Raw genomic sequence first — 68,087 nt, 5'->3', positions numbered from 1 at the left:
GCAGGACAGCGGCCGGTCCCGGGCTCCAGGAGCCTCCTGCAGGCCGAAGGCGTGATGAGGGCCGAGCCCGGCGACCGCCAGGGAGCGGGGACCCAGCAGCCCTGCCAGCCACATCAGCTGCCCGCCTCCGCGAGGGTCCCTCGACCTGGGTCCACAACCGCTGCGGGCTGAGGCCAGCGTAATCCCACACGAAGTGGACTTTCCCAGGCGGTGGGGACAGGCCTCGCTTGCTGGCTGGGCCGGCACAAGATTTGCATTGTGTGCAGAGCAATCCTGGCATGGACAGGCGGCCGCAGGGGGCGTCCTGCTGGTGTGGGGAGGCCATCCCTGGACGTGACATGACCCCGGGACTGGACATGACCACCGGGAAGTGCCCAGGGCCCGGCTGGGCTGCCCAGCCATGGGGAGTCCTCAGTCTGCTCTTGGCCCAGCCTCTGTCCATCTAAGACAACCTCTGTGAGAGCCGTCACCTGCCGCTGGCCAGCCTGGGTCCCCCACTCGGTGCCTTGGGCTGGGGCTGGGATCGGAACAGAGCTTCAGGGCAGGCAGGGGGAGGGGTAGACCTTGCCACCTGGCATCAAGACGGACCAGCCTCCTCCACCAGGAAGTCCTCCTTGGCTGCCTTGACCTCTGAGTCCCAGCACCCGCCGTCTCTGCTCGGTGCTGGGCGAGCCCGCCATGCACCGGCGTGTCCCACGTGCCGACATCACCACGCACGTCCTCACCCACTCGGCTGCTCAGCACAGGCAGGTAAAAGTGAGCAGGCTCCAGAAGCTTGGGAGCTGTTCCGGTTGGAAACCTTGGGCGCCGGCAAGAAAAGGCCCAGCTCGCTCACGTGGCAGGCACGTGGCAGGCACGTGGCACCGCCACACACAGAGCCTCTGCGCCTCAACAATGAAGGAAAGCACCTAGTGAAAACCAGCTGAGGGGCGGCGCTGTGGCGCGGCAGGTAAAGCCCTGGCCTGAGGCGCCAGCGTCCCACATGGGCGCTGGCTGGACACCCGGCTGCCCCTCTTCCGATCCAGCTCTCGCTGTGGCCTGGGAAAGCAGCGGAGGACGGCCCGGGGGCTTGGGCCCTGCACCCATGCGGAAGACCTGGAAGAAACTCCTGGCTCCTGGCTTCAGATCGGCACAGCTCCGGCCATTGCAGCCACCTGGGGAGTGAACCAGCGGATGGAAGACCCCTCTCTCTCTGTCTCTACCTCTCTCTGTAACTCTTTCAAATAAATAAAATAAATCTTAAAAAAAAAAAAAACAACAGCTGAGATCTCAGGCATGGGAGGACCAGAGCTCATGCCCACCCACCACCCGGGAGATGCAAACCAGAGCCACGGCTCCCCACGGCTCCCCACGGCTCCCCCACGGCTCCCCACGGCTCCCCATCGGGATGGCAGCATCCACGGCTCCCCACGGCTCCCCACGGCTCCCCACGGCTCCCCCCACGGCTCCCCACGGCTCCCCACGGCTCCCCACGGCTCCCCATCGGGATGGCAGCATCCACGGCTCCTCCACGGCTCCCACGGCTCCCCACGGCTCCCCATCGGGATGGCAGCGTCCACGGCTCCCCACGGCTCCTCCACGGCTCCCCACGGCTCCCCCCACGGCTCCCCACGGCTCCCCACGGCTCCCCACGGCTCCCCATCGGGATGCAGCATCCACGGCTCCTCCACGGCTCCCACGGCTCCCCACGGCTCCCCATCGGGATGGCAGCGTCCACGGCTCCCCACGGCTCCTCCACGGCTCCCCACGGCTCCCCCCACGGCTCCCCACGGCTCCTCCACGGCTCCCCACGGCTCCCCATCGGGATGGCAGCATCCACGGCTCCTCCACGGCTCCCCACGGCTCCCCACGGCTCCCCATCGGGATGGCAGCGTCCACGGCCCCCCACGGCTCCCCCACGGCTCCCCCACGGCTCCCACGGCTCCCCACGGCTCCCCATCGGGATGGCAGCATCCACGGCTCCCCATGGCTCCCCACGGCTCCCCACGGCTCCCCCCACGGCTCCCCACGGCTCCCCATCGAGATGGTAGTGTCCACGGCTCCCCACGGCTCCCCCACGGCTCCCCCTCGGCTCCCCATCAAGATGGTAGCGTCACGGCTCCCCCACGGCTCTCCATGGCTCTCCCCATGGCTCCCCATGGCTCCCCCTCGGCTCCCCCACGGCTCCCCACGGCTCCCCCCCACAGCTCCCCCCACCGGCTCCCCACGGCTCCCCCTCGTCTCCCCCATCAAGATGGTAGCGTCCACGGCTCCCCCACGGCTCTCCATGGCTCCCCCACGGCTCCCCATGGCTCCCCCCTCGGCTCCCCCACGGCTCCCCACAGCTCCCCCATCGAGATGGCAGTGTCCACGGCTCCCCCACGGCTCCCCCACGGCTCCCCACGGCTCCCCCCATGGCTCCCCACGGCTCCCCACGGCTCCCCATCAAGATGGTAGCATCCACGGCTCCCCCACGGCTCCCCCCCACGGCTCCCCACGGCTCCCCACGGCTCCCCCACGGCTCCCCCATGGCCCCCCACGGCTCCCCACGGCTCCCCATCGAGATGGCAGTGTCCACGGCTCCCCCACGGCTCCCCACGGCTCCCCACGGCTCCCCCCCACGGCTCCCCATGGCTCCCCCCACGGCTCCCCCACGGCTCCCCCACAGCTCCCACGGCTCCTCCACGGCTCCCCCTTGGCTCCCCATGGCTCCCCACGGCTCCCCCTCGGCTCCCCATCGAGATGGTAGCGTCCACGGCTCCCCACGGCTCCCCATCGAGATGGCAGTGTCCACGGCTCCCCCACGGCTCCCCCACGGCTCCCCACGGCTCCCCACGGCTCCCCCCACGGCTCCCCACGGCTCCCCACGGCTCCCCCTTGGCTCCCCATGGCTCCCCACGGCTCCCCCTCGGCTCCCCATCGAGATGGTAGCGTCCACGGCTCCCCACGGCTCCCCATCAAGATGGCAGTGTCCACGGCTCCCCCATGGCTCCCCACAGCTCCCACGGCTCCCCACGGCTCCCCACGGCTCCCCCATGGCTCCCCCACAGCTCCCCGTCAGGATGGTAGTACCCACGGCTCCCCACGGCTCCCCACGGCTCCCCCACAGCTCCCCGTCAGGATGGTAGCGCCCACGGCTCCCCATGGCTCCCCACGGCTCCCCCACAGCTCCCCGTCAGGATGGTAGCGTCCACGGCTCCCCATGGCTCCCCCTCGGCTCCCCATCGGGATGGCAGCATCCACGGCTCCCCCACAGCTCCCCATTGGGATGGTAGCGTCTACGGCTCCCCACGGCTCCCCGTCAGGATGCCCAGCGTCCATGTTGTCTCACGCAATGAAAAAGTCCATCGTAAGATGAGACACTGAAGGTGGCGCCCGAGGGACGTCCCTGGGCTTCCATGTCCCCAGCAGGGCAGCTGCCTTGACCCGGCCAGGCCCTGGGTGCACCCAACAGGGCCCAGGGCAACGTGAGGGCACTGAGTGTGCCCTGCTGTCCTGTCCCCAAAGGCCGCCTGCCCAGCTGCTCCCAGCAGACCCAAGGGATTAGGCTCCTCTGACCACAGGAAGTGGGCTTAGCCCCAACACACACAACCTGGACCTTGGTCCCCACCGCCAGGATGGGGGTGGGACGGTGCTTTTGGTCATGGCAGAGTCGCGCTGGGACCAGCCTGACCCTCACACGGGGTACGCCCCGGGCCTGCTCTGCCCACGAGGCGAGATGCGGCACCAGCAAGACCGGCCCTGCGGCCACAGCCCACCCACCCGGCAGGGTTTCCCACGGGCACCTTGCTCACCAAGCCACGGCCTCGGGTGGTCACAAGGAGTCCCAGGGCCACCTGTTCTTGTACGTGGACACAGCTGCCTGAGCGTTCCCCTCACCCAGGCCTCCTGGGGTCCCTGCACGGGGGAGGGGTGGAGCCCCCCCCCCTTCCTTCAGGCGCCTCCCTGGCTGCTCTGCTCTTTGAGGTCCCCAGCGCAGCCAGCCGGGGCAGAGCCTGAGGCTGCGGGTCCAGGGCTCCCTGGCACCTGCCGCACCTCCCCCGATCGCCTGCACGTCACGCATGTCACTCACGGTGCCGACACTGCGCAGGTGCGCGCAGGCAGCTGTCACGCTGATCCCTGCTGGGGCTCCAGCTCCAGGCTCCCTTGGAGGGGAACTCGCCCAGCTGCTGGGGGCGCCTGCCTGCCCTCACGTGTTCACCTGTGCTGCTGGGGGCGCCTGCCCCTCCCACCTGCTCACCTGTGCTGCTGGGGGCGCCTGCCCCTCCCACCTGCTCACCTGTGCTGCTGGGGGCGCCTGCCCTTCCCAGGGGCATGGCAGTCCCTGGGGAGGCAGGAGGAGGACCTGGGGCCCAGGCTGGGCTCAGCTCCAGCTACCTGGCAGGGCTGCCCGCAGCCCCGGGTGGCCTCCAGCCAGCGCCGGACGCCTGGCAGAGCTGTTTCAGGTGCCTGCTTGCACTGGATCGGGCCCACAGGGACCCTGTGCCAGGGTGACTCATGCCCACCGGGAGGACCTGGTGCTGAGGGCCCCACTGCCTGGCGCTTGGCTGGGAGCAGCCGAGAACCCCTCCTTCACAGCTCTCCAGGTCCCGGGATGCCTCCTGGATGCTGGACGGTTGACCTGCCTGGCCGGCTGTGGGGTTGCAGACCTGGCCTTCCGCCCGAGCACCGGGGGGAAGCAGGACGGAGCTTCGTGTGTCCTGGGCCCCCGCCCACCCCTCCCCTCCTCGCCCTGCCCCATCCTGCTCTAGACCGAGCCTCAGCCGCTCCACCGGACACTGAACAGGGGAGCCCCGTGCCTGGCCTGGAACGTGGGCCTTGGGTCGCGGTGTCTGTGGGGGCGGGCACAGGGGGCTGACCGCCCACCTTGGTCCAAGTTGTGGCTGCAAGGCAGCAGTGGCCGCTGAGACTGGCCCAGGCCGGCCAGGTGCCCCAGGGACAAAGCCAAGCCCGCCCAGGGCTCCACAGAATTCACACCAGGCTCACAGAAACCAAACCAGCCCCTCCCTGTGACGCACAACCCCCCTCCCTTCCGACTCAGTAGGGACCCCCACCCTCTGGCCACCCCCAAGCGGGAGCGCCAGCAGCTCTCCCTGGAGAGGACGTGCCCTGGGGGCTCACCCAGCCGCCGGAGTTCCCAGGGGATCCTGTGGCCACCGCCGAGGGCCCTGCCTCCTCCCTCCATGCCCAGGTCCCAGCGCCGGGGGAGCCAGTGGACCCCGACCCTCCAGACTCCTCCTGGTGCGTGCTCGCTCTCAGGACCCCATGAGCCCTCACAGGATCACAGCTAGTCCACTACTCCCCTCACTCAGCCCTGCCTCCTGGAGCCAGCTGGGCACCGCTGCATGGACCAGAAGACGCCGCCCCAGCCCCACACGCAGCCCCTGCCCAGCCCACGGAGGCCACGCCCCCTCCTGTCGCCCCCAGGCATCAAGGGGGCAGCAGAAAAAGAAAGGAAAATGGGAGAACCTCAGCCGCCTGCCCAGCTCCCTTGCAGGGGTGGGCGCTGTCTGGAAGGTGAGCCCACGCCTCTCCTCCAGACATTGTGTGCTAAGGGCCAGGAGGGTGTGCGGCCAAGGACAGGGTGCAGGTGTGGGTGGTGTACAGGTGTGGGCGGTGTGGGTGGTGTGCAGGTGTGGGCGGTGTACAGGTGTGGGCGGTGTGGGTGGTGTGCAGGTGTGGGTGGTGTGTGTGGTGTGCAGGTGTGGGCGGTGTGCAGGTGTACAGGTGTGGGTGGTGTGCAGGTGTACAGGTGTGGGTGGTGTGCAGGTGTGGGTGGTGTGCAGGTATACAGGTGTGGGTGGTGTGCAGGTGTGGGTGGTGTGCAGGTATACAGGTGTGGGCGGTGTGCAGGTGTGGGCGGTGTACAGGTGTGGGCGGTGTGGGTGGTGTGCAGGTGTGGGTGGTGTGTGTGGTGTGCAGGTGTGGGCGGTGTGCAGGTGTACAGGTGTGGGTGGTGTGCAGGTGTGGGTGGTGTGTAGGTGTGTAGGTGTGCAGGTGTGGGTGGTGTGCAGGTATACAGGTGTGGGCGGTGTGCAGGTGTGGGCGGTGTGCAGGTGTACAGGTGTGTGTGGTGTACAGGTGTGGGTGGTGTGTAGGTGTGTAGGTGTGCAGGTGTGGGTGGTGTGCAGGTGTGGGTGGTGTGTAGGTGTACAGGTGTGGGTGGTGTACAGGTGTGGGTGGTGTGTAGGTGTGCAGGTGTGGGCGGTGTGCAGGTGTACAGGTGTGGGTGGTGTGGGTGGTGTGTAGGTGTGTAGGTGTGCAGGTGTGGGCGGTGTGCAGGTGTACAGGTGTGGGTGGTGTGGGTGGTGTGGGTGGTGTGTAGGTGTGTAGGTGTGCAGGTGTGGGTGGTGTGCAGGTGTACAGGTGTGGGTGGTGTGCAGGTGTGGGCGGTGTGCAGGTGTACAGGTGTGTGTGGTGTACAGGTGTGGGTGGTGTGTAGGTGTGTAGGTGTGCAGGTGTGGGTGGTGTGCAGGTGTGGGTGGTGTGTAGGTGTGTAGGTGTGCAGGTGTGGGTGGTGTGCAGGTGTGGGTGGTGTGTAGGTGTACAGGTGTGTGTGGTGTACAGGTGTGGGTGGTGTGTAGGTGTGTAGGTGTGCAGGTGTGGGTGGTGTGCAGGTGTGGGTGGTGTGTAGGTGTACAGGTGTGGGTGGTGTACAGGTGTGGGTGGTGTGTAGGTGTGCAGGTGTGGGCGGTGTGCAGGTGTACAGGTGTGGGTGGTGTGGGTGGTGTGTAGGTGTGTAGGTGTGCAGGTGTGGGCGGTGTGCAGGTGTACAGGTGTGGGTGGTGTGGGTGGTGTGGGTGGTGTGTAGGTGTGTGTAGGTGTGCAGGTGTGGGTGGTGTGCAGGTGTACAGGTGTGGGTGGTGTGCAGGTGTGGGTGTGTGTGCAGGTGTACAGGTGTGGGTGGTGTACAGGTGTGGGTGGTGTGCAGGTGTGGGTCATGTACAGGTGTGCAGGTGTGTGGGTCGTGTACAGGTGTGTGTGGTGTACAGGTGTGGGTGGTGTGCAGGTGTGGGGTCATGTACAGGTGTGCAGGTGTGTGGGTCGTGTACAGGTGTGGGTGGTGTGGGTGGTGTGTAGGTGTGGGTGGTGTGGGTGGTGTGTAGGTGTGGGTGGTGTGCAGGTGTACAGGTGTGGGTGGTGTGCAGGTGTACAGGTGTGGGTGGTGTGCAGGTGTGAGTGGTGTGCAGGTGTGGGTCGTGTACAGGTGTGGGTGGTGTACAGGTGTGGGTGGTGTGCAGGTGTGGGTCGTGTACAGGTGTGGGTGGTGTACAGGTGTGGGTGGTGTGCAGGTGTGGGCAGAGTACGTGGATATGAGGGTTGTGCATCTGTGGCCACAGCTGCTGTTCTTGGGAGGGGCCAGGCTGGGTGGCAGGGGTGGGCAGAGGCCAGGGAGGTGGGCACTGAAGGAGACGCCAAACCGCCCGGAGGCCCAGCCCCTCTCCCCCAGTGGGGTTTGTGAGGGGCCTGGGTGGGGGGCGTCCTCACCGGCTGGGCTTCAGGGGCTTGCTGTGCAGGCAGACTTGGTTGCCCCCACCCCGGCCCCCGGCACTGGCCGTGGTCCTGTCACTGGTGCTGTGGAAGCTGAGGGGCCGTGCAGCCTGGGACCCCTGTGAGTCCTGTGCCCGGGCCCCTGGGCCCCTGGAGGGTCAGCTCCCATGGAGCTCAGCTCAGCAGGCAAGGGTGTGTGGGTTCCCAGCCACCTCTGCCCACCCCTGCCTCTGTTGAGCCCCAACTTCTGCCCCACCCTTGCCCACGCCCCACCCCTGCCTCTGCCCCGCCCCTGCCCGCGCCCCACCCCTGCTTCTGCTGCCTCCATCTCTGCCCCATCCCTACCTCTGCCCCACCCCTGCCTCTGCTGAGCCCCCATCTCTGCCCCCCTCCCGGCCTCTGCCCCGCCCCTGCCCTGCCCTTGCCTGTGCCCCACCCCCACCCCTGCCCCCCTCCCCACCTCGGCCCCGCCCCTGCCCGTGCCCTCCCCCAGTGTCCTCGAGGCGCCCAGGCTGGGGACTTTTCTGGGCAGCCCCTGAGGGTGCCCTGGCCGCTCCCTCCCCGCAGAGCAGAGCCGGGTGGCGCCGCCTTCCCTGAGTCAATATTGACCCAGCCCGACCCAGGCTTAGGCAGGGGTGGCCGCTGGGCCGCCTGCTGTTTGCAGAGCTGGGAAGCCCCCCCCCCCCCCCACTCACAGCCACGGTGGGAAAAGTCACAGTGGTTTCTCTTGAATGTGGACGTTCACGAATGGTCCTGGACGGGAAGCCTGGGTGGACAGCGGCGAGGGGAGCGCGGCCTGCCTGGCAACGCAGCCGGGATCTCAGGCCTCTGGCCACAGGGCCTGGAGGGCTGGGCTGGGCTTCTTGCAGAGCTGGGGTCTGCACAGGCTTTGGCCGCGGCCCCACAGAGACCCCAAGGGGAGGAGAAGCCCTGGAGCGGGCAGTGGCCCAGGTGCGCCCCACCCACCCTGGAGCCCAGCCGCTGCATGGGCCCACCCCCATGCTCCCGAGCCTGGCGCTGGGGTCCCAGCCGGACGCAGCAGGGGCGTCCTGGTGGCCAGGCTCTGCCTTCCCAGGCGCTGACCGGAGGGCAGAGCAGCACTTTCCAGCCGCCAGCCCAGAGGCCTCCTCCGCGGCGCCCTCGGGGAGTGGCTCAGCCCGAAGCCGGCCCTGGTGGTGGTGCCAGAGGCTCTCAGGGCCATGAGTTTTGCCAGTACCTCACAGGCAGGGGCCACTCAACGGTCCCTCGCGTCCGGCCCGCAGAGGGACTGCAGACTGAGGGGACGCTGGAAACCAGAGGCTAACCCACGCCGACCCCCAGAGCCTCCAGTGCAATGCCCGGGCTGGTGTGCGGCCTCTGGAGACTCAGTCTTCCCACCTGCAAAATTGGTGTCCACGACCCCCCCCCCCCCCCCATCACAGCGCTGGGCCGCGATGCCTCAGCAGGTGCTGCCTCTACACACAAGTGGTCACTTAGACCGCGGTGCCACAGGCAAGGAACGCCCTGGTGTGAAGCCGTCCCCGGCTGCCCCTGGGGCACATGGGCCTGGCCACACAGCTCAGCAGGCCAGGCGGGACTGGCCAGGAAGAGCCATGCTCCGCAGGCCGCTGTCCGCGGGGCCCTGCCCGGCCGGCCCCTTGCAGAGCCGTTAGTGATGGGGTGACGGCACGGTGGGTTCTCAGGTGCAGTGCCCGGGGCTGCTTCTGGCGGGTGCAGGGTGCAGGGCGCCTGGACTTTTCCCAGGAAGGCAACCAGCGGCCCCCTGGGCCCCCTGGACCGAGCCTTGCTCGGTAGGAGCGGCCACTTCCGGACTCTGCCTGGTGTTGGCGGTGAGGCCCCCGGCAGGCGGTGCGTGCAGGACAGGGTCATCCCACCGGGGTCCCTTGGTGCTGGCCAGGCCTCGGTCCACCCCCGGGAGGTCTGCACAGTGCCCAGTTCCTCCCTGACTGCCCGTCTGCTAGATGGAGGGGCGGAGCTCACCGCTGCTCCACCCCTCACTCCACCTTGAGCCTGGCCCTGGCTCCAGGGACCACGCCTGGCCGGGACTTTCCTTTGTCCACACTGGAAGCTGCCTAGGCCTGGCGGCGTCCAGCACCCAGCGGAGGGCGTGTCTGTGCCCCAGGCCCACCTCCCACCTGGACGAAGCCAGCCGCCGGACATTGCCCGTGCAGTCCAGCTCCTGCCCCTGCCCCGGCCATCACTCAGTCCTTCAGCTTCCTGGGGGAAAGGTCAGCCCTCTCTGGACATGGCCACGGGGCAGCAGGTCTGCGGGAGTCACCGCAGACATGTGTCATCCTGGCCACGGGAGTCCTGCCATGTTTTATAGAGCTGGGGTGCAGAGGGCTGGGTCCCGCCTGCTCCCTTCTCCCCAGCTCTCCTCCTCTGGGTGCGCCTCCTGGGCCCTCCCACCTCGTGCTAAGGCGCCCTGGGCACCCCTTGGCTGGGTGTAGAACCCACCTCTGCCCACCCAACTCACCCCTGGCCACCGCCTGCCTGGGAAGCCTCTCCCAGGCTGGCTCACCACCGAGCTGGGGCTCAGGCATCCAGCAAGAGGGGCCCCCGGCCTCCTGTACTCTGCGCCCTGCCCAGGAGCTCACCGGGGCAGTGTTGTCCTCCACACCTCCCGAAGGCTCATCCGGCCAGCACTGGGTGCTGGGCACCGGGCAGCTGCCTCCCAGGCTGGCTACAACCAGTGTGCCCTGCTCCCCTGGGGGACCAGATGCGGTGGGGTGGGGAGGGGGAGCAGGAGGGCTCGGGCTTGGGGGCTGCAGACATGAGCTTCAGCTGGGGCTCTTGGGGGCCACATGCAAACCAGCCCCCCACCCTCCAGAGCCAGCAGGCACAACGGGAGAGGCAGGGGAGTGCCGCGCCCACACTCGGATCCGCTGCGCCTGCCGCCTCCCACGGCCCTGCGGATTTAGCTCCCGAATGGGAGGAACAGGTGACAGGGCGCCCTCCCGGAGGGGAGTCGGCCCCCCCCGAAATCTCACACCCAGCGGTGCGGAGCAGGAGGCGGGGGCGGGGGCTCGAGACCTCATTGGAAATTGAAATGTGATTTGTCTCTCTCAAAGGAAGCGGAGCTGGCTCTGTCCCTGCCTCCCGAGTCGCTGCTGCCAGATGGGAGCCGCCCACCTCCACCGCTCCCTTCTGCCGGCTCCTGCGACACCACGTGCGTTCCTGGAGCCAGCAAGACGCCCCCTCGGCCCGGCCTGCGACATCCATTCGCCTGGGGCTCCCAGCCAGGGCTGGTGTTTAATCCAAGGAAGTGCTCCCGCCGGCAGCTTCCTGCTCAGGTTGCCCCGGGCTCCGGGGGGCTCCCGCCAGGCCCGGCAGCCTCCCAGACACCGGCAGAGGAGGCCGGCCAGGCACGGGGCCCAGGGCGCCCCGCAGCTCCCATGAGCGCCTCTGCCCGGCCGATCTGAGCACCGGAAGTGCCCATCTGGCCTCCCGCACGGCCCAGAGCCCGCACAGATGCTGCCCTGGTCCTCGCCTGGGTCCCTGCTGTCAGGGCACCCGGTCGCCCCAGGGCACAAGTGGCTGCGGGGAGGGCCGGGAGCGCGTGCAGGCCTGGGTGCAGCGGCAGACCCCTTCACGTCTCTGCCCAGGGCTGAGGCTGGCCAGCCAGCAGGGGCACTGAGGCCGCTGTCCTGCCCTGGTAGAGGGGCGGGAGCCAGGCAGCCCCGCAACCTGAGATGAGACTGGTGGGGGCGGGGCCTCTTTCTCACCACACCCTCACCGTCCTGGCCACGCTGCCTGCTCCCTACTCTCTCTCTCTCTCTCTCTCTCTCTCTCTCCCTCGATTTAGCTATTTTATTTGAAAGGCAGAGTTAGAGTGAGAAAGAGAGGCAGAGAGAGAGAGGTCTTCCATCTGCTGGTTCACTCCCCAGTTGGCCCCAACAGCTGGAGCTGCGCTGATCTAAAGCCGGGAGCCAGGAGCTTCTTCCAGGTCTCCCACGCAGGTGCAGGGGCCCAAGCACTTGGGCCATCTTCTACTGCTTTCCCAGGCCATCAGCAGAGAGCCAGACTGAAGTGGAGCAGCCGGGACTCGAAGTGGTGCCCATATGGGATGCTGGCACCCCAGACGACAGCCTTACCCGCTGCACCACAGCGCCACCCCCCCCCACCTCTTACCATCGCCCTCAACCCAGACACTTGGGTGCTCAGGGCAGGCTGCTGAGTGGTGACAGGAAGTGCTCCTGGGCAGGGGTGGGAGGGGGGGCTCCTGGGTGGAGCTGCCTTCCTTCTGCACACCCCCATCACGGAGGTTCTCAGTGGCTCTGGTCCCCAGGGTGGGTGGCCTGGCCCCTCCCTGCCCCTCCCAGCCCTCAGAGCTGAGCACCACTCGTCGCTGTGAGTAGACAGGAAGGTTCTGGAATGGGGAGACTGCAGGACGAGGGCCCCTGGTCCCTGCTGAGCTCGTAAGGCCACCCGGAGCCACACTGCTGTCACCCTCACACCCACCTTCACACCAGTGTGTCGCTCCAGATACAGGTGGAACAGAACCTTCTACTCCTGGTCACTAGACTGACCGCTGGGGACTCGAGGGTTCCCAGGACACAGGACTCTTGGCACGCAAACTGGAAACATCCAGGGACGTCCAGACACGTCGGGTGCAGCTCTCCAAGCTCTGGGACACAGAGACGGCATGTGGGTACAGGACCAGGGACTGACCTGTGCCATTTGTCTCCTAAGCGTAACTCAGGTCCAGCAAGGCACAAGGGGGCTGGAGCCATCCAGGTGAGCTCCTGGCCGGGGAAGGACGGTGCTGCTGCCTCGGCTCAGCACTGCACAAGAGCCCTGCTCAGAGACTCGGCCGAAACTCTCGGGGCCACAGCTTCCTCGGGGGCCTCCACGGAGCAGCCTGGCCCTGCGCTGTCCCTGCACCTGTCCTGTGGGACCTTTTCCTGTTGGATGGAGGGAGGACAGGGCTGGTTCTTCTGCCCCTTCAAAGTCCAGCGGCTGGTGCACTCAGGGGGTGGGTGGATGATGGGCGGATGGGTGGGTGGATGGAAGGTGGGTGGGTGATGGATGGATGATGGGGGGGTGGTGGGTGGATGGTGGGTGATGGGTGGATGGTGGGGGGGTGGTGGGTGATGGATGGATGGTGGGGGGGTGGTGGGTGGATGGTGGGTGATGGGTGGATGGTGGGGGGGTGGTGGGTGATGGATGGATGGTGGGGGGGTGGTGGGTGGATGGTGGGTGATGGGTGGATGGTGGAAGGTGGGTGGGTGATGGATGGATGGTGGGGGGGTGGTGGGTGGATGGTGGGTGATGGGTGGATGGTGGAAGGTGGGGGGGTGATGGATGGATGGTGGGGGGTTGGTGGGTGGATGGTGGGTGATGGGTGGATGGTGGAAGGTGGGTGGGTGATGGATGGATGATGGGGGGGTGGTGGGTGGATGGTGGGTGATGGGTGGGTGGATGGAAGGTGGGTGGGTGATGGATGATGGGGGGGTGGTGGGTGGATGGTGGGTGATGGGTGGATGGTGGATGGATGGTAGATGGTGGATGGGTGGGTGGCCGGGTGGGTTCTGGGTGAGTGGGTTGTGGGCTCTGCATGGACGGGTGGACGAGCAGAGTGCCCGCCACTCTGCCCCACAGGCCACCCCCTTGCAGGTGTGAGTCCCATCTCAGAGCCCAGTAGCAGCTGTCAGTGCTGTGTGCTGAGTTGCTATTTGCAGCCAGTGTTTGTGCTAAGCTCGCAAGGAAGCCTTGGTCCTGACCCTTCTCAGGGAGGGAGGCACAGTTCCGTGCACTCTCAGATGGGTCACTGAGGCCAGGGAGCCCAGGAATTTGCCCAAAGTGCACACGGGGTGGCCACGGGGACCCAGGCAGTTTGCTCTTCTCTCCGTGCGCGGCCCTGGACACCATGCCACAGCGTGAACTTTGACCCTGCCTTGCACCTCTCTTTCTATCGGGGAACAGGTTTCCAGGGGCAGGGTCCCTTAGTGGACAAGCTGCTGAGGTGACCTCAGGAGGCGGGGGCCGGGGAGAGGGGCTGGAGTCCCCTGCACGTGAGAGCGCGCGTGCGCAGATGGCCAGGGCAAACGCGTGGACGGCGGCTCTGAACAGCACAGCACTCAGCTCATCAAGAAGACACTTCCGACCTGGAAACTGCCCGGCCTCCGCTGTGTGGCGCCAGCCGGGTCTGTCCCTCCCAGTGCCACCGGAACCTGCACAAGCCTGCCCGCAGGAGCTGCCCCTGGGCAGGGCGGCCCCTCCCTGGGCCTCGCTGGCAAAGTCCGGCGTCCAGCCTCTCCCAGACACGCCCTTGCCACGTGGCTGGGCTCGAGGCCCCAGCGGGGGACACAGCCCTGCGCCCCTGCAGCTCCTCCTGACGGTGGTGCAGCCCCTCGCGGGAGCCACGCGGGAAACAGGGGCACTGGCAACCCGCTCGGTGGGGTCACATGACGGCCACCTGCCCCTCGACACGCAGCCCAGCAAGCGTCGTCCCCAGCTGGTGGCAAACCCCTGGCGGGCGTGCCCTCCTCCAGCCTGTCCGGGCTGCGTCCCCTCCCTGCCTTCCAGCAGCAGGAACTGGGGCCAGGAGCCCCCCGCGCCGGTCCTGTGCCAGCTCTGGGGCTGGGCGGGGGAGGGCACTGCGGCAGAGGCGGGGCGGCCGCAGCCCCCGGCATCAGGACCCACAGCCTCCCTGCTCCTCTTCCCTGGTGCTCGTGGCCCCCGCGCAGCCACAGCCGCTGCAGGGGGAGCTCCGCTTTTCCGAGCAGGGGAGCGGGTGTGGGTGGCACTGGTTTCCTGCTGACGTTTAAGCGCCATGGCGGCAGCAGTGGGGCTGGGCACAGCCCGGCTCCAGGGCAGGGTTTCTCCCAGCCCCTGCCGACTGCAGTGGGGAGCGGCGCCCCCCACGCCCCACCATGAGGTCCGGGGGCAGGAGAAACACCCCACAGAGCCCTCGACGCCTGGCTCTCGGAACCAGCAGCGGACACAGAAGTCGGCGCACGGATCTGGTCTGGCCGGGCCTGGGCCGCGCAGGACCGGACCGGGGCCGTTATCATTCCGGAGCTGCCACACTCCGCCTCGGTCATGCAGCGCCCTTAATGTCTTGTCAGTTCCTTGCCCTGCCACTTTCTGTCTAATTAATTCTTTTATTGTGCACCGGATAAAGACAGACAAAGGCCCCGGCCCTAATGGCTCATTAACATGCGAGGCCTTCTAGGGCTCTTGGCCGGGCTGGGCACAGCCACCAGCGCCCCTTAACCCTTTGTGGGGACCTGCTGGGGTGCGGTCTCCGGGCGCCGTAGCAGGCCTGGGTTTGGGTTCTGGGTTCACGTCCAACCGCTCCCCTCTCCCCACCCCTTCGGGCCGGGGGGGCCTGGGCCCCCAGCTGAGGAGGGGCCCAGAGCTCCCCGAGGAAGCCAGGGAGCAGCAGGCACGGCCCTCAGAGGCCAGGGCGCTGGGTGGGCGCAGCGCCAGGCACTGGGCCCCACGGACCCCACACACACACCTCACACACACCTCACACACATCTCACACACACCTCACACACATCTCACACACACCTCACACACCTCACACACCTCACACACACCCCTCACACACCTCACACACACTGCTCACACACACCTCACACACCTCACACACCACTCACACACACCCCTCACACACCTCACACACACCTCACACACCTCACACACACCCCTCACACACCCCTCACACACCTCACACACACCTCACACACACTGCTCACACACACCCCTCACACACACCTCACACACACCCCTCACACACACCTCACACACACTGCTCACACACACCTCACACACACCTCATACACACCTCATACACACCTCACACACACTGCTCACACACACCCCTCACACACACCTCACACACACCTCATACACATCTCACACACACCCCTCACACACCTCACACACACCTCACACACACCCCTCACACACCTCACACACACCCCTCACACACCTCACACACACCTCATACACACCTCACACACACCCCTCACACACCTCACACACACCCCTCACACACCTCACACACACCTCATACACACACCCCTCACACCCCTCACACACCTCACACACACTGCTCACACACACCTCACACACACCTCACACAGCTCACACACCTCACACACACCCCTCACACACCCCACACACCTCACACACACCTCACACACCCCTCACACACACCTCACACACACTGCTCACACACCTCACACACACCTCACACACACACCTCACACACCTCACACACACCTCACACACACTGCTCACACACACCCCTCACACATCTCACACACACCTCATACACACTGCTCACACACACCCCTCACACATCTCACACACCTCATACACACTGCTCACACACACCCCTCACACACACACACACACCTCATACACACTTTCCTCATACACCCACCACACACACACTACACATACACCCTTCACACACCCACTACACACATGCACCCTTCACACACCCACTACACACACACCCCTCACACACACCCCTCACACACCTCACACACACCCCTCACACACACACTACACATACACCCCTCACATACCCACTACACACATACACCCCCTCACACACACACACCCACTATACACACACCTCACACACCTCACACACACTCCTCTTCCAGTTGGTTGGAAGTCAGGTGAGTCATCAATGTCTTTTATTTATCATTTCTTTGTTTTAAAAAGCTAAAAGCAATTTTTTTAAATTTGAGGGACAGAGAAAGTGAGAGTGCCCAGCCATTGGCTGGTTCTCCCAGTGCCTGCACCGGCCAGGGCTGGGCCAGGCTGCAGCTGGGAGATGGGCTCCCCACAAGAGGCCGGCACTCAATGGCTGGAGTCAGCCCGGCTGCTCCCGGGGGGAAAATGGGGGAATTGGAGTGGGTCTCCGGCTGTGTCCAGCGCCCCTCCTCCCGGGGCCTGACCCCTGGCTTGGGTTCAGCGTGGAGGCCACCAGGTTGTCTGACCAGGACCACGGAGGGGAGGGACAGAGGTCCCCACGGCTCCTGTTTGTCCAACTCAGATGCTGGAAGATCACAGGCGACTCAGCCCAACCAGGCCCCAGGGGTTAACACCAGGGAGCCCCGGCCAAGTCCAGGCCTGACCAGCAGAGCCCCCCAGGCCTTGAGGACCTGCGGATGCCGTGGCTGGGGCCACGCCTGAGCCCTGAGGGACCCAGCCAGCGCTGGTCTGGACGCTGGCAGCAGGGGCCCATGAACCTGGCTGTCAGAAGCCCCGCCCCCACCCAGGCAGCTCTTGGCAGGCACGGACACACGGCTGCCCCCTCCCAACCTCCCTCCCCACCAACCTCCCTCCGACTGGGCGATTCTGCCAGGACCGGCGGGGTGGCCTTCATCCGTCCCAGGCCGGCCCAGCACACGGCCCAGCCGCCCAGTCGGCCCTGGGACCCTGTCGGGGGAAGCACCAAATCTGGCCTGCGCTGCCCGTGGAGAGCCCCCGTGCGCCCCAGAGGCTGCTGTTCGGCTGGCTGAGGGCTATGGGGGGCCGTGCCCATCCCCCACGAGGCACAGCCCGGGGGTGATCCTCACTTCCCTGGAGAGGGGCAGGGCTGGACCCCGGGGCGGAGCCTGACCCTCCTGCAGCCTGGCCTCCTGGGGTTTGGGGAAGCAACACAGGAGATGAGGCCAGCGTAGATAAAAAGCCGTTTTTAATTTTATCAAATCAGTCTGTACAAAAGTTAGCGGGGCGCGGTCAGAACGTCGCGGGACGCAGCAGGCGAGGGCAGCCGGAGTCTGCAGGCTGCCGCGGCGGCCGGTGCGGGCACAGGGGCTCTGCTCCCTGCCCGCCCAGGGCACGGGGCAAAATCGTGTTTTCCTCTAGAAAACGGTAGGAAGTAGAAAAAGTAAAAGCAGCGACCCCTCAGGCGCACGGAGACGGACAAAGTTCCAAAGGCACAGGTTGCTGTGAGGGAAGGGGCGTGGCTGGCTCCGGGGTGGGGAGGTGGGGCAGCCGCCCCTCCCCGGGGAATCCCGGCTTCCACCACTTGGCACGGGCCGGGGCCTCCCTGCCGCCCCCGGCCGCCTGCCTCTGCCTCTCCAGGGGAGCCGCCCCCTCCCCCCGCCCCGTTTCACTCTGCCCCAGTGCTACTCCACAGTTTACTCCACTGGTTAGGGATAAAACGATGCAGGACACAACGCATCTTCAACAGCTGGCCAAACAGACACGGCTGAGCTTTAAGAGACGACCCGAGGACAGAAGCAACAGAGAAGCGCCGATCGCGGCCACACCTTGCTTGGAGGAGCTCTGACTGGCGTGTGGGCCGCCGGCTGCCCCGGCCGGAGACCTCGGGCCGCCTGTCCCTGGTACTGTGGTGGAGGCAAACCCAGGCGCTGGGGTCCCGCAGGCAGGGCCCGAGCGGCCCTCCTTTGTTCGGGAACCGCCCCCCGGGGCGCTCTGTCCCCTGGCAGGAGTCTGGCCGCGGGGCCTCCGGCGGCAGGGCCCCGCTTCCGGCACACCCTGGCAGGCACTTGCTGGGCTCAGGGCCTGGTCAGGGTGGTGTACACGGGCTGGTCCCAGTTACTGGCGGGGCTGTGTGCCGGTGGCACGGACAGCGCGTTGAGCAGCGGGGAGGCATAGGACCGCCGGGACGAGTGGAAGTAGGGGTACTGGTAGAGGCTGGACGGGTAGCCGGGGTACGGGCTGTAGTAGCCGGAGGCCTGCAGGTCGGTGTAGTCACACTGCGCGCTGGCAAAGGAGCCAGCGGCGGCCACGGGCGAAGCCGCGGGGCCGCTGGCCTGCGTGCCGTAGGAGCCGTAGTCGGCGCGGCTGGGCGAGCCGTGCGGCTGGTCGCTGTAGTGGCTGGGGCTCAGCTGCTCCGTCTTGATGTGCGGCCGAGGCGGGCCGGCCTCGGGGGGCGAGGCGGAGACGGACGGGGCTCCCTTGGGGGCCCACACAGGGGACGCGCCCACGCTGGCCGCCCCCGAGTGCGAGTAGGAGGCGCCCCCGTAGGCGCTGGCGCTGGCCTGGCCAGGCTCCGCGGGCACAGCCGAGTGGCCGTTGAGGGGCAGGTACTGGTCAAACTCGTGGACGTCGAAAGTGTCCATGTTGCCCATGACCTCGCTGCTCAGCTCCGAGATGTCCACGTTGCTGAAGTCGATGTTCTGCCGCCCACTGTCCACCAGGCGGCGCCCTTCCAGCTTCAGCTCCTGCCGGCCCCTCCGCCGGCCAGCGGCAGGTCGGCCTTGGGGGTGGTGGGCGGGTGGGTGGCCCGTGGGTCTGCCCTGAGGAGCGAGCACATGGAGGCATGAATGCCCTTCTGTGGGGGGCGGGGCGGGGCTGGCGCCGCAGGTAGGAATCAACGGCTTTTTGTGTCCCAGAAATTCCAGCAAAGCCAGGCCCAGACCTCACCGAGAATTCCGCTAGGCGCCGTGCAGCGGGAAGACCTGGGCCCCTCCCTGCAGACACGGCTGGGGGGAGGCTGGCGGGCCAGGCCCGGCACAGCCAGCACTCCCGTAATGTGGTGCCTGCAGGCCCCCTGGGCTCCGGCCCGCGGCCACAGGGAGAGCCCAGCAGGCGCTGCTCAGCCGGCCGGGACCCCGGGACCCCAGCCCCGCGGCCTGACTGAGGCTCTGACGGGCGCCAGGCCAAGCAGGCCGCCCCCACCCCTGCGCATGGGCCCGGGGTCCTCCTGGGTCCACGGGGCCAAGCCGCTGGGCTGAGCTGGCCCGTCCACAGGGCCCTCCCACGCTGGGGGTCCCGAGCCCACCTGTGTGGTCGGCCTTGTACACGGCGCTGGCGTCGGCGTCGCCCTGGCCGGGCTTCTGGCTCTTCCTGCGCCGGGGCTGGTACTTGTAGTCGGGGTGGTCCTTCTTGTGCTGCAGGCGCAGCCGCTCGGCCTCCTCCACGAACGGGCGCTTCTCGCTCTCGCTCAGCAAGCTGCGGAGACGCGGCTGGGTGGGGGCGGCCACCATCCCGACAGGGCCCCGGCCCCCTCCCGGAGCACAGCCGGCTCTGCCGCCGGTCCTGGTCACCGGGAACCTGACCCCAGCCTCTCCATCTTCCCGCTTCTACTTCCCCCCTCTCCAGGCTGGAGTTCGCTCCCTCCCTGCGGGGCTTTCTAAGGCGGGCGGGGGAGGGGCAGGACAGACCGAGCCGTGCACTGTGGACAAAGCGGGGCTTCCTGGGAACGGCGCCGGACCGGGCAGGCAGCTGCTGCTCGCCGCCCCCCGGCCCCAGGCCGCCAGACTCCCTGGCAGACACCCCGACGGCTTGTGGCGCCCGGCGAGAACCAGAGCTCCGAGCCCACGGCGGGCGCTCCGGGCCGAGTGCGGGCCTGTGCGGTGCGCCCTTCTGCGCGAGGAGCCGCCGGACCCGCGCGCCAGGGCGTGCACCCCGCACTCTGCCGCCACCCGCCTCCTCCCCTTCCTCCCGCTGGGCAGAGGGAGTCGCGGCGGGGCGCAGCTGCGGGAAGCACCCCGCACGCCTTCCACTCGCCTTGCCAGCTCCCTCCCCGGAGGGACCTCCTCCCCTGCCTGCCCCGCAGGACCGCCAAGGGGTCGGGGTCCTGGACGCGCAGGGCCTCGCGGGAGGGGACAACACGCGCCGCCCGCCGCCCTGACCTCTCTCCCAGGCCGCCCGCGGGCCCACCCGGGGGAGCAGAGGGGCCCGCGCTCACCGCCACAGCTTGCCCAGCGTCTTGCTGAGCTCCGCGTTGTGCAGGTGCGGGTACTGGTCCGCCAGCTTGCGGCGCGCCGCCTGCGCCCACACCATGAAGGCGTTCATCGGCCGCTTCACGTGCGGCTTGGCCTTGAGCGCGCCGCCCCCGCCGCGCACCGGCAGCGGCACCAGGCTCCAGTCGTAGCCGCGCAGCACCTGGGACACCGCGTCGCGGATGCAGGCCGGGAAGCGCTCGTCCGCCGCGTCGCCGCCCGCGCCCGCGCCCGCCGCCCGGCCCGGCCCCTCGGAGCCGGCGGGCGACGGCGGCGCGTCCGAGTCCGAGTCCTCCACGTGCGCCATGGGGCTGCGGGGCGGCTGCGCGCGGGCCTCGCTCATGTCCAGCATGGGGCGCGCCGCAGAGTCCCGCGCCTCCTGGCCCTCGCCCCGCCGCCGCTGCCACCGGCCGGGACCCGCAACAAGTTTCTTTAAGCGGCGGCTGGAAGCCCCGCCCCGGCAGCGCCCATTGGCCGGCGCGCGCCCCCTCCCCGGGGGCGGGGCCTGGTCGCCCCCCTCCCCTCCGCCCTTCGGGAACGCGGTGCGGCTCCCGCAGCGCCCCCGCGCGCCCCTCCCGGCGCCGCACCACGCGGGCCCGGCGCGCCCCCATCCCCGGCCCGCGCGCCCCGACGTGCCTCTGGCGGCGGGCTCCCCTGGGGGGGATGGAGGGGCCAGACCCAGGCCCCTCCGCGGTGCCTTCGCGGGAAGTGTGCCCTGGGTCTGAGCCGCGACACCCAGCCCGGGACCCGGAGTCTCCACTCCGCCCCCGGCCAGGGGACGGTCTCAAGGCCGCGCACGTCCAGGTAAAGTGCGCCCAGCACCCAGCTGGCTGCCCCAAGCCGCCCACCCGGGCGGGGCGCGACACCGGGCTGGCGGGAGCGGAGGCGCTGGGCGGGGCTGCCAGATCCCTGGGGCCGCCGAGCGGATGGCGTGGCCGGACGCGTGGGCCCGGGGCCTTCCAGGCGTGACCCAGGGGTGGGGGCGCGGCCTCCCCCCGGCCCCGGAGCAGGGCGTCCCTGGGTGGTCCGGCGGAGGCGGAGGCGGAGGCTTCTGCGCCCTGGCTCTCGAAGAGAAGGGGAGGGGGCGGGATGGGCAGCCGGGGTCGTGGAGGGGACATTTCCCCGGAGGCGAGCGCCGAGCCGCGGCTCCGAGTCCCCGCCCGAGGCCGCCCCCCTCTAGTTGGCCCCCGGCCCGGCATCCCCAAGGGCAGAGCCGATCATTTCGCCGATCGCGTTGGTAGGCGACAGACGCGCCAACCCGGAGCTGCGCCATCCCCGCCTCGGCGGCCGTGACCCACTGGACCCTAGGCCAGGGCGCCCGCCCCCCCCCCCCCGCCGCGCAGTCCCCACAAATCAGGTGCGGCCCCCGCCGCCCCAGCAGACCCTCTTTCCAGCTTGGAGCTGGCGCCGGCCTCAGGTTTCCAGCCCGCTGCCCCTGCACGCCTGCGGCCCGCGCAGGGACAGGTGGGCAGACAGCGTCCCTAGCGCCGAGGCCCTGGTGCGGCCGTTCGGGTTGTCCACTCTGGAAGCCGACATCACCCTGCAGGCTCCCGGGACGACGCGGTGAGCCCCTAGCCTTGCATGGGAGCAGGGTCTGCGCCAGGTCGAGGGGCTCCTCCAGCCTTCTTGGGGATGCTCCGAGCCCGGGCCTGAAGGCGGAGGGCCCTGGCCCCGGGGCTGCCGGGAAGGGGAGGCCCTGTTCCCTGCCCACCAGGCTGATCCCCTGGCGCCCTCTCAGATGAACTGGGGGTGGGGGGAGAGGCTGCTGAAGACCAAGCCTTGGCGGCCCCTCGGAGGCTTGGGGGAGTCCATGGGCTCCTTGGGTTCTCGGTCAGAGCTGCAGGGCCCGACAATGGTGGAGGGGTTGGGAGGAGTGGGGGGGGGGGGAGAGCGATCCTTCCTCTGGGCTTCACTCCCAGGTGACTGCAGCAGCCAGGGCTGGGCCATGCTGAAGCTGGAAGCCAGAAACTCCATCGGGGTCTCCCAAGTGGATGGCAGGGGCCCAAGCACTGGGCCGTCACCCCCTGCCTTCCCGGGCGCGTGAGCGGGAGAGCTGGACTGGAAGCCGAGCAGCCAGGACTCGAACCTGCGCTCCAGTGTGGGGTACTGGCCTCACACGGCGTCTTACCTGGTGCCACCAAGATCCCGGCCACGGCCACGGCCTTTGCTGAGGGCGTGCGGGTGCACGGGGCGGGCAGGGCGCCTCTCCTCCTGCCCCTACCCACTGCAGGGGCACGTGTCCACTCTGAGACCCTTAACACAGGAAGTGACCGCTGGGACCCTTGAGGGAAGGAGACTGAGTATGAGAGGTCAGTCCCAGACTGGGACTGTCAGGGTGGGTGGGAGGTCCTCCCCGGGCTGCACGGCCACCCCGTGCAGGCCACTCAGGGCGGGCGGGGAGGGGCTCCTGCGTGTGGGTGGTGCCCCTCCCTGCCCCGTCCAGAGGGCCCAGGGACACGCCTGTGCACGGTCTCCCTGGGTGGACACCAGGAGTGGCTTTCGAGAGGCAGGTTCCGGGATGGGTTTGGCATCGCGAGCCCTGATGAACCACCTGCCCCGAGGGAAGGGTCTTAGGGACGGGTGGTCCAGGGGCTCCTGTGAAGCCGAGACCGGAAGCGTCCAGCCTTGTGCACAGAGAGCGGGGCAGGAGCACTCCTCTGGGGACGTGTCCTGTGTACAGGCCCTGGGGACACGAGGACGGAGGGCCCCTGGGGCCTGCAGCTCGGGCAGCCTCGTCCCGTGGGAGCTGCTCTAACGGGGTTTGCCACGTGGGGAGACGTCCGACTGGCCGACCTTGGGCCAGGGGCACAGAGGTGACACCCGCAGCTTCCGGCCCGGCCCTTGTGAGGCTCCATGTGCACCTGCAGAGGGTGTGGGCTGCAGGCTCCCCTGTGCCTCAGGTGCAGCCAGTCCAGGTCCGGGCAGGACTGAGGAAGCCCGTGTGTGCGTGTGTGTGGGAGGGGCTGCCACGTGCCGCCGAGGACGCGGGCGCCATGTCCTGCCCTTCTCCCTGGCGGACAGTCGGCCTGGGCCCGTGGACCCAGGGCTGGTGTGTGCTGGGTGTCCACAGCCCTGGCCTGGGCCTCGCTCAGCCCCCGTGTTCAGGGCAGTCCGGCGAGGCAGTTGGCATCCTGTCCGGCACGGCCTCGGAGATTAATTGGCGCTTTTAATTACCAGCTGCTCTGGCGGAGAGCAGGCTGGGGGCAGAGAGGGGTGGGCTGCTCCGTAAAGACAGACGGGGGCTCTCGGTGCCCCTCAGAGGTCCAGCCTCCTGGCGGCAGACCCTCAGGGCTCTGGGCTGAGCGTCCCCTGACCCTAATGCAGCAGTCTGGGGAACACTGACCGGGCCGTCTGGGTCCGAGCCGGTTCCTTGCTCGGGCTCAGACCCGCTGAGGAGCTGGCCGGGTTGCGCTTGGCTCTCTCGCACACAGTGGTGTGGGCAGCCAGCCCGGCGGGAGCCAAGTCCCCCGCGGCAGGAGCCAGGCTGCCTTCACCCGTCCCATGCTGCCGCTGTGCTGCGGGCCCTGTGTGCTCAGGGGACCGCGGGCTCCGGCCCGCCCCTCCGTGTCTGCAGCTCTGGCTCTCCCTGGAGCCCCGCACGGCCTGGGAGTGACCACTGACACTGGGGGGCCCTGCGTGGCCGGTCTCGGGGGTGGGGGCAGTGCGTCTCCCAGGGACTGGAGACCCCGAACTCATTTCTGCCGCATGACAGGCGGGTGGTCACCGAGGGGCAGGGCCCCAAGCCTCCGGCTGGACACCCGTATCGTCTGTTCTCCCTCAGGGCTGGAGTGGTGCTGACGTGAGCAGGGCCCCGGGGTCCCACAGGCGGCCTCCCCTGGCGGGGGTGAGGACCGCGGCCGGCCCCGCCCGGCCCAGCGCCGACTTCCCAGGGGGAAGCCGCACCTGGCCGCAGTGGTTGGGACTCAGGGTCAAGCGGTGCTTCCTCTGGACTTCCCCGCCCCGTGAAGCGGTCAGCCCCACCCCTGCTCACAGGACGCGGTGCGATCCCTTTGCCTTGCTCCGCAAGCTTCCACGTCACGCCACAGACCCGAACGCCAGCCCCAGCCCCAGCCCCAGCCCTCGGCCCCCGGGTGCAAGGACTCCAGCCCAGTTTCAGGCCCTCATGGCCACAGACCTGTCAGTCCACACCTGTGCTGTCCACCCTCCCGAGTGCTCGCGGCACCCCTAGAAGTGGTGTGGAGCCCGACGGGGAGCCGGCCACCGCCGAGGCCGCTCACTCTGAGCCCAGCTGAGCCCCCGTGGACCGCCCAGGCCTGTGTGCCACCTTCTAAGCTTTACCCTCAGGTTCCAGAGGCCTGTTGCCCCAGACGCCCAAGCGTAAAACCCAAAGTGGAGGGGCTGGTGCTGTTAACCTGGGGTAGAGCCGCCGCCTGCAGTGCTGGCATCTCATGTGGGCGCTGGTTCGAGTCCCGGCTGCTCCACTTCCCATCCAGCTCTCTGCTGTGGCCTGGGAAAGCAGTGGAGAATGGCCCAGTCCTTGGGCCCCTGTACCCACGTGGGAGACCCGGAGGAAGCTCCTGGCTCCTGGCTTCGGACAAGCTCAGCTCTGACTGCTGTGGAAGGGAGACCTCTCTCTCTCTCTCTCTCTCTCTCTCTCTTTCTGTCTCTCCCTCTCTCTGTCTGTAACTCTGCCTTTTAAATAAATAAATAAATCTTCAAAAAAAAAACCAAACAAACAAACCCAAAGTGGCGCCCCCAGCTGACTCCTGCTGCAGGTCCCCCTGGGGAGGGTGAATGGCAGGGAGGGGGCTGGCTCGGCCCAGCTGTCTGGGTCCCCATGGAAGGTCCCAGAGACCCGGTAGTGCCAAAGGCCAGGGAGAACATGGCCTGTAGGAGGGGCCTGCCGTGTCGTGGATCCGCTCTCTAAGCGTGGTGGTGTGGACGTGGGCCAAGCAGAGGGGAGCAGGGTTCATCCGTGGTGTAGGGCAAGGCCCAGGCGCGTCTCCACCGAGCTTGCTCCCGAAGACGGGCGGCCCAGGCGCCTCGCCTGGCTGGCACCACGGTTGCGTTTCTCAGGCCGGGGAGTTGCTCCCCAGCGTTCGTTCCTTGGCCATGGCTGAGCCTGGGTCTCCTCACTTCTGAGGCTCCATCTGGGTTTGTAGAGGTTTTTCCTTTTAATATTTATTTATTTGAAAGCGTTACAGAGACAGAGGTACTCCATCCGCTGGTTCACCGCCCCAAATGGCCATTACAGCCAGGGCTGGTTCAGGCCAAAGCCAGGGGCCAGGAGCTCCATGTGGGTCTCCACGTGGTGCAGGGGCCTAAGCACTTGGCCATCTGCTGCTGCCTTCCCGGGCCATCAGGGGGCCGGACTGGCACTCTGATCCGGCGAGTCGGCCTGTGGGCTGGGCCTGACCGTGTCTGCCGCGCTCCTGCCTGTGTGGCGGCCTCCGGCCCATGCGGTCCTGGGGCTGCTGGTCAGAGTGTGGTTCCCGGGGAAGGGACAGTCACAGCCCTGCCGTCTCCTCCCTCGGGCTCCTCGGCGGGGAAGGTACCTGCTGGGGCGGGAGGGCTGTGCCTTCCACCCCGCCCAGGGTTTGCAGGGCCGCCCAGGCCACGTCTCCCTCTGGGGTGCTGGGGGCAGCGCTGGTGCCTGAGACCCAGGGGGCAGCAGAGGGGTGGTGGAAGCCAAGCGGAACAGCTGGTCCCAGGACACCCAGCAAATGGCACGGCACCTGCTTGCTCCCCCCGCCGCCCGCCCGCACCTGCCAGCCTCACTCTGGGGGTTTTGGCCGCTGGACAGTCAGGGCAGAATCAGCCCAAACTGGGCACCCCTCTAGAGAGATGAATGACGATGGCGCCGATGGGGCCCGCCCCCCCAACAGATGTCAGGACGTGAAAAATTGGGGTAAATGAAGGGTACACGATTAGCTTTGGGCCCCAGCTGGGTTCCTGTGGGTGCCAGAGCCGGCTGCAGCTGCAGGACAGGGACACGGCGGGGCTGCCCAGCCGGGGTGCCCGGGGGACAGCTGGGCGAGGCGCTGACAGGGGCTCAGCCCCCGCCACAGCCTTCGGCAGCTGCTGGGAGTACAGCCAGCCCGCGGCCGTGGGCTCTGCTCCCGGGGGCCGCGCCGGGGGCGCCGCCTGCTCTCTCCACTGCCCTCCATTTCTCGCTTGTTTGCCAGCGCCAGGCAGCCTGGGGAAGTCGAGCCGCGCCGCGGCCGCCTCTCTCTCCTGTGTCCCGCGCACTTTTCTCCCACTGTTTGGCTCGAGAGCATTGAGTCTGTGTCCCCGTGTTGGCGGAAGGCAGCTCAGGGCAGCTCAGGGCGGCGCCCAGCATGCCTGTGACCTGCAGGGCCTGAGCTCAGAGACCCCGGCCGGCCGGCAGCCCCCGACTCCAGCCTGAGCGCCTTGGCCTCCACCCGCCCAGATCAAGGACGACTTCCCTCCACGGAGGGAGACCGGTGCCCCTCGCCGTCCCTCCCCGTCCCGGTCCACGGATGCCCGGCTCTGCACAAGCAGCAGCCGCCTCTGGCGTGCACCCCTGGGGCTCGCCCACGCCGCGGCACGCGCCGAGGTCCCGTTCCTCCCGGGCACGTCTGACTACATCCAGGTTGAGACGGGCAGGGGCTGAGCCACGCGAGACGGAGGGACCTCTGCCGTGGGCACCCGCGCCTCCTGCAGGGAGAACACGAGCTTGGCGGACCCCTCTGCCCGTCTCGCCCACCCTGGGCAAGCCCGGAGAGGGAGCCGCAGCCGGAGCCCGGAGCGCCGGCAGCGCTGGAACAAGGGGCCCTCTCTGCCCCACACAATGCCCCATTGTGCCCTGCTCTGGGGAGGACAAGGCAGGCCCAGCGGGGAACGCGGGGACAAAGGGGCCCTTTGTGAGGGCTGTGCCCACCTGAGGAGCAGCACCCGGGTCGCACCTGACGGCAGCACTGTCCTTCCTCACTGCGCGGCCCCAGCGCGGCCCTGGCACCCAGACAGGGCCCGGGCACAGCGGCCGGGCTCCCCCGCCCTCAGCGCCCAGCACCTGCACGGTGGGGGCCCTCAGAGGCACCACGCTCAGGGCGCTGGCCTGGGCGCAGGCGGCCTTGCTGGACAGTGAACGGCACGCAGACACCCGGGCCGTCCCCAGTGCAGCCCCTCTTCACCCCGAGACGCCCACCTATGCTGGGGCCCCCAGCAATGGGAGAGAGGCTGGGGGCTGGGGAGGGCCCAGCAGCCGCCAGTCCTGCGTGGACACGGGGAGCCAGGCTTCTCAAGGCCCGCAGGGCAGGGTGGAGGTCTGATGGCGGCGCAGGGGTGAGGGTCTGGTGACGGTGCAGGGGTGGAGGTCTGATGATGGCGCGGGGAGGATGGCAGCCACACAGGCAGTAAGGACGCGCACTGGGTTTTGGCCGGCGTGGGCATCGTCCACCCAACACTGGGGACCTCGCAGGAGCATGCGCAGACAGCGTCTTTATTATTTTATGTTTTAAAAGATTTATTTATTTATTTAAAAGGCAGAGTTACAGACAGAGAGGGAGAGACAGAAGGAGAGACAGAGAGAGAGGTCTTCCATCCCTGGTTCACTCCCCAGATGGCCGCAGCAGTCAGAGCTGAGCTCGTCCGAAGCCAGGAGCTTCTTCCAGGTCTCCCACGCGGGTGCAGGGGCCCAGGACCTGGGCCATCTTCTACTCCCAGGCCACAGCAGAGAGCTGGATGGGAAGTGGAGCAGCCGGGACTCGAACCGGCGCCCATATGGGATGCTGGCACCGCAGGCGGCCTTACCCGCTAGGCCACAGCGCGGGCCCCAGGCGGAGTCTAATGCGCAGCCCCGACACTCGCGTGGACTCCCAGGTCCGGCGTCCTGCGGCAGCCCGAGCCCACCCCCGCACTGACCAGCGTGCGCACCGCCTGGGCGGCCCCGCTCCCCGGGGCTGGGTCCAGCCCTGACCGCCGCTGGGCACTCCGCGGGGCGGGGCGGGGGCGAATCCCAGGCCGCGCCCCCTCGGTCCCTGTCCAGCCGAGGCGAGGGCAGCGCGCGGCAGCTGGTAGGCCCCCGGGCGCGCTTTCCCGGCCTCGCTCCCCGCGCCCGCAGAGCACAGCGCGGGACAGCGCCTCCCCGCGACGCGGGCTCCGCGCAGCGCCCGGCCGGCCGAGGGGCGTGGCGTCGGGCGGGGCGGGGCGGAGCGCGCAGGGCCGGCCGAGGGGCGTGGCGTCCGGGCGGAGGCGGAGCATGCGCGCACCACCCTCGCCACGCATGCGTCTTGGAGGCCCAGCAATGGCGGCGCCCGAGGAGTCTCTGAGGAGGCGGAAGGCTGGGGACGCGGACCCGCAGCCAAGGTCGCCACCCGCGCAGGGGCCCGACCCCGCGGGCTGCCCGGACCGTCTCCGTGAGGGCACCTTCTGGTTGACCAGGATTGTGCTCCTGCGGGCTCTCGCTTTCGTTTACTGTGAGTGACGGGAGCCTGGGCCGCCCCCTGCCCCTCCCCCTAGGACCCCCACAGCTGCGCCCCGGCCCCCAGGACCCCCTCACCTGCGCCCCGGCCCCCAGGACCCCCACAGCTGCGGCCCGGCCCCCAGGACCCCCTCACCTGCGCCCCGCCCCCTAGGACCCCCACAGCTGCGCCCCGGCCCCCAGGACCCCCACAGCTGCGCCCCGGACCCCCACACCTGCGCCCCGGCCCCTGCCCGGCCTCCAGGACCCCCACAACTGCGCCCCGGCCCCCAAGACCCCCTCACCTGAGCCCCGCCCCCTAGGACCCCCACACCTGTGCTCTGCCCCCAGGACCCCCACACCTGCGCCCCGGCCCCCAGGACCCCCACACCTGCGCCCTGGCCTCTGCCCGGCCCCCAGGACCTCCACAGCTGCGCCTCGCCCCCTTCACCGCCCCCCAGGACCCCTACAGCTGCGCCCCGGCCCCCAGGACCCCCACACCTGCGCTCCGGCCCCCAGGACCCCCACACCTGCGCCCCGGCCTCTGCCCGGCCCCCAGGACCCCCACAGCTGCGCCCCACCCCCTAGGACCCCCACACCTGCGCCCCACCCCCAGGACCCCCACAGCTGCGCCTCGCCCCCTTCCCCACCCCCCCAGGACCCCCACAGCTGCGCCTCGCCCCCTTCCCCGCCCCCCAGGACCCCCACAGCTGCGCCTTGCCCCCTTCCCTGCCCCCCAGGACCCCCACACCTGCGCCCTGGCCCCTGCCCGGCCTCCAGGACCCCCACAGCTGCGCCCCGGCCCCCAGGACCCCCACACCTGCGCCCTGGCCTCTGCCCGGCCCCCAGGACCCCCACAGCTGCGCCTCGCCCCCTTCCCAGCCCCCCAAGACCCCCACACCTGCGCCCTGGCCCCCAGGACCCGCACACCTGCACTCCGCCCCCTGTCCGGAGCCCCCCTTCCTGCGCGGGCCCTCCCCGGAGGCCTCGGGCTTTCGGGTGACCCCAGCCCCTGCAGCCGCATTTCCGCGCTCCGGGTCGGGGCCGGCCTCGGAGGGGCGACCGTGGCCTCGCGGCTGGAGGGCTGGAGCGTTTGCCGCGTGGACGAGTCTGGTGCGCGGCCCCGCCCCGGAGGCCGAGCTGGGGACGGGGCAGGGCAGGCGCGGCTGTGCGGTCGCGCAGGGGCTGGTCAGTTGCGGACCTGACCCCCTGGCCGAGAGCCAGCCCCAAGTCCATCCCGTCGCCGCCCCGGTGGCCCCTGCTGCCATCTCGCTGACCTGGCCGGCGCCCGCCCCCAGCCCTAGTGGGTGCCCGGCGTCTGACTCCCAGCGTTTTGCTGTGGGCGTGGGGACCCACAAGGAGCATTCCCGAGCGGATGGGCGGCCCCTGGGGGCGGGCGGAGCTGCAGCCGGGAGCCAGGGGGAGCCGCTCTGCAGGTTCCGTGGGGAGCCCATGGGCCTCCCACGAAGGGTTCTCCCCCGCGGGGCCGTGCGCTCCCTGTGCTCGGCCCACGGCCGGCATCGTCATCCGGTTCCCTGTCATCCAGTTCCCGGACCTCGACGGGAGCTGCAGCGAGCGAGTGCTGAGCAGGGGCTCAGAGCGGCTGCCTGCCCGGACCCCTCGGTCGGCCCGGATCCCTCGCGTTCCCCGCCTTGTACCTGGGGGTCGGCTCGGACCCCTCGTGTTCCCCGCCTCGTACCTGGGGGTCGGCCCGGACCCCTCGCGTTCCCCGCCTCGTACCTGGGGGTCGGCCCGGACCCGCGTCTTGTTCCCCGCCTGGTGCCTTGGGGGCCCGGACCCCTCGCGTTCCCCGCCTCGTACCTGGGGGTCGGCCCGGACCCCTCACGTTCCCCGCCTCGTACCTGGGGGTCGGCCCGGACCCCTCGCGTTCCCCGCCTCGTACCTGGGGGTCGGCCCGGACCCCTCGCGTTCCCCGCCTCGTACCTGGGGGTCGGCCCGGACCCCTCACGTTCCCCGCCTCGTACCTGGGGGTCGGCTCGGACCCCTCGTGTTCCCCGCCTCGTACCTGGGGGTCGGCCCGGACCCGCGTCTTCTTCACCGCCTCGTACCTGGGGGTCGGCCCGGACCCCTCGTGTTCCCCGCCTCGTACCTGGGGGTCGGCTCGGACCCCTCGTGTTCCCCGCCTCGTACCTGGGGGTCGGCCCGGACCCACGTCTTCTTCCCCGCCTTGTGTCTGGGGGTCGGCCCGGACCCCTCACGTTCCCTGCCTCGTGTCTGGGGTGGAATCGTCCCCGTCTTGCCGGGACGTGGTTTTCTGGCTGAGCGTGGCGGGCGGCTGGCTGCATCTCCCTCATAGCGAGCCCCTTGTTTTCCTGTGGCTGGCGCTGGCGGTCCTAGCCAGGGTTTCCCTGGAACCAAGCGCCCAGTGAACGCCTTGGAGGGTGCTGGCTGTGCGCAGAGCTTGTGGCTGGACGGGGGGAGCGTGCTCTGCAGACACCCCCAAAGATGGCACTGGGCGTGCGGGGTGGAGACCAGGGAAACATCCCATGGGGGGCACGGCCGCCCCCTGCACCGGGACTCTGCGTGCCCGGCTTGGCGGCTGTGCTGACGTGGGTTCTGTGCGGCCCTAGACGTCTGTGGGATGTTCCCAGTGTGCGGGCCTGGGGAGGGGCTCTCGCCGCAGTGCACACAGTTCCGGGTTCCCAGGACGCCCGATGGTGGCTGTCAGAAAGCAGGGTCTTAACAGGCACTGCCCAAGCCGCTGGAAAGGACGGCCCTGTCACCACGGGCTCGGGTCCCGGGCCTGCCTGCGTGGGGGACCCAGCTCTCGGAGCAGCCGCTGTGTGCCAGGCCCCTGGGCTGTTCACCTGGCGGCTGGGTTGGTGTGCAGAGCCCTGCAGGCCCCACCCCACTGGCCTGAGTGTCCCAAGTGCCATGTCCACACCTGGACACACCGTGTGCTCAGGCCCTGAGAGGTACTGGGCAGGCTGCCGGAGGGGAGGTGGACAGGTGGACTGGCCGCCCTCCCCGCACGGCGCTGCCCAGGAGCGGCTCTGTGACGAGACCTCCTGGCTGGAGCTGTGAGACCCAGGCACAGGGTTTGTGCTGCAGAGGGGTGGGTGCCCGGTGCTGCCTTCAGGGTCAGAAGGGCTGGGTGCCCGGTGCTGCCTTCAGGGTCAGAGGGGTGGGTGGGCCCGGTGCTGCCTTCAGGGTCAGAGGGGTGGGTGCCCGGTGCTGCCTTCAGGGTCAGAGGGGTGGGTGCCCGGTGCTGCCTTCAGGGTCAGAGGGGTGGGTGCCCTGTGCTGCCTTCAGGGTCAGAGGGGCTGGGTGCCCGGTGCTGCCTTCAGGGTCAGAGGGGTGGGTGCCCGGGTGCTGCCTTCAGGGTCAGAGGGGCTGGGTGCCCGGTGCTGCCTTCAGGGTCAGAGGGGTGGGTGCCCGGTGCTGCCTTCAGGGTCAGAGGGGTGGGTGGGTGCCCGGTGCTGCCTTCAGGGTCAGAGGGGTGGGTGGCTGCCCGGTGCTGCCTTCAGGGTCAGAGGTGCTGGGTGCCCGGTGCTGCCTTCAGGGTCAGAGGGGTGGGTGCCCGGTGCTGCCTTCAGGGTCAGAAGGGCTGGGTGCCCGGTGCTGCCTTCAGGGTCAGAGGTGCTGGGTGCCTGGGTGCTGCCTTCAGGGTCAGAGGTGCTGGGTGCCCGGTGCTGCCTTCAGGGTCAGAGGGGTGGGTGGGTGCCCGGTGCTGCCTTCAGGGTCAGAGGAGTGGGTGCCCGGGTGCTGCCTTCAGGGTCAGAGGGGTGGGTGGGTGCCCGGTGCTGCCTTCAGGGTCAGAGGGGTGGGTGGGTGCCCGGTGCTGCCTTCAGGGTCAGAGGGGTGGGTGGGCCCGGTGCTGCCTTCAGGGTCAGAGGGGCTGGGTGCCCGGGTGCTGCCTTCAGGGTCAGAGGGGTGGGTGCCCGGTGCTGCCTTCAGGGTCAGAGGGGTGGGTGCCTGGGTGCTGCCTTCAGGGTCAGAGGGGCTGGGTGCCCGGTGCTGCCTTCAGGGTCAGAGGGGTGGGTGGGTGCCCGGTGCTGCCTTCAGGGTCAGAGGGGTGGGTGGGTGCCCGGTGCTGCCTTCAGGGTCAGAGGGGTGGGTGGCTGCCCGGTGCTGCCTTCAGGGTCAGAAGGGCTGGGTGCCCGGTGCTGCCTTCTGGGTCAGAGGAGTGGGTGCCCGGGTGCTGCCTTCAGGGTCAGAGGGGCTGGGTGCCCGGTGCTGCCTTCAGGGTCAGGGGTGGGTGGGTGCCCAGTGCTGCCTTCAGGGTCAGAGGGGTGGGTGGGTGCCCAGTGCTGCCTTCAGGGTCAGAGGGGCTGGGTGCCCGGTGCTGCCTTCAGGGTCAGAGGGGTGGGTGCCCGGTGCTGCCTTCAGGGTCAGAGGAGTGGGTGCCCGGGTGCTGCCTTCAGGGTCAGAGGGGCTGGGTGCCCAGTGCTGCCTTCAGGGTCAGAGGGGTGGGTGCCTGGGTGCTGCCTTCAGGGTCAGGGTGGTTGGGGGCAGCAACGGCGCGGCCCGGCTGTGAAGCCCTTGCTGCCCCAGGTCACTGCCTCTCTCTGGGGGCCATGCATTACTGGGTGTGACCCCGTGTTCGCTAAGCCTGAGCTCAGCACTGACGGCACCCCTCCCCGGAGCCTTCCAGAACACGCCGAGGGAGAGGCGGGGCGCACCCTCACTCAGCTCGACCTCAGCCCCCAGTGCCGAGCTGCCTTCTGCAGTGGCTCTAAGAGGGAGGGTGGACGGAAGGCGTGGCGTGGGGAGGAATAGTGGGCTGGAGTCTGCTCAGCAGGCAGCTCCTGGCCCTGGGGAAGCCGCCCCCGACGGCCTCTGGGCCCAGGGCCGCAGCCCCCAGCAAAGCCAGGCTTGTCGGGAGGTGGGCGAGGCGTGGGACCTTGCAGCTGCTCTGGGTGCCTGTGGAGCGAGGCTTGTGCCGGCGGCTGCTGCACCACGGAGTTGGCTGGCGTTGGGAGTGACAGCCGGGAGGGTGGTGTGGGCAAGCCGCTTGAGAGCGAGAGCTAATTACAGCTGGTCGGCATTTGACATTTGCCTCCTTACATTTTTATCTGAGAGGAGGGGGGAGAGCGAGCGAGCGAGCGAGCTTCCACCTGCGCGTTCACTCCCTGAACGCTGCAGCAGCCGGAGCTGGGCCAGGCATCAGGAGCTCCACCTGGGCCTCGCACGGCGGAGCCGGGCCTGGGCCTTGAGCCGCCCCTGCTGCCTCCCGGGTCTGTGTTAGCTGGCAGCCAGGTGGGAAGTGGAGGAGCGGGGACTCAGGCCCAGGCAGTCTGGTACAGGCCGCGGGTGTCCCACGGGCACGGCGTGGAGACTGCTCTGCCACGGACGGGCAGAATGGCCGCCTCGGTGAGTCTCCCGGCAGCGCCCGGCGCCCTTCTCGGGAAGCAGGTGCGGACCCGCTGCCGCGCCGCCCCTCACGCAGCCTGCGTGGTCAGCCAGCGCGCACGTGTGCCTGGAGGGAACCAAAGGACGTTTCCCCGGGGTCAGGCCTGCCCAGGGGGCGTCTGCGCTGCAGCCGGTGCCGTGCGGTCAGGGGAGGGCACGCTGGAGGTGCTGGCGTGTGCGGCCTGCCCTGCTTCCGGCGTCTCCCCTCCAGGTCTGCGTGCAGACGTTGGGGGGGCCAGGTCCTCCAGGAGCCCACGAGGGCACCGCTGTGGCCAGGGTGGGCCGTTCGGCATGTGCCGTGCGCGGCCTGCAGTTGTGGGGCCTGACCTGGCCTCCCGCGTGGCCCAGTCTCCTCCGCGGAGCTCTAAGAATCCAGCTGCCCCATGGTGGCCGGCGCCGCGGCTCACTAGGCTAATCCTCTGCCTGCAGCGCCAGCACCCCACCCCAGGTTCTAGTCCCGGTTGGGGCACCGGATTCCGTCCTGGTTGCCCCTCTTCCAGGCCAGCTCTCTGCTGTGGCCCGGGAAGGCAGTGGAGGATGGCCCAAGTCCTTGGGCCCTGCACCCCATGGGAGACCAGGAGAAGCTCCTGGCTTTGGATCAGCTGTGGTGCGCCGGCTGCAGCGGCCACTGCGGGGGGTGGGGTGGGGGTGGTGAACCAACAGAAAAGGAAGACCTTTCTCTCTGTCTCTCTCTCTGTCCACTCCGCCTGTCCAAAAAAAAAAAAAAAAAATCCAGCTGCCCCGTGGTCCCACCTCTGCCCTCGTGTCTCGCTGTGCCTGCACTCCTGGACGGGGCTCTCCTGGCAACTTGGCACCAGAGCCGACAGCCGGCTCCCGTTGCACGTGGGAACGGCTCACCTGGCAGGCTTGGGCTGCCCCCTGGGAAAGCCCCGGTAGAGCTGCATGGACAAGCAGGTGGTCCCCCTGGGCCCCAGGCATGGAGCTCTCCTCCGGGGTCCGTGGGGGAACGGGGGACTTCTCAGTCGGGTCACTTTCTGTGGAAGCCACACTTCGAAGGCTCTCCCGGCCGGCTCTGGCGTGAATCCGTGTGGTTTGTTGGCGCAGTCATGTCCCCGGGGTCACGGGGTGGGGCGCCCGCTGCACGGCTGTCTCTGCCCCACGCGCCTCGGGGGTGCTGTTCCCTGGTGAGCTCGCGGGTGGATCCGGCCCTGCTGGCTCTTTAGGAAGGTGCGCAGGCCTCCCCTGAGGCTCAGCCTGGGCTCGGCTGCACCTGTGGAGACCGGTCCGGGGCCCCGGCCGTGGAGCCCCCAGCAGAGGAGGTGAGAGCAGCTGATTTGAAAGGGAGAGAAGCAAGAGAAACGCAGGTCTTGTTTGTAGGTTGTTGAAGGATGCATTTGCCGCCCACCCCCCGATGGCGTCTCCCGTGCCCTCGTCCGGTGTGGCCGTGGGGCAGCTGCAGGGGGCGGGGCCTGCGCCCTCCCCGCTGGCCCGGCTCAGCCTTGATCCTGTGTTGCTCTGAAGTTTCTCTCCTTCTCAGTTGCTCTTTGTGTGTGCCAGCATTGAAAGAGATCGGATTTAGTTTTTTCATTTAAGAATTACTTTTTATTTATTTGAAACAGATACAGGGGTCTTCTGTCTGCTGGTTCACTCCCCGGTTGGCTGCAGCAGCGGGGCTGGGCCGGGTCAAAGCCAGGAGCTCCTGGGTCTCCCAGGGAGCTGGGTCGGCAGGGGAGCTGGCGCCCTGTAGCTTGCTGGTGGCTCAGGAGCAGCTCAACGTGCCGTACCGAATGCCGGCCCTGGCTTCAGACTGTAGAGGGAGACTAACCTGCGTTCATTTTCTCCTGATACATAGGAGTTGCCTGCCTCAGAGCTATGTTCCTAAACTTTTTTTTTTTTTTTTTAGGATGTATTTATTTGTTTAGAGGCAGACAGAGAGAGAGAGAGAGAGATCTTCCATCCGCTGGTTCACTCCCCAAATGGCTGCAAAGGCCAGAGTTGGGCCCATCTGAAGCCAGGAGCCAGGAGCTTCTTCCAGGTCTCCCATGTGGGTGCAGGAGCCCAAGCACTTGGGCCGTCTTCCACTGTTTTCCGAGGCCATAGCTGGGAGCTGGATGGGAAGTAGACTTGAACTGGGGCCTGTATGGGATGCTGGCGCCACAGGTAGAAGCTCAGCCCACTATGCCATAGCGCCGGTCCCTTGTTGTGGTTTTTAATTTTTATTTATTTGCTAACTTACTTGGAAGACGGAGACACAGCTCCCCTGTCGGTTGGTTCGCGCCACAGATGCCTGAAGCAGGATCTAGAAACGCAGTCTGGGTCTCCCGGGTGAGTGGCAGGAGCCCAGGTCCTGGGGCCGGCACTGCTGCCTCCCAGGCTGCACTGGGTCAGGGAGCTGGAGCTGGAGCCAGGACTCGAACCAGGCCCTCTGGTGCTGGGGGCTGGGGTCCAGCACTCGCTGGGTCTCCATCGGCGTCGCCCTGGGGGAGAGTGCCACCGAGCCTGCTTCCCTGCGCCTGTATCTGCGCGAGCCGACCGTTCCGGGTCTGTTCAGGTGTCCTGCACTGTGCACTGTGGCGTTCTGCCACGTCGTAGGTCGATCGTGTGCTTCGTGCCGGGCCGTGAGCGTTCTGGACATGGATTCCTGACCGAAGCCGAGGTGTGCACGTCGTAGGTCGATCGTGTGCTTCGTGCCGGGCCGTGAGCGTTCTGGACACGGATTCCTGACCGAAGCCGAGGTGTGCACGTCGTAGGTCAATCGTGTGCTTCGTGCCGGGCCGTGAGCGTTCTGGACACGGATTCCTGACCGAAGCCGAGGTGTGCACGTCGTAGGTCGATCGTGTGCTTCGTGCCAGGCCGTGAGCGTTCTGGACACGGATTCCTGACCGAAGCCGAGGTGTGCACGTCGTAGGTCGATCGTGTGCTTCGTGCCGGCCCGTGAGCGTTCTGGACACGGATTCCTGACCGAAGCCGAGGTGTGCACGTCGTAGGTCGATCGTGTGCTTCGTGCCGGGCCGTGAGCGTTCTGGACACGGATTCCTGACCGAAGCCGAGGTGTGCACGTCGTAGGTCGATCGTGTGCTTCGTGCTGGGCCGTGAGCGTTCTGGGCACCGATTCCTGACCGAAGCCGAGGTGTGCACGTCTTCCTCACCTGTGGCTGTTTCTTGTGACGTTTTGCATTTTAGGAAAGTCCAATGTGCCAGCCTTTTTTTTTTTTTAAGATTAAAATTTTTCTTTATTTGAGAGGTAGGGTTACAGACAGGAAGAGAGAGAGAGAGAGAGAGAGATCTTCGATCCGTTGCTTCACTCCCCAGTCGGCTGCAACGGCCGGAGCTGAAATGCTCCAAAGCCAGGAGCCAGGAGCCTCCTCCAGGTCTCCCATGTGGGTGCAGGGGCCAGGGGCCAGGGACTCGGGCCACCCTCCACTGCCCTCCCAGGTGCATTAGCAGAGAGCTGGATCAGAAGTGGAGCAGCTGGGACTCGAACCAGCGCCTGTATGAGATGCGGCACTGCAGGCGGCGGCTCTACCCGCTGTGCCACAGCGCCGGCCCTCAGACTCATTGTGGTGATTCTGCTCCTTTGCTTTTCTCTGTACAGTTTCGGGTGAGCTTTTAATGTCCCAGAAAATTTGCTGGGTACCTGAAGAAGCAAAATACACACACATGAATTTTTAAACCTTTATTTCCTTGTGGGGGGGAGGTAGAGTGTGCTCCCATTGGCCAGTTCACCCCCAGAATGCCTGCAAGTGTCAGAGTTGGACCAGTGCAAAGCTGGGATCTGGGGACCCAGTCCTGGTCTCCCCTGGGAACCGCCCCTGCTGCCTCCCAGGGTGTGGTGAGCAGGGTGCTGGTGGAGGAGAGCTGGGACTCCAGGCCAGGCCCTCTGCTGGGGCGCGTGGGCATCGCAGCCGGCATCTGGTGTGCTCGGCCAGTACCCTCCCTGTTGGCCCTCTGCTGGGGCGCAGGGGCATCACAGCCGGAGTCTGGCGTGCTTGGTCAGTACCCTCCCTGCTGGGGCACGTGGGCATCACAGCCGGCCTCTGGTGTGCTCGGCCAGTACCCTCCCTGCTGGCCCTCTGCTGGGGCGCGTGGGCATCGCAGCCGGCATCTGGTGTGCTCGGCCAGTACCCTCCCTGTTGGCCCTCTGCTGGGGCGCAGGGGCATCACAGCCGGAGTCTGGCGTGCTTGGTCAGTACCCTCCCTGCTGGGGCACGTGGGCATCACAGCCGGCCTCTGGTGTGCTCGGCCAGTACCCTCCCTGCTGGCCCTCTGCTGGGGCGCGTGGGCATCGCAGCCGGCATCTGGTGTGCTCGGCCAGTACCCTCCCTGTTGGCCCTCTGCTGGGGCGCAGGGGCATCACAGCCGGAGTCTGGCGTGCTTGGTCAGTACCCTCCCTGCTGGGGCACGTGGGCATCACAGCCGGCCTCTGGTGTGCTCGGCCAGTACCCTCCCTGCTGGCCCTCTGCTGGGGCGCGTGGGCATCGCAGCCGGCATCTGGTGTGCTCGGCCAGTACCCTCCCTGTTGGCCCTCTGCTGGGGCGCAGGGGCATCACAGCCGGAGTCTGGCGTGCTTGGTCAGTACCCTCCCTGCTGGGGCACGTGGGCATCACAGCCGGCCTCTGGTGTGCTCGGCCAGTACCCTCCCTGCTGGCCCTCTGCTGGGGCACGTGGGCATCACAGCCGGCGTCTGGCGTGCTCGGTCAGTACCCTCCCTGCTGGGGCACGTGGGCATCACAGCTGGCGTCTGGCGTGCTCGCTCAGCACCCCCTGCTGGCCCTCTGCTGGGGCGCTTGGGCATCACAGCTGGCGTCTGACGGGCTCGGTCAGTACCCTCCCTACTTGGGCACGTGGGCATCACAGCCGGCACCTGATGGGCTCGCTCAGCGCCCCCTGCTGGCCCTCTGCTGGGGCACGTGGGCATCACAGCCGGTGTCTGATGTGCTCGGTCAGTACCCTCCCTGCTGGCCCTCTGCTGGGACGCGTGGGCATCGCAGCTGGCACCTGACGGGCTCGGTCAGTACCCTCCCTGCTGGGGCACGTGGGCATCACAGCCGGCCTCTGGCGTGCTCGGTCAGTACCCCCTGCTGGCCCTCTGCTGGGGCACGTGGGCATCACAGCCGGCGTCTGGCGTGCTCGGTCAGTACCCTCCCTGCTGGGGCACGTGGGCATCACAGCCGGCGTCTGGCGTGCTAGATCAGTACCCAACCTGCTGGGGCACGTGGGCATCACAGCTGGCGTCTGGCGTGCTCGGTCAGCGCCCCCTGCTGGCTGGGTCTCCTGGCTGAGGTGGTGCTAGGTCTGGGTCAGACCCGGGAGGTTTGTAGAGCGTGTCGCCGTCTGACCTGAGAGGACTGCCAAGGCCCGAGAATGAAGACCCAGATCCTGTTAACACAGTGTAGGGGCCACCTGGGCAGCTTAGCTGTGGGCTCACCCAGATAGCTTAGCTGTGGGCTCCCCCGGGCACCTTACCTGTGGGCTCACCCGGGCACCTTACCCGTGGGCTCACCCGGGCAGCTTAGCTGTGGGCTCACCCAGATAGCTTACCTGTGGGCTCCAGGGGGACCTTACCCGTGAGCTCACCCGGGCAGCTTAGCTGTGGGCTCACCCGGATAGCTTACCCGTGGACTCCCCCGGGCACCTTACCCGTGGGCTCACCTGGGCAGCTTACCCGTGGGCTCCCCCGGGCACCTTACCCGTGGGCTCACCTGGGCAGCTTACCCGTGGGCTCCCCCGGGCACCTTACCTGTGGGCTCACCCGGGCACCTTACCCGTGGGCTCACCCAGGCACCTTACCCGTGGGCTCCCCCGGGCAGCTTACCCGTGGGCTCCCCTGGGCACCTTACCCGTGGGCTCCCCTGGGCACCTTACCCGTGGGCTCACCCGGGCACCTTACCCGTGGGCTCCCCCGGGCAGCTTACCCGTGGGCTCCCCTGGGCACCTTACCCGTGGGCTCCCCTGGGCACCTTACCCGTGGGCTCACCCGGGCACCTTACCCGTGGGCTCACCCGGGCACCTTACCCGTGGGCTCACCCGGGCACCTTACCCGTGGGCTCCCCCGGGTACCTTACCCGTGGGCTCCCCCGGGCAGCTTACCCGTGGGCTCCCCTGGGCACCTTACCCGTGGGCTCCCCTGGGCACCTTACCTGTGAGCTCCCCTGGGCACCTTACCTGTGGGCTCCCCCGGGCAGCTTAGCTGTGGGCTCCCCCGGACAGCTTACCCGTGGGCTCCCCCGGACAGCTTACCCGTGGGCTCACCCGGACAGCTTACCCGTGGGCTCACCCGGACAGCTTACCTGTGGGCTCCCCCGGGCAGCTTAGCTGTGGGCTCCCCTGGGCAGCTTAGCTGTGGGCTCCCCTGGGCACCTTACCTGTGGGCTCCCCCGGGCAGCTTAGCTGTGGGCTCCCCCGGGCAGCTTAGCTGTGGGCTCCCCCGGGCACCTTACCTGTGGGCTTCCCCGGACAGCTTACCCGTGGGCTCCCCCGGGCACCTTAGCTGTGGGCTCCCCCGGGCACCTTACCCGTGGACTCCCCCGGGCAGCTTACCCAGTGGGCTCCAGGGTGGGCGGGAGGTCTGGCAGTGTTTTAAGTGGAGATGGTGTGTGTTCGGATTCAGTGGGTACTTTGTTCACACCCCCTGCACCTGCTCCAGGTGGGTCCTCAGGGGTCTGCTGGTCCCCCCGGCCTTGTCGCAGCCCTTGGCGAGTGCGTGGGCCAGCTGGCCGGAGGTCATGGGCGTCCCTCTGAGAGGCAGAGCTCCGCTGGCTTGTTGCCAGAGGCACCCTTGTAGTTCTGACTCCTCCAGCCACGGGCTTGGCGTCCCCTTGCATATCCAGATCTCCCTGGCTTCTTTCTGGGGCGGCTTGTGATTTCCCATATGCAGATTCTGGTATTCTGTTAGCTTTTTTTTTTTAAAGATTTTTATTTATTTATTTGAGAGGTAGAGTTACAGACAGTGAGAGGGAGAGACAGAGAGAAAGGTCTTCCACCCACTGGTTCACTCAAATGGCCTCAATGGCCAGAGCTGTGCTGATCTGAAGCCAGGAGCCAGGAGCTTCTTCCCAGTCTCCCACCCAGGTGCAGGGGCCCAAGGACCTGGGCCATCTTCCACTGCTTTCCCAGGCCACAGCAGAGAGCTGGATCGGAAGTGGAACAGTGGGGTCTCAAACCAGCGCCCATATGGGACGTCAGTGCTTTGGGCCGGGGCGTTAACCACTGCGCCACAGTGCCAGCCCCTTCTGTTAGCTTACACGGGGGTGGCCTCACGAGCTGTGAGCGTTCCTGCTCCTGTTTGTTCTTTGCTGCTGTATCGGAGCACAGTTGCCTTCCGTGTGTTGAGCCTCATGGACGCGTTAATTCCAAAAGGTGCATGCTTGGGTTTTTGCCATTTGGTTTTGGGGACCCTGGTAATACAGTCGGGCTTGTTTCCGTGTGTCCCGCCTGTGCCTTTCCCGTTACTGTGTGGGAGGGCACAGAGAATGGATGATCCTGGCCGTGGGTGCCCACGGTGGTCCCCACAGCCCCCCATTGGCTGAGGTTTGCAGTCCTGGGCTTCCCTGTGTGCTTGTCTCCTGATACGGTGATGTGTGCGTGCTGCCCCAGCCTTGTGCTTGGGGTGCTGTTGGCTGCACTGCGTTCCTGTCCCTTGTGGCTGACAGCTTTGTCCTCTGTGCCGTGGGGTCGGGACAGACGGGCGGTCCTGTGACGGCTCCCTCTGTGCCGTGGGGTCGGGACAGACGGGCGGTCCTGTGACGGCTCCCTCTGTGCCGTGGGGTCGGAGAGACGGGCGGTCCTGTGACGGCTCCCTCTGTGCCGTGGGGTCGGAGAGACGGGCGGTCCTGTGACGGCTCCCTCTGTGCCGTGGGGTCGGGAGAGACGGGCGGTCCTGTGACGGCTCCCTCTGTGCCGTGGGGTCGGGAGAGACGGGCGGTCCTGTGACGGCTCCCTCTGTGCTGTGGGGTCGGGAGAGACGGGCGGTCCTGGCGACTGTCTCTCCCATGTGTTCTCTTTTCCCGCCCAGGGTCGATGTCTCCCTCATTTCCTTTCCGCTAGCCAGGCAAGAGGGCTGTTACGGAAACAGACCTTAGGAACCGACTTTTGGGGCCGGCGCTGTGCTGCAGAGGTTGTTAAAGCCACAGCCTGCAGCCCCGGCATCCCATGTGGGTGCCAGTTTGAGTCCCGGCTGCTCCACTTCTGATCCAGCTGCCTGCTAACTATGCCTGGGAAAGCTGTGGAGGAGGCCCGAGTGCTTGGGCCGCCACCCCCGTGTGGGAGACCCGGAAGAAGCTCCTGGCGTTGGCCTGGCCCAGTCCCAGCCGTTTGTAGCCCTTTGGGGCGTGAACCAGCAGAGGGAAGACAGCTCACTTGCGTGTGCGCTCTCTCTCTCCCCATCTCTGTCTCTCTCTCCTCTCTCTGCCTTAAAAAAAAAAAAAAATTTGGTTTCGCTCCTTTTTCTCTATTCTTTGTCCTATTCCCAATTTCATTGATTGCTGCTCTTATAAAACATTGCTTCCTTGTTTGGGGTGTAGTTTGCCTTTTGTCTGGTTTGCTAAGGTTCACTGTGTTTGAGATCTTTGTCTTTTCCCACATGAGTGGCTGACAGTGAATCACACTGCCGCAGTAGCATCCCACACGGCCTGGTTTGGGTTTGTTTTTCCCTAAAGATTTATTTATCTGAAAGGCAGAGTGATGAGAGGGGGAGAGGGAGGGGGTATTTTCGGTCCACTTGTCCCCCCAGTGCCCGCAGCATCCAGGAGCTCAGCTCGGGTCACCCGCTCCCTCGGAGCCGGGTCAGCCAGGCCTCACTCTCCGTGTGAGGTTGGGGGTCCCAGCAGCAGCTGAGCTGCGGCACCTGCCCTCAGCGCCTCCCCCAGCTCTTCTGTGCTGAGTTCTCATTGTCTTTCAGTTAAAAGTATGTTGTAGTTTCTCTTGTGCCTTCCTTTTAAAAGTTCCTGGGTGCCGGCACCGTGGCTCACTAGGCTAATCCTCCGCCTGCAGGAGGGTTCTAGTCCCGGTCGGGGCGCCGGATTCTGTCCCGGTTGCCCCTCTTCCTGTCCAGCTCTCTGCTGTGGCCCGGGAGTGCAGTGGAGGATGGCCCCCGCATGGGAGACCAGGAGAAGCACCTGGCTCCTGGCTTCGGATCAGCGCGGTGCGCCGGCCACAGCGGCCATTGGGGGGGTGAACCAACGGCAAAGGAAGCCCTTTCTCTCTGTCTCTCTCTCTCTCACTGTCCACTCTGCCTGTCAAAAACAAAGTTCCTGGGTTGAGGGCAGGGATGGGTACAGCAGTTGGGACGCTGGCTGGGCTGGGAACTGTGCCCCGTGTGGGGCCTGGGCTTGATTCTCAGCTCCACTGGAAGTGCAGGTCCTGGCGCGAGCGCGTGCTGGTGCGCGTGGTTGGGTCCTTGCCGTCTGCGAGGGAGACCTGCCTTGAGGCCCTGGCTCCTGGCTTCAGCCTGGCCCCGCCATGACTGCTGTGAGAATTTGCTGACAGAACCAGTGGATGTTTCCCTCCTTGGCTCTCTGAGCCTCAGATAAAATAAGTAAACAAATGTTAGAAATTAGAAATCTGTGTGTTTTAATTTCCAAGTGTGAGTATATTTCCAGACAGCGTTGTCACTGATTTCTGGTATTTGACACTAGATGGTTAGGTACTACATTTTATAAATTTCAATTTTGTGTTCTTGCTGATATTTATTTGAGAGGCAAAATTACAGAGAGAGAGAGGTCTTCCATCTGCTGGTTCACTCCCCAAATGGCCACAATGGCTGGAGCTAAGCTGATCTGAAGCCAGGAGCTAGGAGCTTCTTCGGTGTCTCCCATGTGGGTGCAGGGCCCAAGCACTTGGAAGCCATCTTCCTCTGCTTTCCCAGGCCACAGCAGGGAGCTGGATCAGAAGTGGAGCAGCTGGGACTAGAACTGGCGCCCATATGGGATGTGCATTGCAGGAGGCTGCTTTACCTGCTACGCCACAGCGCTGGTCCCTGTTGTTGTTTAAGATTTATTTATTTATTTATTTATTTGAAAGACAGAGTTAAAGAGAAAGAAGGAGGTCTTCCATCTGCTGGTTCACTCCCCGAATGGCCACAGGAATGGAACAGAGTGGGTTAAAGCCAGGAGCCAGAAGCTTCTTCTGGGTCTCCGACGTGGGTGCAGGGGCCCAGGGACTTGGGCCATCCTCCGCTGCTTTCCCAGGCCACAGCAGGGAGCTGAATCAGAAATGGAGTGGCCAGGGCTCAAACTGGCGCCCACATGGGGTGCGGCATTGCAGGCGGTAGCTTAACCTGTTATGCCACACGCTGGCTCCTCATTGTTGTTTTCAAGTGTTCATTTCTATTTCTTTCAGTGCTTGAGAGGCAAAGCAAGAGGGAGAGGGGAGGGGGGGAGGGGGAGAGAGAGAGAGAGAGAGAGAGACAGACAGACAGACAGTGACGGTGAGATCTTCGATTCTCCAGTTCACTCTCCAAATGCTTGCAACAGTCAGGGCTGGGCCAGGCCGAAGCCAGAAGCCAGGAAAACCATCATGGGTGTCGGGGACCCGAGTACTTGAGCCGTCAGCCTGGTCTTCCCAAGGTGCATTAGTGGAGAGCTGGGAGCAGAGGTGGGCCTTGAACCCAGGCATGCTGACGTGGGCGACAGGCATCCCCAGCCGGGTCCTGACCCCTGCGCCAGCTGCCCACTCCGTTGTAATCTTCCCAATGCAGGTTGTCCCGCACCGCGTGTTTCTCCCCGTGGATGCCAGCACACCGTTTAACCTGGCTGGGTGCATTTTTTGTTAAATGCAAGCTTTTTTGTTTGTTTGTTTTATTTATTTATTTGAAAGGCAGAGTTATGGAGAGGCAGAGGCGGGGGGGGGGAGGGAGAGAGAGAGAGGGAGGTCTTCCATCCGTGTGTTTACTCCCCAAATGTCCACAAAGGCTGGAGCTATGCCAGTCTGAAGCCAGGAGCCAGGAGCTTCTTCCAGGTCTCCCACACAGGTGCAGGGGCCCAAGCACTCGGGCCATCTTCCACTGCTTTCCTAAGCACATTAGCAGGGAGCTATATTAGCAGCCGGGACTTGAAACAGCGCCCACATGGGATGCTGGCACTGCAGGTGGTGGCTTTACCTGCTATGCAACAGCACTAGCCCCTAAGGTTTGTTTGTTTATTTGAAACTAAATTACAGAGAGAGAGGGAGAGAACTTCCACGTAGCTCCCCGGATGGCTGGAGTGATCAGGGCTGGGCCAGGCCAGAGCCAGGAGCCAGGAGCCTCTTCCAGGTCTCCCATATGGGTACAGGAGTCCAAACACTTGGGCTGTCTTCCACTGGTTTCCCAGGCCATAAGTAGGCAGAGGCAGAATGTGTGTGTGTGTGTGTGTGAGAGAGAGAGAGAGAGAGTGAGAGAGAGAGTGAGAGTGAGTCTTCCATCTGCTAGTTCACTCCCCAAATGGTCGCAGTGGCTGGAGCTACACCAGTCTGAAGCCAGGAGCCAGGAGCTCCTTCCAGGTCCCCTACGTGGGTGCAGGGGCCCAGAGACTTGGGCATCCTCCACTGCTTTCCCAGGCCATAAGGAGAGAGCTGGATCGGAAGTGAGCAGCCAGGACCTGACCCAGCACCATGTGGATGCCGGCACTGCAGGCTGTGGTTTTACGTGCTGTGCTGCAGTGCCGCCCAGCGCCGGCCCCAGCGTGTCTTGTGTGGTTTGTGTCCAGTTCATGTCCACACGGCCACCCCGTGTGGGCGCATCACCACCTGCGTGATAGCTGTGCCACTCTGGTCATCTGCAGCTGGGGTTTTCCAGGGTTTTCCGTCTCGCGAAAGTGCTCCAACCGCTTCAGTGCAGTTTGGATTCCAAGCCCTGGTCCCCCGTGCCCTCCTGGTCCCCCACAGCCCCACCCTGGTCCTCCACAGCCTCCTGGTCCCCCACAGCCCTGCCCTGGTCCCCCATGCCCTCCTGATCCCCCTCAGCCTCCTGGTCCCCCATGCCCTCCTGATCCCCCTCAGCCTCCTGGTCCCTCGTCCCCTCCTGGTCCCCCACAGCCCCACCCTGGTCCCCCACAGCCCTGCCCTGGTCCCCCATAGCCCTGCCCTGGTCCCCCGTCCCCTCCTGGTCCCCCATGCCCTCCTGATCCCCCTCAGCCTCCTGGTCCCTCGTCCACTCCTGGTCCCCCACAGCCCCACCCTGGTCCCCCACAGCCCTGCCCTGGTCCCCCGTCCCCTCCTGGTCCCCCGTCCCCTCCTGGTCCCCCACAGCCTCCTGGTCCCCCGTGCCTTCCTGGTCCCCCGTCCCCTCCTGGTCCCCCACAGCCCTGCCCTGGTCCCCCGTGCCCTCCTGATCCCCCACAGCCTCCTGGTCCCTCGTCCCCTCCTGGTCCCCCACAGCCCCGCCCTGGTCCCCCACAGCCTCCTGGTCCCCCACAGCCCTGCCCTGGTCCCCCACGCCCTCCTGATGCCCCACAGCCCTGCCCTGGTCCCCCACGCCCTCCTGATCCCCCTCAGCCTCCTGGTCCCTCGTCCCCTCCTGGTCCCCCATAGCCCCACCCTGGTCCCCCACAGCCCTGCCCTGGTCCCCCATAGCCCTGCCCTGGTCCCCCGTCCCCTCCTGGTCCCCCATGCCCTCCTGATCCCCCTCAGCCTCCTGGTCCCTCATCCCCTCCTGGTCCCCCACAGCCCCACCCTGGTCCCCCACAGCCCTGCCCTGGTCCCCCGTCCCCTCCTGGTCCCCCGTCCCCTCCTGGTCCCCTGCCCCTCCTGGTCCCCCACAGCCTCCTGGTCCCCCGTGCCCTCCTGGTCCCCCATCCCCTCCTGGTCCCCCACAGCCCTGCCCTGGTCCCCCGTGCCCTCCTGATCCCCCACAGCCTCCTGGTCCCTCGTCCCCTCCTGGTCCCCCACAGCCCCGCCCTGGTCCCCCACAGCCTCCTGGTCCCCCACAGCCCTGCCCTGGTCCCCCACGCCCTCCTGATGCCCCACAGCCCTGCCCTGGTCCCCCACGCCCTCCTGATCCCCCTCAGCCTCCTGGTCCCTCGTCCCCTCCTGGTCCCCCACAGCCCCACCCTGGTCCCCTACAGCCCTGCCCTGGTCCCCCACAGCCTCCTGGTCCCCCGTCCCCTCCTGGTCCCCCACAGCCCTGCCCTGGTCCCCCGTGCCCTCCTGATCCCCCACAGCCTCCTGGTCCCTCGTCCCCTCCTGGTTCCCCACAGCCCTGCCCTGGTTCCCCACAGCCTCCTGGTCCCCCACAGCCCTGCCCTGGTCCCCCACGCCCTCCTGATCCCCCTCAGCCTCCTGGTCCCCCGTCTCCTCCTGGTCCCCCACAGCCCCGCCCTGGTCCCCCGTCTCCTCCTGGTCCCCCACAGCCCTGCCCTGGTCCCCCACGCCCTCCTGGTCCCCCACAGCCCCGCCCTGGTCCCCCACGCCCTCCTGATCCCCCACAGCCCTGCCCTGGTCCCCCACGCCCTCCTGGTCCCCCACAGCCCCGCCCTGGTCCCCCACAGCCTCCTGGTCCCCCACAGCCCTGCCCTGGTCCCCCGTCCCCTCCTGGTCCCCCATGCCCTCCTGGTCCCCCCTCCCCTCCTGGTCCCCCACAGCCCCACCCCAGTCCCCCTCAGCCCCACCCCTTCCTGGTCCCCCATCCCCTCCTGGTCCCCCTCAGCCCCGCCCTGGTCCCCCGTCCCCTCCTGGTCCCCCCTCCCCTCCTGGTCCCCCTCAGCCCCGCCCTGGTCCCCTGTCCCCTCCTGGTCCCTCACAGCCCCACCCCGGTCCCCCTCAGCCCCGCCCCTTCCTGGTCCCCCGTCCCCTCCTGGTCCCCCGTCCCCTCCTGGTCCCCTGTCCCCTCCTGGTCCCCTGTCCCCTCCTGGTCCCCTCAGCCCCGCCCCTTCCTGGTCCCCCGTCCCCTCCTGGTCCCCCGTCCCCTCCTGGTCCCCCGTCCCCTCCTGGTCCCCTCAGCCCCGCCCCGACCCCCCACAGCCCCGCCCCGGCCGTGTGGGTGGAGACGCCGTGGGGGCTCGGTGCTCACTCTGTCCTCTCTCCTTGCAGTCGTGGCGTTCCTGGTGGCTCTGCATCAGAACAAGCAGCTGATCGGGGACCGCGGGCTGCTGCCCTGCAGGCTGTACCTGGAGAGCGTCCGGCAGCACTTCCAGGGCAGGGTCGGCTGGGATGCCTGGAGCTACGCGCCCACCGCCTTCTGGCTGCTGGACTGGTCACACATGGACACCAGCCTGGACGCCTTTGCTGTCCTGGGGCTGGGCATCTCGTTCTTCGTGCTGGTAACCGGCTGTGCCAACATGGTGCTCATGGCTGCGCTCTGGGTCCTCTACCTGTCCCTGGTCAACGTGGGGCAGGTCTGGTAAGTAGAACGGGGCCGTGCGCTGTCCTGCGTGGGCGCCGCGTGCTGCGTGGCACGCTGGATGGGCGGCGTCCTCAGAGCAGCCGAGGGACACGTCAGCGTGTGCCGACGCCCAGGCACCTGGCTCCCGAGCTTTCCTCGGCTGGACGTGAAGCCCGGGTCCCTCGGGGGCTGTCCCCAGCTCCGGGACTCGGGAGGTGGAGGTAGGCGTTAGCCGTGGGCTTCTGGGGGCGCACTCGGGGGCTGCGTGGTCGTGTGGCGGAGGCCTCTGCCCCAGCCCCGTCACGAGGAAGGAGAGCAGCCTGTGCTGGCACGGCGTGGGGTCACGGCTCCACCTGCCCCTGACACTGGGGCATCACAGGTGGCGACGGAGCTCCGGTGGGCGTGGCAGGTCGGTGAGGGGTGGTTTCTGCTTCAGGTCCTGTGTCCCAGAGGAAGGGGGCAGTTGCCCACCGGGAGGAGCGCAGAGGACCTGTGGAGGCCACAGGTTCTGAGAGTGAGCCCGGGAGCCGGATCCGTGCAGATGTGGGGGTCACTGTCAGCTCTGGAGCAGGGAAGCGTGCGTCCTGTGTCCGTCCGACAGCTGCTGACCTGATGGGGTCTTTGGCTGTGCTGCACATATCTGGGGGGGCTTCAACCCGACAGCTGGGGCCTGGGCTCTTGTAACTGAGCTGCGGTTTCTCTGCTAGCCGCCAGGGGCTGGGGGGTGACTGGGGAACTGGGGGTCCTCTCTGAGTGCTGGGCTCTCAGGATCTCTGATTCCAGCCATGCCTGCGCTCTGGCTGTGCGTATGACGTCATGGCACACGGCTGCCGTGTCTGCTCAGCCCACGTGTGTGACGTCACCGCGCACGGCTGCCGTGTCTGCTCAGCCCACGTGTGTGACGTCACCGCGCACGCTGCAGTGCGGGCCCACGTGTGTGACGTCACCGCGCACGCTGCAGTGCCGGGCCCACGTGTGTGACGTCACCGCGCACGGCTGCCGTGTCTGCTCAGCCCACGTGTGTGACGTCACCGCGCACGCTGCAGTGCCGGGCCCACGTGTGTGATGTCACCGTGCACGGCTGCCGTGTCTGCTCAGCCCACGTGTGTGACGTCACCGTGCACGGCTGCAGTGCCGGGCCCACATGTGTGACGTCACCGCGCACGGCTGCCGTGTCTGCTCAGCCCACGTGTGTGACGTCACCGCGCAGAGCTGCCGTGTCTGCTCAGCCCACGTGTGTGACGTCACCGCACACGCTGCCCTGTCTGCTCAGCCCACGTGTGTGACGTCACCGCGCACGGCTGCCGTGTCTGCTCAGCCCACGTGTGTGACGTCACCGCGCATGGCTGCAGTGCTGGGCCCACATGTGTGACGTCATGGCACACGGCTGCCGTGTCTGCTCAGCCCACGTGTGTGACGTCACCGCACACGCTGCCCTGTCTGCTCAGCCCACGTGTGTGACGTCACCGCGCACGCTGCAGTGCCAGGCCCACGTGTGTGACGTCACCGCGCACGGCTGCGGTGCCTGCTCAGTGGCGTGGTGGTGGAGTGCTGGGAACTCAGCACCAGGAGTCAGTGCTGGGAGTGAGGACCTGGTTGACTGAGGGTGGACTTTGCGTTTCTTGCTCCCCTGAAGTGGAAGCGAGACACATGTCTTGTGTGAGAAGCGAGTGCACGCGTGGGCCGAGACGCATGGTGCAGGAGCCGTGGACGAAACGTGTCCTTGGCAGCTGTGCGTTGTGTGCTGCTGGCAGAGGGCGCACCCGCCCGCCCGTCTAGGCAGGGGGCCGGGCTGCCTCCTGTGTCCCTGCCTCGCGCTGCACCTGCTCCTGGTGCGCTCCTTGCCGGGGTGCCTGTCGGCACCTCCCTGGCCTAGCCCGGAGCTCCTGAGCAGGCGCCAGCGTTGATGTGTGCTGTCATTGACCCTGGACCTGGCGCCCCTGCTGAGCGAGGCCAGGGATGTGTGCCTCTGGTTGGCAGTGCGCATGGGGCAGCAGGCTGAGGAGCCCTGCCATGGTGGCGGTGGGGGAGTGGCTGAAGCCGCCCACGGCAGCCCGAGCGATAGATGAGGCCGATGCCCCGGCTCGCTTCGGGAGAGAGGGGCTCCCAGCACATGGAGCCAGGAGAGGGGGCTGCTACAGGCACGTGGGGGAGGGTGGCTGGGCCCAGCACCCCTCTGTACCAGGTGGGATATCCTCAGAGCTCAGAACGCACATGGTCCCTGGGTCCCCTGAGGTTGGAGGCGACCCTGGGCCTCCTGTAGGGGCAGGCGCCTGCACTGACCGCACATGGTCCCTGGGTCCCCTGAGGCTGGAGGCGACCCTGGGCCTCCTGTAGGGGCAGGCACCTGCTCAGATCGCACATGGTCCCTGGGTCCCCTGAGGTTGGAGGCGACCCTGGGCCTCCTGTAGGGGCAGGCACCTGCTCAGATCGCACATGGTCCCTGGGTCCCCTGAGGTTGGAGGCGACCCTGGGCCTCCTGTAGGGGCAGGCACCTACACTGACACCACTGTGCTTTGAGGGGCGGCTGGGGCTGCTGACGGCGCTCCTGCTAGATGGGCATTCAGCTGCTGCCCGGCTCCCTGACTTGGGAATTTACCAAACTTTGTCTTGTGGAGCAGTTTCTGGGCTGCAGTGACCATGGGAACAGCTCTGCTGTGGCCACGCCAGGTCCCCGCCGGGAGCGTCTGTGTTGTGGGCACACTCCCCACCCACGCCTTCGTCCCCAGCCCTCTGCTCTCTCTGCCGGCCCCGCCCGGGGCCCCCGAGATGTCCCGTCTGCTCTGGGCTGGGACGGTTCTCAGACCCCCGTGTGGGAGCTGCGTGGCCGTGAGCGGCGGTGCTGGGCACCCGTGGGCTGCCCCTGTGCTGGGGCTTGTCTGACGCTTCCCTGGACCCGAGTGGGGTGGTGGTCTGCAGAGGGGCAGTGGGGAGGGGCAGCGCCTCCTCCTCGCAAGATGGACATGTCCTGTCGAGGGTCCCCCCCCCCGACCCGCTGCTGCTGCTGTCCCTGACGGCCTGGCCGTGCTTTGGCGTCTCCAGTGCCTGGTACGTCCTGTGCTCCCTGGAGGACGTGGCTGGGCCACCTGCTCGAGGGTGGGGGCTCGTGGGGAGAACGTCCCTGGTGCTCTGTGTAGACGCCCGGGTGAGTTCCGGCGCTGTGGGTGTTTGCTCTCTTGGTCCAGTGTTTAAACACCTTGGGCTCAGCGGCGTTCATGTCAGGGAGCCAAGGTTGCTGACGGGGACTGCATGGGCTCTGAACTGACCTCTGCAGAGAGCGCCCAGGCAGGGTGTGGGGAACCCAGTGAGGGTGGCTGCTGTGCCGGCTCCCCCAGGAGCCCAGCCTCCCCGTGGCCAGTCCGCCCCGCGCGCTCTGCTCCGGCAGCAGCTGCACGGCTGCTTCGTTGCGATGCAGGGGCCGCACGTCCTCTTCTGCACTTCCCGAGCCTGCAGGAGGGGTCATCTCTGGACACCGGGGCCCAGCAGGCGCCTCGGCCCTCCTTCCTGCCTTGCACTTCCTGCCCGGATGAGAGCAGTGAACTCATTGCAGAGCCGCACGACAGAGGCCAGGCCTGCACGCCTGGCTTAGCCCTGGGCCACTTTCTTCTTGGTGAGCAAAGGTGAAAAGCTCACCTTGGCTCCAGGACGTCACCTTGGCTCCAGGACGTCACCTCAGCACACTCCCAGTGTCTGCTGTACACCAGCCTGCACCTGCAGCCCACCCAGCCTGCACCTCTGCCCACCCCACCCTGCACCTGCAGCCCACCCAGCCTGCACCTGCAGCCCACCCAGCCTGCACCTCTGCCCACCCCACCCTGCACCTGCTGCCCACCCAGCCTGCACCTGCAGCCACCCCAGCCTGCACCTCTGCCCACCCCACCCTGCACCTGCTGCCCACCCAGCCTGCACCTGCTGCCCACCCCACCCTGCACCAGGTGCCCACCCACCCTGCACCTGCTGCCCACCCCAGCTGGCACCAGGCGCCCACCCCAGCCTGCACCAGGTGCCCACCCCAGCCAGCGCCAGGTTCCCACCCACCCTGCACCTGCAGCCACCCCACACTGCACCTGCTGTCCACCCCAGCCTGCACCAGGTGCCCACCCCAGCTGGCGCCAGGTGCCCACCCACCCTGCACCTGCAGCCACCCCAGCCTGCACCTGCTGCCCACCCCAGCCTGCACCTGGCCCTACCTGGTGAGGCTCTGGTCTCTGGTCTTAGCACAGGGGAAGGGCTTGATGGGGCAGGAGGCCCTGGGTGCCCATTTGGGTTTCATGAGCTTCGGGGACTCTGGAAGGAGGCTGGAGACAGCCTGGGTCTGTGTGCACACTCATGTCCTTTCCTGCACCTCGCCTGCCCGGGGCCCTGGCAGTGCCCAGTGTGCCACGAGTCACGAAGACGTCTGACGGCTTCCTGGTGTCGGCTCCTGCCTGTGATCACGCGGGAGCCAATGGCTCCACATCAGGCCCAGGGCAGCCTCTGCACCTGTGGTCCCCGATGTCCACAGCCTGAAACTACTTGTTTGTTTGTTTTAAAGACAGGGTTGGGGCGGTGTGGTGTAGCAGGTTACGTTGCCCACAGCACCGGCATCCCATATGGGCGCCGGGTCAAGTGCCAGCTGCTCCATTTCCAGTCCAGCTCCCTGCTGTGGCCTGGGAAAGCAGCAGGAGACGGCCCACGTGCTTGGGCCCTGCACCTGCGTGGGAGGCCTGGAAGGAGCTGACTCCGGGAAGCTGTCAGATGTCTTTATGGCATGTGTCACACTGGCCCCTGGCTTTGGCCTGGCCCAGCCCCGACCACTGCGGCCGTTTGGGGAGTGAACCTGTAGATGAAAGATCTCTCTCTCTCTTTTCCTCCCCCTACCTCATAACTCTGACTGTCAAATAAATAAAAATCTTAAAAAAAAAAAAAAAGTGAGAAGACGTAAAAGAAAGGCAGAGTTGTAGAGAGAGGGAGGGAGAGACAGAAGTCTTCCATCTTCACTCCCAAATGGCCGCTGTGGCTGGGGCTAGACCAGTCCAAAGTTACGAGCCAGGAGCTTTGTTTGGTTCTCCCATGTGGGTGCAGGGGCCTGAGCACTTGGGCCGTCTCCCACTGCTTTCCCAGGTGCACGAGCAGGGAGCTGGATCAGAAGTGGAGCAGCCGGGACTCAAACCAGTGCTCATGTGGGATGCTGGTGATGCAGGCAGTGGCTTTTCCCACTGTGCCACAGCGCCGGCCCCAAGCCCTTTCCTTTACAGAGCCGCTGACTCCAGTCTGGTGGAACCCTGGGGACACAGGGCTCCTCCCGTGGCCTTGGTGCCCCCTGCGTGGACCCGTGGTCAGCTGGACGAGGTAGCTGGATCGGCGGCCCCGTCACACCAGCTCCCAGGACACTGGCTTTGGGAGGGTTCCCACGAGCACATACTGTGGGACTCGGTCCCCGTGACTGCCCTCCTCCTCCCCGGTCTGTGTGGACGTGCGGCAGGGGAGGGGCAGTGTCCAGTACCACCCAGGCTGGAGGGAGGAGGGCGCCCTAGAGTTGCTGGCTGCAGTGGCCCAGCCAGGTGGGAGCGCTGTCTCCGGCTCCCACTGTCCCTCCGGCCGTGCGGGGCCGGCCGCCTCTGGGTCTGGGTGGTGCAGGCAGCTGGGTGCTGAGGTTTCGAGGTTTGTAGCCTCAGGAAAGTGGACGCAGTGTTTCCTGCCCGCTGGCCCTCAGTGCTCACTGGACAACCACGGCTCGGGCCCACTTCTGCTTCTCTGGATCCCGTGCCTCCCCTCTGCTCCTTGGTGGACACACGTGTGGCTGTCTTGGTGGACACGTGTGTGGCTGTCTTGGACACACAGATGTTGCTGTCTTGCTGGACACATGTATGTTGCTGCCTTGTTGGACACATGTTGCTGTCTTGTTGGATACATGTGTGTCGGCTGTCTTGGACACGTGTGTGGCTGTCTTGGTGGACACACGTGTGGCTGTCTTGGTGGACACGTGTATGGCTGTCTTGGACACACAGATGTCGCTGTCTTGCTGGACACATGTATGTTGCTGCCTTGTTGGACACATGTTGCTGTCTTGTTGGATACATGTGTGTCGGCTGTCTTGGACACATGTGTGGCTGTCTTGTTGGACATGTGTGTGGCTGTCTTGGATACATGTGTGTGGCTGTCTTGTTGGATACATGTGTGTTGCCATCTTATTGGATTCTTGTGCATTGGCTGTCTTGGACACATGTGTGGCTTTCTTGTTGGACACTTGTATGTTGCTGCCTCGTTGGACACGTATGTCGCTGTCTTGCTGGACACACATGTGTTGCTGTCTTGCTGGATACATGTGTGTGGCTGTCTTGTTGGCCACACGTATGTTGCTGTCTTGGACACATGTGTGGCTTTCTTGTTGGACACTTGTATGTTGCTGCCTTGTTGGACACATGTATGTCGCTGCCTCGTTGGACACTTGTATGTTGCTGCCTTGTTGGACACATGTATGTCGCTGCCTCGTTGGACACTTGTATGTCGCTGCCTTGTTGGACATGTATGTCGCTGTCTTGCTGGACACCCATGTGTTGCTGTCTTGCTGGATACATGTGTGTGGCTGTCTTGGCCACACGTATGTTGCTGTCTTGGACACGTGTTGCTGTCTTGTTGGATACATGTGTGTCGGCTGTCTTGGACACGTGTGTGGCTGTCTTGTTGGACATGTGTGTGGCTGTCTTGGATACATGTGTGTGGCTGTCTTGTTGGATACATGTGTGTTGCCATCTTATTGGATTCTTGTGCATTGGCTGTCTTGGACACATGTGTGGCTTTCTTGTTGGACACTTGTATGTTGCTGCCTTGTTGGACACATGTATGTCGCTGTCTTGCTGGACACACATGTGTTGCTGTCTTGCTGGATACATGTGTGTGGCTGTCTTGTTGGCCACACGTATGTTGCTGTCTTGGACACATGTGTGGCTTTCTTGTTGGACACTTGTATGTTGCTGCCTTGTTGGACACATGTATGTCACTGCCTCGTTGGACACTTGTATGTCGCTGCCTTGTTGGACATGTATGTCGCTGTCTTGCTGGATACCCATGTGTTGCTGTCTTACTGGATACATGTGTGTGGCTGTCTTGGCCACACGTATGTTGCTGTCTTGGACACGTGTTGCTGTCTTGCTGGATACATGTGTGTCGGCTGTCTTGGACACGTGTGTGGCTGTCTTGTTGGACACGTGTGTGGCTGTCTTGGATACATGTGTGTGGCTGTCTTGTTGGATACATGTATGTTGCCATCTTATTGGATTCTTGTGCATTGGCTGTCTTGGACACGTGTGGCTTTCTTGTTGGACACTTGTATGTTGCTGCCTCGTTGGACACATGTATGTCGCTGTCTTGCTGGACACACATATGTTGCTGTCTTGCTGGATACATGTGTGTGGCTGTCTTGTTGGCCACACGTATGTTGCTGTCTTGGACACATGTGTGGCTTTCTTGTTGGACACTTGTATGTTGCTGCCTTGTTGGACACATGTATGTCGCTGCCTCGTTGGACACTTGTATGTTGCTGCCTTGTTGGACACATGTATATCGCTGCCTTGTTGGACACTTGTATGTCGCTGCCTTGTTGGACACGTATGTCGCTGTCTTGCTGGACACCCATGTGTTGCTGTCTTGCTGGATACATGTGTGTGGCTGTCTTGGCCACACGTATGTTGCTGTCTTGGACACGTGTTGCTGTCTTGCTGGATACATGTGTGTCGGCTGTCTTGGACACGTGTGTGGCTGTCTTGTTGGACACGTGTGTGGCTGTCTTGGATACATGTGTGTGGCTGTCTTGTTGGATACATGTGTGTTGCCATCTTATTGGATTCTTGTGCATTGGCTGTCTTGGACACATGTGTGGCTTTCTTGTTGGACACTTGTATGTTGCTGCCTCGTTGGACACGTATGTCGCTGTCTTGCTGGACACACATGTGTTGCTGTCTTGCTGGATACATGTGTGTCGGCTGTCTTAGAACGTGTGTGGCTGTCTTCTTGGCCACGTGTGTGCCCTGTCCACAGCGGGCTTTCCCTCACTGAGCACAGAGAAGTGTTCCGTCCGCTGGCTGCAGGGGGAGGCAGCTTCCAGCGAGGCTGAGCTGGGCCAGCGCTGTCCTCTGGAAGAGGTGGGTTCTTTGAAGCCACTTCCTGTCGACCCCGGGCTTCCCGCCAGTGGCTCCGGCAGTTACCCAGGCAGATGGTGGACTGCCCAGTTCTTGGCTCTCTGTAAAACTCCTACAACACGTCCTCCAGCTTCGCTTCGTGGCCTTTCTTCGTGGGCCGAAAGTGGACGTCTCTCATCTCCCGCGAGTCTGTCCCGTGGCCTGGGGGCAGGAGGAGCCGGCTGAGGGGGCCGCGCGCCTGCTCTCGCGCGATCTGGCTGGCATGGGGTGCACCTCGGGCAGAGGCTTCACGTTTTAAACTATTTCGTACAAGACCAGTGTTTGTGACTTCGACTGCTGCTCATGTAGTGAACAGGTGCAGGACTAGCCTTCGCGCAACAGAACCATAAGGCAAAGCAGAATGTGAGGTCGTAGTAGTGTGTGACCCCTGGAGAGAGACACACACAGCGAGCCCCACGCGGGCCCCACGCGGGCCCCAGCTTCCTGCCTGGGGCCCCTCCTGGCACCAAGGCCTTGCTGAACTGGGGAGGCAGCGGCCAGAGCTCAGCGGAGCCCAGGTCTCTGTGATGAGGCACGGGGTATGAGGGCCTCTCAGGTGGAACCACGGGTGTCTACACACAGCTCCCGGGTCTGAGAGCCGAGCCCACGGAGGTCTACGCACGGCTCCCAGGTCTGAGAGCCGAGCCCATGGGCGTCTACACACGGCTCACGGACCTGAGAGCCGAGCCCATGGGGGTCTACGCACGGCTTCCGGGTCTGAGAGCTGAGCCCATGGGCGTCTACACACGGCTCCCAGGTCTGAGAGCTGAGCCCATGGGCGTCTACACACGGCTCCTGGGTCTCAATGCTGAGCCCATGGGCGTCTACACACGGCTCCTGGGTCTGAGAGCTGAGCCCATGGGCGTCTACACACGGCTCCTGGGTCTCAGTGCTGAGCCCATGGGCGTCTACACACGGCTCCTGGGTCTCAATGCTGAGCCCGTGGGCATCTACACACGGCTCCCGGGTCTGAGAGCTGAGCCCATGGGCGTCTACACATGGCTCCCGGGTCTCAATGCTGAGCCCGTGGGCGTCTACACACGGCTCCCAGGTCTGAGAGCTGAGCCCATGGGCGTCTACACACGGCTCCCAGGTCTGAGAGCTGAGCCCATGGGCGTCTACACACGGCTCCTGGGTCTCAATGCTGAGCCCATGGGCGTCTACACACGGCTCCTGGGTCTCAGTGCTGAGCCCATGGGCGTCTACACACGGCTCCCGGGTCTCAATGCTGCCGGCCAGAGCCTCCGCCTCCTGTCGCCTTTCAGTGTCCCCGGGCAGCACCGAGACCGCGGGGCGGGGGCGTCTGCCGTGTGCTGTGCAAGTCGGCGGGAACTGGCCCTGGGGTTAGAGGCGGGGAGTGCCAAGCGGCTGTTACACTTAAAGGACTTAGCGATGTTCTGGTCCTCACGAATGAATGAACGGGTGGGAATCGGTCAGAGAAGGAATCTTTTTTTTTTTTTAAGAGGATTATTTTATTTATGTGTGTGTGTGTGTGTGTGTGAGAGAGAGAGAGAGAGAGAGAGAGAGAGAGAGGTCGGTCTTCCATTCTCTAGTTCACTCCTCAGATGGCTGCAGTGGCTGGAGCTGCGCTGATCCGAAGCCAGGAGCCAGGAGCTTCTTCCAGGCCTCCCACGTGGGTGCAGGGGCCCAGGCACTTGGGGCATCTTCTACTGCCTTCCCAGGCCACAGCAGAGAGCTGGGTCGGAAGTGGAGCAGCCAGGACTGGAACCGGCGCCCACATGGGATGCCGGCACTGCAGGCCAGGGCGTTAACCCGCTGTGCCACAGCGCCGGGGTAGAAGGGGGACCTTCCCAGAAGAGCCCGCAGGACGTCTAAGGGAAGCGCAGCATTGCAGTGGAAAAGCCGCAGCCCAGCAGCTGTCCTGGGTGGACGTGGGGCTCGGTCACAGTGACCCGAGCTGGAGGACCAGCAACACAGAGCGGAGTCAGTGAGCGGAGTGTCAGCGGCCTGTGGGGGACCCGGGGGACTGAAGAAACAGTCGCTCAGGTCAGGGGCTTAGCAGGCCTTGAGTCGCAGTGAGAGACGGGCACTGAGCTCACCCCGCTCACCCTCCTGAGCCCCCGAGGGGCAGGGGCAGGGGCAAGGGCAGAGCATCGGGACGGTGACGGCGCAGTGGCGTCTGGCTTCTGACGGTCCTGAGAGCCGAGAGAAGACGGTGCTCGGCCGGAGCTGCATCCAGCAACCCCGCCTGCAGGGGAGGGCGGAGGCGAGCTCAGGAGAGTGGGGATCCAGCAGCCCCGCTCCTGGACCGGGGCGGGGAGTCCTCAGGCTGGAGGAGCCGTCCCCAGACGAGCCCACTTGTGCAGGAGGGAGCAGCACTGGAAGTGGCTCTGTGGTTCACCAGGAAATGCTCCCTATGAGTGTTTGCCTTTTTTTGTTTGTTTTTTTAAGATTTATTTATTTATTTGAAAATCAGAGTTACACGGAGAGAGAGAGAGAGAGAGAGAGAGAGAGAGAGAGGGATCTTCCATCCACTGGTTCACTCCCTAGTTGGCTGCTGTGGCCACAGCTGCACCGACCCTAAGCCAGGAGCTTCCTCTGGCCCAAGCACTTGGGCCATCTTCCACTGCTTTCCCAGGCCACAGCAGAGAGCTGGATCAGAAGTGGAGCAGCCAGGACTCGAACCGGTGCCCATATGGGATGCTGGCACTGCAGGCGGCGGCTTTACTTGCTACGCCACAGTACCAGCCCCCCCCCCCTTTTAAGATTTATTTATTTAGGAGGTAGAATCACAGAGAGAGGGAGAGGCAGAGAGGTCTTCCATAAGCAGTCTCATTCCCTGAATGACAACAGCGAGAGGTGCACTTATCCAAAGTCAGGAGCTTCCTCCTGGTCTCCCACGCGGGTGCAGGGCCCAAGCACTTGGGCTGTCCTCCACTGCCCTCCCAGGCCACAGCAGAGAGCTGGGTCGAAGTGGAGCAGCCGGGTCTCGAACCATCGCCAGTATGGGACGCTGGCACTGCAGCTGGCAGCCTTACCTGCTGCGCCACAGCGCCGGCCCTGAGTATGTGTCTTAATTTCTTTAGTACACATGAGAGTATCCAAAGCAAAGAATGACTGTAACGTGGAGTTTATAATGTGTTCACAAAGGGTTTTCAGAAAGTCCATGGGAATAACTTAGCAGGTGTTTGTTTTGTGGAAGTCTTTGGAAGCCATGCGTAGGTTTTGTGGAACACACGCTCCCGCGAGCTTTGGAAGACCCCTGGTCGTGCACCTGGGAACCTCTGTTAGCACAAGGAAGCTGCGAGGGCGCTGGGTCTCTGCATCTCGCCCGAAACTGCCGTGCTGGCTCCAGGCTGCGTGGTTCCTCGGGCACACGAGGCCGCGCGGCTCAAGGTGCAGAGGGTGCAGCCGCACACGCTGGCTCCAGTGGAGAGGAGCCACGAAGGAGGACGGGTTTACAGCAGAACGGGCGCCGGCGCTGTGGCGCAGCAGGTTAACGCCCTGGCCTGCGGAGCCGGCATCCCATGTGGGTGCTGGTTCTAGTCCTGGCCGCTTCACTTCCGATCCAGCTCTCTGCTGTGGCCTGGGAGGGCAGTGGAAGATGGCCCACGTCTCTGCACCCACGTGGGAGACCCAGAAGAAGCTCCTGGCTCCTGGCTTCGGATGGGCGCAGCTCCAGCCATTGCAGCCAATTGGGAGTGAACCATTGGATGGAAGACCTCCCTCCCTCCCTCCCTCCCCCCCACTCCATGTGTGTGTGTAACTCTTTCAAATAAATAAATAAATCTTTAAAAAAAAAAAAACACAAAGAACGGACTGAGTGATGGAAAAGTAGCCGATCGGTAGAACGGATCCAGCTGTGTTAATCACATTAGATGTGAACGGACCAGACATGCCAGTTAAAAACCAGAGACTGGGACAAGAGTTTCCTACAAGGAGACCCAGGTGACGCAGTTTTGAGTGTGAGGGTGCAGATAGGTGGAGAGTGCGTCTCACGAATGTATTAGACAGCTGGAGCCGGCCGGTCTGAGCATCAGGCAGCGTGGAGTCCAGGACACTGGGCGTCACCCGGCAGGCTGGAGACTTCCAGGACAGTGACAGTGCCAGGGGGCCGGAGACCGCCGTCGCCAAGGTGTGGGCGCTGTGCGACAGCTTGGCAGTGTGGCTGAGGCGTGGACGCTGTGCGACAGCTTGGCAGTGTGTGGCCGAGGTGTGGACGCTGTGCGACAGCTTGGCAGTGTGTGGCCGAGGTGTGGACGCTGCGCGACAGCTTGGCAGTGTGGCTGAGGTGTGGATGCTGCGCGACAGCTTGGCAGTGTGGCTGAGGTGTGGACGCTGCGCGACAGCTTGGCAGTGTGGCTGAGGTGTGGACGCTGCGCGACAGCTTGGCAGTGTGTGGCCGAGGCGTGGACACTGCGCGACAGCTTGGCAGTGTGTGGCTGAGGCGTGGACACTGCGCGACAGCTTGGCAGTGTGTGGCCGAGGTGTGGACGCTGTGCGACAGCTTGGCAGTGTGGCTGAGGTGTGGACGCTGTGCGACAGCTTGGCAGTGTGTGGCCGAGGTGTGGACGCTGTGCGACAGCTTGGCAGTGTGTGGCTGAGGTGTGGACACTGCGCGACAGCTTGGCAGTGTGTGGCCGAGGTGTGGACGCTGTGCGACAGCTTGGCAGTATGTGGTCGAGGTGTGGACGCTGTGCGACAGCTTGGCAGTGTGGCTGAGGTGTGGACGCTGCGCGACAGCTTGGCAGTGTGGCTGAGGTGTGGACGCTGCGCGACAGCTTGGCAGTGTGGCTGAGGCGTGGACGCTGTGCGACAGCTTGGCAGTGTGGCTGAGGTGTGGGCGCTGCGCGACAGCTTGGCAGTGTGTGGCCGAGGTGTGGACGCTGTGCGACAGCTTGGCAGTGTGGCTGAGGCGTGGACGCTGTGCGACAGCTTGGCAGTGTGGCTGAGGTGTGGACGCTGTACGACAGCTTGGCAGTGTGGCTGAGGTGTGGACGCTGTGCGACAGCTTGGCAGTATGTGGTCGAGGTGTGGACGCTGTGCGACAGCTTGGCAGTGTGGCTGAGGCGTGGACGCTGTGCGACAGCTTGGCAGTGTGGTCGAGGTGTGGACGCTGTGCGACAGCTTGGCAGTGTGTGGCTGAGGTGTGGGCGCTGCGCGACAGCTTGGCAGTGTGTGGCTGAGGTGTGGGCGCTGCGCGACAGCTTGGCAGTGTGGCTGAGGTGTGGACGCTGCGCGACAGCTTGGCAGTGTGTGGCTGAGGTGTGGACGCTGTGCGACAGCTTGGCAGTGTGGCTGAGGCGTGGACGCTGTGCGACAGCTTGGCAGTGTGTGGCCGAGGTGTGGACGCTGTGCGACAGCTTGGCAGTGTGTGGCTGAGGTGTGGACGCTGTGCGACAGCTTGGCAGTGTGTGGCTGAGGTGTGGACGCTGTGTGACAGCTTGGCAGTGTGGCTGAGGCGTGGACGCTGTGCGACAGCTTGGCAGTGTGTGGCTGAGGTGTGGGCGCTGCGCGACAGCTTGGCAGTGTGTGGCTGAGGTGTGGGCGCTGCGCGACAGCTTGGCAGTGTGGCTGAGGTGTGGACGCTGCGCGACAGCTTGGCAGTGTGTGGCTGAGGTGTGGACGCTGTGCGACAGCTTGGCAGTGTGGCTGAGGCGTGGACGCTGTGCGACAGCTTGGCAGTGTGTGGCCGAGGTGTGGACGCTGTGCGACAGCTTGGCAGTGTGTGGCTGAGGTGTGGACGCTGTGCGACAGCTTGGCAGTGTGTGGCTGAGGTGTGGACGCTGTGTGACAGCTTGGCAGTGTGGCTGAGGCGTGGACGCTGCGCGACAGCTTGGCAGTGTGTGGCTGAGGTGTGGACGCTGTGTGACAGCTTGGCAGTGTGGCTGAGGCGTGGACGCTGTGCGACAGCTTGGCAGTGTGTGGCTGAGGTGTGGGCGCTGCGCGACAGCTTGGCAGTGTGTGGCTGAGGTGTGGGCGCTGTGCGACAGCTTGGCAGTGTGGCTGAGGTGTGGACGCTGCGCGACAGCTTGGCAGTGTGTGGCTGAGGTGTGGACGCTGTGCGACAGCTTGGCAGTGTGGCTGAGGCGTGGACGCTGTGCGACAGCTTGGCAGTGTGTGGCCGAGGTGTGGACGCTGTGCGACAGCTTGGCAGTGTGTGGCTGAGGTGTGGACGCTGTGCGACAGCTTGGCAGTGTGTGGCTGAGGTGTGGACGCTGTGTGACAGCTTGGCAGTGTGGCTGAGGCGTGGACGCTGCGCGACAGCTTGGCAGTGTGTGGCTGAGGTGTGGGCGCTGCGCGACAGCTTGGCAGTGTGTGGCTGAGGTGTGGACGCTGTGTGACAGCTTGGCAGTGTGTGGCTGAGGTGTGGACGCTGCGCGACAGCTTGGCAGTGTGGTCGAGGTGTGGACGCTGCGCGACAGCTTGGCAGTGTGTGGCCGAGGTGTGGACGCTGTGCGACAGCTTGGCAGTGTGTGGCTGAGGCGTGGATGCTCGGCGGCGCGTGGCCAAGGCGTGGGCACTGCGCGACAGCTTGGTGGCATGTGGCCGAGGCTTGGACGCTCAGTGGCACGTGGCTGAGGCGTGGGCGCTGCACGACAGCTCGACGGCGCGTGGCCGAGGCTTGGACGCTCAGTGGCGCGTGGCTGAGGCGTGGGCGCTGCACGACAGCTCGACGGCGCGTGGCCGAGGCGTGGACAGTATGTGGCCGAGGTGTGGGCGCTGTGCGACAGCTTGGCAGTGTGGCTGAGGCGTGGACGCTGCGCGACAGCTTGGCAGTGTGTGGCCGAGGTGTGGGCGCTGTGCGACAGCTCGGCAGTGCGCAGAGAAACCAACAGGACCGAGATGGCTCTTGTTCCTGTCACCCCTAGCGGCTGGGAGCAAGTCCACACGTGTGGCCGTCCCCCGTGGCAAGGCCTTGGGCGGTGATGACATGACAGGCCACAGACGTGACGAGCACGTGTCAACTTCCTGCTGCTCCCTCGCACGTGGGCCTCGGGGGCGGCTCTGCAGTGGCGGCGGCAGCAGCCAGGGCCTGGCTCGGCGCTCGTTGTATCCAGTGGCCGAGAGCGGAGGTGCTTCTCCCACCGAGGCCGTTTGAGAGGCGGAGAGAGGTCTTCCGTCCACTGGTCACTCCCCAGATGCCCTCAACAGCCAGGACTGGCGAGGCCACAGCCAGGAGCTTCCTCTGGGTCCCTCATGTGGGTGCAGCAGCCCAAGGACTTGGGTGGTCATGGGCTGCTTTTCCAGGCCATGGCAGAGAGCTGGGTCAGAACTGGAGCAGCCGGGACTTGAACCAGGGCCCACCTGGGATGCCTGCGTCGCAGGCGGCGGCTTTCCTGGCTCGGCCACAGCGCTGGCCCCACTTCGTTAGCTCTTCATATCACTGGGTGGACGGCCTGGCACTGAAGCTGTCGGGCTGCCTTGCATTTCTTGGTTTCCAGTGGTGAAAGAAAGGTCTGGAAGTAGCAGTGGGCTCCAAGACGGTGCCGACTCTGCACCATCGCAGAGCCCTTGGTCAGGAGGCAGTGGTGGCGCCCGTGAGCTCAGCCGGGGCCACAGGAGGGCGGAGGGGGCCTGGGCTGTCCACGCCTCAGCCCTGCCCTGCTGGCCTGTTTTGGTTTGGGGGCTCTGGGACCTGCTCCTTCGCCTCTTGCCCCATCTCTGTGCCTAGGGTCCATGGCCTTGAAATTCAAAGTGCAGAAGGGGTGGGGTTACTGACGGCCACGCCCTGGACCGTGCTCTCTGCCGGTTCCTGGGGGGCAGCCCCTTCCCTTCCCTGCTCAGCAAGGCTGTTTGTTGGGGGGATTCTGACCGGTCGTCTGGCGTTGGCCGGGCGTCCCTGGCTGTGCTGATCGGAAATCCAGAAGCGCTCTGCTCTGGGGGCCTGCAGCCCGCGTGCGGCCCCGCCCCCCGCAGACGTTGTGGCCTTGCCTGTGAATGATGTCACTCTGAGTAGGTGTTTCTCTGGGCGGGGCTGGGGAACCCGGCACTGCCGGACCCTCGTCACCTGGCGGGGTGCAGCAGGGCGCCTGTGTCACTGCCCTGCCGCCCTCTTCCTGGGGCTCGGAGACGGCTGTTGCCACCCGTACCCACAGGGGTCTTACTCTGCCTTCGCAGGTGTATGGTCACAGCCGTTTCGGGAGTGGGAGGTGCCATCGTGGGTGAAGCACCGCCTGGCCACCTGTGACACCAGCGTCCCAGCCCCTCCACTTCCGATGGAGCTCCCTGCTGTGGGCTGGGAAAGCAGCAGAGGGTAGACCAAGCCCTTGGGCCCCTGCACCATGTGGGAGACCCGGAGGAAGCTCTTGGCTTCAGGGTGACCCAGCCCGGTCGCTGAGGCCATCTGGGGAGTGAACCAGCGGATGGGAGGTTTCTGTCTGTCCCTCTCTCTGTAACTCTCTAAAGAAAGAAATCTTAAAAAAAAAAAAAAAAAAAAAGTGCAGCCGTGGCCCCAGCCCCTGCATCTGACGCTCCTCTCGCCCCCGGGGACTGCGTCCGGCAGCCTGCCGCCTTCACTGTCTGCACCGGGTGTGGGTCACGGCCATGAGACTGTCTCACCGGAGTTCTCATTGTCCCCTGAGGTCGGTCATTCCAGAGGCGCCATCGGAGGGAGAGGCAGAGAGAGAACGCACTGGTTCATTCCCCAGTGGGCTGTAACACCATCCGGGTCTCCCACGTGGCTGCAGGGGCCCAAGCGCATGGGCGTCCTCCACTGTTTGCCCAGGTGCATCGGCAGGGAGCTAGATCGGACGTGCGGCATCACGTAGGAAGTCGGCGTCACACACCGGCCCCGGAGGGTCCTGACACCGTCCAGCCGAAGTTGGGAGCACTCATCCCCTGAACCCGGCCCCTGCCACCCCTCTGCGGTGGGCTGCGTGTCTCCCACCCCTCTGCGGTGGGCTGCGTGTCTCCCACCCCTCTGCGGAGGACTGCATGTCCTGGGCTTCCCCTGAACCCGGCCCCTGCCACCCCTCTGCGGAGGACTGCGTGTCCTGGGCTTCCCCTGAACCCGGCCCCTGCCACCCCTCTGCGGTGGGCTGCGTGTCCTGGGCTTCCCCTGAACCCAGCCCCTGCCACCCCTCTGCGGTGGGCTGCGTGTCCTGGGCTTCCCCACGTCATGGCCAGTGTGTGCCTGTGCTCCCCGAGGGGGCTTTCTCCTGGCCTCCAAGGGGGTCTTGTGGCAGGGGCCAGCTGGAGAGGCCTGAGACCCCCCCACTTCCCCAGCGAATGTTCCAGGGCCCACGGGGACTAGGGTGTCTGTGGTCGGGGTCCTGCACACGTGTCGGCTGCGGTCATGTCCTCCTTCACTCTCTGCGGGTGGGGGGTGAGCTGGGCGTGCGGCGCGCAGGGCTCTGGGGCAGCCTGGCCGTGGCCCCCGAGCTTCTGGCGGTCAGCGGCGGCGGAGAGCTTGCTGCTACCTTTGGCATGTGCACCTCTCCTGGCCAGCCCTGCTCAAAATCATGGGGCGCCCTTTAAAATTCAGGCCCCGCACGGGGTGCTCGATGGGCGTGGTCTACCCCGCGGGAAAGCCGCGGGCTCCGTTCGCTGTCCCACGGTTAGCATGGGCTCCTGCACCCGCTCGGTGCCCACCCTCGCTGCCCAGGGCTCAGGGGGTGGGCGTCACTCAGCGGGGAGCTTTGGCCAGAGCAAACCAGCGGTCTCACGTTTCTCCTCTTTGTTTTCCAGGTACTCTTTCGGTAAGTGAAAGGCACCTAGAACCCCCGAGAGTTAGCGTTGCCTGCCGGGTATGTATCTTTACACGCTTGGGGTTTCCTCCTCGGGGCACACCGCGTGTCCACTGCCAGTCCTGGCCAGGCGGGCCGTGCCCGGGGTCGCCCGCACCATGTGGCAGCAGGGAGCCGACGGTGCTAGGGCGCTCCCACAGGTCCCCTGTGCCCTTGGGCCTGCACCCCGTCCGCCTGAGCGCCTTGCAGGACCCTGGGCCGCTGGGTTTGTGCTTTGTGTGACGGAGCCCCCAGCCCACACTTGGAGGCAGACGCTGGAGGGCGGGCGGGGGCGGGCCCGAGGCTTTCTGGAGGCCCGCAGTGGCTTCGTGAGGAGAGCGTCTGCAAACCCTCGGGGAGGGCCCCGTGCCCAGAGTTGGGCGGCAGAGCTAGCAGGCAGGTGTTTCTTGTAGGCCCCGTGTGTCCCGTGTCGGTGCCGTGGGCTGAGGACCTAGCAGGCTGGGCTCCAGCCTCAGAGCCTGTGCCGAGGCCGTGGAAGGTGCCTTCTGCATGCCCAAGCCCTGCTCTCCTCTCGGTCACGGCTCAGGGCAGACTCGGACCCTGTCCTGGGACCTGTGGGAGGTCTTCTCTGGCCTCACTGGGCTCTTAGTGCGAGTGCAGCGTCGTCCTGGGCTTGTGACCTGTGTGCACTCCGTGAGGGCTGGGGGCCCTTCCTGCTGCACGGGCTGGGGGGTGTGTGTGACGTCGTTCACAGCCATGCACAATGAGCAAGTGCAAGTCCGCCTGCCGTGGGCTTCCTGGGTTTGAGCCCTGTCCGTGGTTGCGTCGGCGGAGCCAGCCCCGATCGCGGTCGGGCTTTATGTGGCCCACAGGCCGGATGCTGCCCACCGAGGAGATCGTACGTGCTGCCTCTTGGCTGCGCACCGACGGCTCTGATGGAGTGAAGCACCGTGCGGCCGCCCGGCCTGTGCCTGGCTCGCCAAGCGTCTGCGGAAGCCAGCGGAGGAACACCCCGGTGCCATGGCTCCTGAAGTGTGGGGCGTGTGCGAGCAGAGCCCCCTTGCCCTGGGCATGGGGAGAGGGCCCACCAAGGCGCGGTGGCCCTGCAACAGCGGAGCCGCAGCCAGGGACTTCGTTTTTCTCAGGGTGGCTGCACTTCCTTCAGAATATTCAAGTTTTTGTCAGCACGTCTCCGCTGTCTTAGGGGTCTTTCCCACGGGCGATAGCCCCAGGCCTTCCCCGTGCCCTGCGCCGTGCCCTGCGCCGTGTCCACCCTGGCTGAGTGAGGAGGCCGCGTCAGTGGGGCAGTGTTTGCCGGCTCCGGTGCCTTGCACTTCAAAGGCCGCGTGCAGGACACACTCAGTGTTTGCCGGCTCCGGTGCCTTGCACTTCGAAGGCCGCGTGCAGGACACACGGCTGAGCGCCCGAGCCGCGGCGTCCTGCCTCCTGGGGCACGAGCTTCCTGCCGGGCCTGGGCCCCCACTGGGAGCTGCCGCTGCGCGTCTGCCTCTGAAGACAGCAGGCCCAGGCGCAGGCCAGCCTCCCGGTAGGGCCTCCCACCTCGCTGCCCCAGATGTGGCTGCTTTCCCCAGTGGGACTCTGTGGCAGACAGCGGTCGGAGAGGGGTTCTGGGCGGAGCTTGCTGAGGACTGGCCCTGCCCCGGTGCCGAGACCCCTGTCCTGTCCCAGCCCAGGCGCCGGGCAGGTCTCAGGCCTGGGAGTGCTGGGCTGGGGGGCGTGGCCTCTCCCGGTCCAGTGGTCATGGAGGAGGCGCGCTTTCCTGAGGACTTGGGGTGCTTCAGGCCCCGAAAAGCACTCTGACTATCCTGGGCTCCGGTGTGGGAGTGTTGCCCTCCAGGAACACCATAGGTAGGGAGGGAACCAAGGGGCCACACTGTTAGAGTGGCGTGGGCAGAGGGGGTGGGGCTGCTGCCCCCACAGACGCTTGCAGTGGGGGGCAGGGTGGGGTGCGTGGGGCCGGGTGCTCTCACGCTCACTGCTGCCCATCCCCGTGAGAATGGGGCCTCCTCATTTTCTTTCTTTTTTTTTTTTAAAGTAAATCTTTTATTTAAAGATTTATTTATTTGAAAGGCAGAGTTAGAGGCAGAGAGAGAGGTCTTCCATC

The 68,087-nt window shown here is 65.9% G+C and overlaps 2 protein-coding genes across 2 annotated transcripts; one reads left to right on the top strand and one right to left on the bottom strand.

Annotated features, from left to right (window-relative positions):
* Positions 1–17,935: 17,935 nt before the first annotated feature.
* Positions 17,936–20,492, bottom strand: SOX8 (SRY-box transcription factor 8). Its single transcript, XM_062180759.1, is given in 5 exon segments — positions 17,936–18,645; positions 18,648–18,692; positions 18,695–18,712; positions 19,198–19,367; positions 20,107–20,492. Coding segments are annotated over 5 exon segments (1,296 nt in total). The 3' UTR covers positions 17,936–17,968.
* Positions 20,493–28,367: 7,875 nt separating this feature from the next.
* Positions 28,368–66,046, top strand: LOC133750862 (lipase maturation factor 1-like). The gene is made up of 3 exons (XM_062180582.1): positions 28,368–28,539; positions 47,862–48,171; positions 65,964–66,046. The coding sequence occupies exons 1-3, from the start codon at positions 28,368–28,370 to the stop codon at positions 65,980–65,982; spliced, it is 501 nt and encodes a 166-aa protein (XP_062036566.1). The 3' UTR covers positions 65,983–66,046.
* The last annotated feature ends 2,041 nt before the right edge of the window (positions 66,047–68,087 follow it).

The sequence above is a fragment of the Lepus europaeus genome, chromosome 21 (genome assembly GCF_033115175.1).
Source record: "Lepus europaeus isolate LE1 chromosome 21, mLepTim1.pri, whole genome shotgun sequence".
Taxonomy (NCBI): Eukaryota; Metazoa; Chordata; class Mammalia; order Lagomorpha; family Leporidae; genus Lepus; species Lepus europaeus.
The sequence above is the reverse complement of the archived record's forward strand: the minus strand, read 5'-3'. Positions and strand labels throughout refer to the sequence as shown.

Bases quoted from the DNA above. Each gene is read 5' to 3' on its own strand.
- LOC133750862 (XM_062180582.1), top strand. From the start codon at position 28,368: ATGGCGGCGCCCGAGGAGTCTCTGAGGAGGCGGAAGGCTGGGGACGCG. The intron at 28,540-47,861 runs GTGAGTGACGGG...CTCTCCTTGCAG, and splicing joins GGCTCTCGCTTTCGTTTACT to TCGTGGCGTTCCTGGTGGCT.